The sequence below is a fragment of the Typopeltis vanoorti genome, chromosome 11 (assembly GCF_054136105.1).
Source record: "Typopeltis vanoorti isolate ZY-2024b chromosome 11, IOZ_Tvanoo_1.0, whole genome shotgun sequence".
NCBI lineage: Eukaryota > Metazoa > Arthropoda > Arachnida > Uropygi > Thelyphonidae > Typopeltis > Typopeltis vanoorti.
Window position 1 is genome coordinate 115,029,617 of NC_143559.1, and position 60,948 is coordinate 115,090,564.

General features: G+C 37.1%; 1 long non-coding RNA gene across 1 annotated transcript; it reads left to right on the plus strand.

The window, feature by feature from the left end:
• The first annotated feature begins 31,190 nt into the window (after positions 1–31,190).
• On the plus strand, positions 31,191–52,320 carry LOC150101965 (uncharacterized). The gene is made up of 3 exons (XR_016549075.1): positions 31,191–31,297; positions 46,838–47,040; positions 52,052–52,320. It is a non-coding gene; the product is annotated as an uncharacterized LOC150101965 (long non-coding RNA).
• The last annotated feature ends 8,628 nt before the right edge of the window (positions 52,321–60,948 follow it).

Sequence of the window (60,948 nt, forward strand, 5' to 3'; positions counted from 1 at the left end):
TTAACGAGTTATTTTTTCTTTGGTGTTATAGCTATAATTTTAATTTGCTATTTTTATTTTTATTTATTTTTAAGAATCATTTCTTATATTTATTCCATATTTATTTACAATTTTATTTTATAGTCAATTGCAAGTCTTTCACAGTGTACAGCATTATTTATTGTTTAACAAATGATTCTATATGATGCGTTATGATCATTTCTTGCAATCTTTGATATTTCTCTGTGTAACAGTTCCTCAAATCATTGAACGTTATTTAATTTTATATGCGTAAAAACAGAAACAATTTCTTAACGAAACGCAATCGACACTGTCTTGAAATCACACCCGTAATACACGCCAAGAAACGAAGAACAATTGTTTCAACGGTGCTTTGGAGATCTCACATGCAGTATTCAATAGAAAACTCTGTTATGGCTGGACACAAAATCCTCTTTATAAAAACCCTCTATTTCGGTTATGAATGCAGTATAAATGAATTAATAATTAAAGGTTATATTATTTCAATCAAAAGTCTTCTTCTTCTTCTTCAAGTGTCATCCCTAGAAGGAGGTTGGCAACCATTCACAGAACCTTTTTCTTTCTTTTGCTGCTCTGGAACATTTATGGTAATTCAAGCGAGTCCAGTCCTTAATGTCTTCAAACCACATTCTCCTGGGTCTACCGCTCCCTCTTTTTCCATCCAATTTCCCTTCTAATATTAATTTCTGAATGCCTTCTTGTCTAGTTAGATGTCCAAAATATTTACGTTTTCGCTCTTTCATTCTTGCTTTCTTTAAAACATCTTTGTTTTTCATTTTCTCTGTCCATGGTATTTTCAACATTCTTCTGATGGTCGACATTTCGAAGCTTCTAATTTTTTCTCTGCTTCTTTATTTAGAGTCCACGTTTCACTGTTGTAGAGAAGGCTTGACCAGATATAGCATTTTATTAATCTTTTTCTTGTTTCTAAATTAATGTCTCTGGATGTTAGAACAGTTTTCATATCAGTAAAGGCTTTTCTTGCTATCTCTATTCTTCTTTTTATTACTTTCAGGGAATTTCTTCTGTCTGTAAACATTTGTCCCAAATATATAAAAGACTGAACCTGTTCAATTTTCTTTTTGTTAACAGTTATGTTTAGTTTCTTATTTATTGGTTCTTTTGATATAATCATGCACCCCGATTTCAAAGTTGCCAGAATATGCATTTTTATATCTTATTGAGGTAATTTAATTCCAGTACATATTTGTAATTATACTTAGATCTTTTCCTTTTAACCCATTATTCTGCAGGATATTTTTAATTTCTTGTGATCTATTGAATCAAATGCTTTGATGTAATCAATAAAACAAAGATATATGCTTTTCTGATTGTCAAGGCGTCTTTCACATAATATTTTCAAATTGAAGAGTCCTTCTCTTGTACCTTTGTTTTTGAAAACCTGATTGAGTGTCTTCTATTTCTACTGACAAAGTGCCTTTTATTCTTTCTAGGATTATTCTCAGTAGTAATTTTGTAGCATGGCTTGTTAAACTTATTAGTCTATATTCTGAACATTCAAAAGTTCTTGGGATTTTGGGAATAGTGACAAAGATGGATTTCCTTAGATCATCAGGGATGTATCCTGTATCATAGATGTTATTAAAAATAACCTTTAGGCCATTAAGTGTGTTTTCATTTAATTTCTTTAACAATTCAATAGGGATCTGATCAGGGCCTGGTGTTTAACCTGTTTCCATTTGACTTAGAGAGTATTCTATTTCTTCATATGTCATTGGTTCACCATCCATATTTTGTAAAACTGGTGCGTCTGTGCGATCAGAGTCAAACAGTTCTTTTCCATATTCTTTCCATATTTTTATGATATCTTGTGTCTCTACTAGAGACACAAGATATCATTTTTCCATTTTGATCTTTCATACAAGGATTATGGTTGGAATTTTTCTTTTTATTTGTCAGGGCTTGGATTGAGGTATGCATTTCTTTACTATTGTGTTTCCTGTCCAGTTCCTCTATTTCTTTACATTTTTCATTTAGCCACTTGTCTTTAGCCTTCCTGCATTCATTTGTTATAATTTCACTGAGTATTCTGTACTGTTGAGTACTTTTCTTTTTTCGTCTTTCATTCATAAGTTCTAGTATTGATTCAGTTATCCAGGGTTTTTTCTTATTATATTTAATTTTTGGAATAACCTCGTTAGTTGTCTTATATATTGCACTTCTAAAATGTGACCACCTGTTTTCAATTTCCTCTGTGTTACAAAATATATTGTCTTCTGTTTTATATCCTACATGATCTAATTTTTTCCTAATTTCTGAGTTGAAAGGTTCTCCATTCACAATATAGTTGATTTTTTCAATATTTCTGCCTATTTTTGTTGTCTTCTTATTGCTGATTTTCCTACCAAATTTATTACAAATTTATTATTCAATTTATACAGGGAAGCCAGCAGAATTCTAATAATAGATTTATTTAGAAGTAAAACATATTTAAAGGATTTATTCAGAAGTATAACATAATCTGGATAAAGTAAAGATTTGAAATTAAGATATAAAATTTTGACATCAGGGTTAATATCACTTGCCTTCATAATGTAATCCACATGGGTGACGAATAACAGTGCAGATAATCCATCCTCACACATGATTTAACATCAAACCATCTTCATGTACTTCCTTCAATTCTAACTGATGAGTTACACCTTAAATAGAGGCAATGCATTTCTCCATATAATATCTCATTCTATCCATATAACTGTAGCGTTCTGAAGCATCTTCTCTTGCCACCTTGTCATATGCCTTTTACAGATCTGCAAAACATAATTCGTATAGTAAGGGTATGTAAGTTCGCTTCACTTAAACCTTGGTATTATCCAGGTCTACCTACTCACTGATGAGACTCCAATGAGGGTTGAAACCGGTGTGGGGCGGATCTGGCTCTGAGAGGCTTCTCTTGGAGGTAGGTTTTTGCCTGTCTCTGAGTGGAGCCACCGCTGAGATTATGGGTCTGCTTGGTGGTGGGGTGAGCCTGCTACTAGGGAGAGCCAATGCTGAGAAGTTCTCGGTGATCGGGTGAGCCTGTCACTGAGTAGAACAACGCTGAGTTGGGCGATCTTTTGGGATCGTCTTATTTTTAGAGCCTATTATTATTTAGAAGTTTATTATTTAGAAGTAAAACAACTTTAATGGATTTATTTGGAAGTAAAACATAATCTGCATTAGTAAAGAGTTAAGATTAACACATAAAATTTTGATATATCAGGTTTAGAACCACTTTCCTTCATAATGAGATCCACATGATTGACGAATAATCGTGCAGATAATACACCCTTACACCAGATTTAACATTAAACTATCTTCCTGTACTTCCTTCAATTATAACTGCTGACTTACAACTCAAATAAAGTCTAGGTATTGCTTGATATAATGCCCTATGTCATGATATAATTGACGCCATACAACTGTAGCGTTTTGAACAGCATCTTCTCTTGCCACCTTGTCATGTGCCTTTTTCAGATCTACAAAACATAAATACAAATCCTTCTTCTTTTCTCATATTTTTCAACTATTTGTCATAAAAGGAATATCTGATGCTGACAACTTCTCTTTGCCTGAATCCAGCTTCTTCTCCAAAATTGCTTTTCATTATATTCCTTAGTTATTTCTCAAGCATGCATGAATAAATCTTACCAGGAACACTCAATAGGGAAATACCTCTGTAATTCTCACATTCAATTTGATTTCCCTTTTTATAGATGGGTATTACGAGAGCTCTGCTCCAATCATCTGGAATTCGACCCTCTGACTAGACTTTCTGAATTATCAAATGCAGCCACTGTAAAACGTTTATGCCTCCATATTTGTGCATTTCGAGTCGAATATCATCTACTCCAGTACTCCAGTTGCGTTTCCACCTTTCAAGTTCTTGATGGTTTTTTCTACATCAAGCATTGATATGCAGTCCTGACTGCTGTACTCCTGTTGACTTCTACCGCGGTGATGTCAGTTCTTGTTTCATTTAGCAATGTTTCAAAACAATTACTCTGGGAATCAAAAATATCTTTATGTTCAGTTTTAATGCTACCTCACTCATCCCTGATTCTTTTTACAGTATTCTTTCCTCCATTTCTAAGCTCTTTCAGCAGCCTCCAGAATATTGTGCCACTTTTCTGATATTTACTATTTTCTATGTTGTTACCAAAGTCTTCCCAAGACTTTTTTATAGCTAGTTTCACACCGTGATTCGCTTTCTTGTATTTTTCTGTATTCTCTAACGCACAAGCTGACTTACTTGCCAGGAATTTCGACATGCTTTCTTCCTTTCCTTCACTGCCTCTTCAATTTCCTCAGTCCACCATGGAGTTCTGATTTTTCTATCCTTACAGACACACTCAGTGAATGCTTCTCTGACTGAATCAATCCATGTTTACCTCTGGGTTTTTTCCACTACATCTTAAAGGTTTGGTTCTTGAGTTCAAACATTTTAATTTTTCTTGAATAATGTGTCTGTATTTAGTCTGCAGTTTACCTCCGAAAGCGGCTTAAATTTGATTAGTTTTAAACCTTTTTTAAACGCTAAACATTCAATAAAATTGAATTTCAACATGAAATCCAATTTTATCCTGCGTAAAGCTAAATGGTGATCACTTCTAATCTCAAATCTTCAGTATATTTTTATGTCCTTAATCAGTGAGAACAAATTGCTGTTAACAATAACTAAAAGTCAATGAGACTCTTTTTATTTCTTTCATCTTCACTCTATGCGAATTTGAAGACATTTTTTATATTTTTATAAATATTCTAAAAGAAGACTGTGAAAAATAATTTTAAAGTTAATTAAAAATATTAAAACTATATCTGGTATTTTAGAATATTTGAAAATTTTAAATAAATTACAAGTAAGAAGTATCTTAACAAAAGAATTTTTTTTTTCGAACAAGAATTTTTATCGCAACTTTATCGAACACGAATTGTTCATATGCATAACAGGATATCAGATCATCTTCATCATCCATGTTACTACAACGGTGCTAAGTGGTACGATACTCTACACCACTTTCCCGTGGTCTGATTTGCCATATCCATCTACCAGTTCTCTAAAAATGTGAATTTGCGTTCCATGAGAAACATACAACAATATTTATTCAATGGCTTAAGTCAAAAACTGTAGCTCTTCACTCAGCTTACGTTACCGCCAGAAAGATTATAAGATATCATCGAAAAATCCAGAACAGACTTATGCTCAACAGGAAGGGTAGCCTTCTGATAGTTCTGAAGGGGTTGTTGGACGTGATTTCTGCCCAAGTTGTGTTCATTCTGCTCATATTCTAATGGTACCATGATAACATCTCTCAAAGATAAGGATTACGACATTCTCTTTCTACAGCAAGCCACTCCCCCGACCTGAACGACCTTTGGACACAGTCTATAGAAACATTTGGAGGAAATCATATGGGCCTCTTATCTGATAATTATTTCAACTCTGGACATCAGGCAATCCAGTAGTGTCCATCTACATCACCATCATCATCGAACTCGCATCTCGATGTGAATTGCCATTTTAGGAGAGAAAGAGTGATTAAGTCTTGAATCTCCTTGAAAACGACGCAGAAAGTGGTGAGACTGTTACCCCTACTCACTGATTGAGAAGTGATTTCAATTTGCAACCTATATGATTTCCTCCAAATGTTTCTATAGACTGTGTCCAAAGGTCGTTCAGGTTAGATAAATGTTGTTCGTTAAAAACGAAGGGGAGTGAACAGCACGAACAGTGTGAGTGATCATGATTGTCTTTCAGAAAAATCACGTTAACGTCCTTATTGTTACACAACGAACTCTAAGATGAAGTTTGTGTTTTTCTTTCTTTTAATAATGATGTATTTTTAAATTTTATTATTATTTAAGAAACATTTTACAATTAAATTAGAAAAAAGTTTAAATATTTATCTTACATTATTTATAATTACAAGTGTTCTAAAATGAGTGGAAAGACATGGGTTTGATCCCTTGTTTCAGAAATTAGGTCTTTTCAAAATGAGTCAGCCGGTGTGGTAGGGTTTATCCGCAGGAAAACCGGGGTTTTTCATCTGCAAACAGACATACCTAAACTAGAACACGCAATTAACGGCCATATTAATATTAATAGGCTTTGCTCACAAATATTGTTCCTCTTGGGTTTTATCGTAACCTGAAATAAGAATATAACAATATCACAAGTGCTGAAAAAAAAAAAAAAATATATATATATATATATATATATATATAATAAAAAAAAATAATATATATATATTGTTTTAAGGCGAGAGATGTAGTTCTGAAACTCCATTCAACAGAATATATATATATATACTATTTAAATTAGGATTTATTCGGGATGTATACATTTATAAAAATAAATTTAACTGACTAGAACCCGAGAAAGTATAACAAAAACCTTTAATACATCACGACTAGTTTCATCGGTGCTCCGACTTCTTCGGATGAGAAATAAAAAACATAAGATATAAAAATAACAAGGTAAAAAACATGGACTTTCCAGCTTAATAAAAAGCAGAATAGTAACAGTCATATTTGAATAGGTGACCGCGTACTACCGTTGGCATGAGTTGAATGTGTGCGACAGCTAATTTTAGAGTGCCAGTACTGGATTACTGCGCTATGGGAATCAGGCAAATTGTAGCTTAGATTGTTGTTCAAATGTGAAGGGTCCAGAACTATTTCTTTTGATTCGATAATTCTTCTTTCGAATTCATCCTTGCATATATATAAATTAGTAGTGCGTTCCCAGTCAACTTGATGTGGCTGTTCTTCAAGGTTAGAGTTTGCCGAGAAGAGGACATGACTGGAAAGGGCGCTTGCTCGTGTTCTACTGTAGGAGATGTCACGTCTATGTTCCTCAAGACGAAGTGAAACAGATTTATCTATCTGGCCAAAATAAGACATAGAGAACTAGAGATTAACGGCATTCTCCCCTTCTTGGATCTAAAGATCAATAGATTACCTGACTGTCTTAAATTTTCAATTTTTCGAAAAACCACCTACACTGATAGATATTTACATGGTTCTTCTCATCACTTACCACCTCAGAAACTGGGCATCGTCTCCACCCTCTCCCATCGAGCAAGATGTCTCACTTCCACAGAAGAAGACCTTCAAACAGAGCTTAACTTCCTGAAAAACACCTTCGTAAATAATGGATATTCATCTCGTAACATTACTAAACGTTTGAGACCACACCAACATCCTCGACAAGAAGATGATTCCAACCCTATCATTCATATACAGTTACCATTTATCAGCTATCTTACCCCAAAACTAGCTAAGATTTTGAAGAAGTTCAACATAAAGACCGACTATACTACGCTGCCAAAACTTCGTTCTTTTCTGAGTCGACCAAAACCAAAACACAACCAACTGCATTTTCCTGGTGTTTATAAAGTTTTGTGTGAATGTGGTCGACCTTATTTTGGCCAGACAGATAAATCTGTTTCACTTCGTCTTGAGGAACATAGACGTGACATCTCTTACAGTAGAGCACGAGCAAGCGCCCTTTCCAGTCATGTCCTCTTCTCGGCAAACTCTAACCTTGAAGAACAGCCACATCAAGTTGACTGGGAACACACTACTAATTTATATATATGCAAGGATGAATTCGAAAGAAGAATTATCGAATCAAAATAAATAGTTCTGGACCCTTCACATTTGAACAACAATCTAAGCTACAATTTGCCCGATTCCCACAATACTGACGCTCGAAAATTAGTTGTCACACGCATTCTACTCATGCCAACAGTAGCACGCGGTCACCTATTCAAATATGACTGTTACTAATCTGATTCTTTTTATTAAGCTGAAAGTCCATGTTTTTTACCTTGTTATTTTTATAAGTCTTGTGTTATTTCTTACTCACCTGAAGAAGTCGGAATATCGATGAAACTGGTCGTGATTTATTAAAGATTTTTGTTATACTTTCTCGGGTTCTAGTCAGTTAAATTATATATATACTGTATATATATATATATATATCATAAGCCAGAATATTTTAGGTCAGACTGCTAAATTCTACGTTTGGAAGAACACCGTAGAGATATCTCCTATAACAGGACTAAAGCAAGCTCTCTTTCTAGCCAGTTATCCCGACACTGTCCTCTACAGATAACGGGGAAGATGAAAAGCATTCTTGCTTCGCCTCTTTAAGCCAGTCCTTATGAGATAAGGATAGTTTATAGGTCGTAATTCCAAACAAGAACAACCTCGTAAACTCATTTTTTTATTTGCGTATTAACTGGAAAATTAGCCTATTCAGCAAATTCCTATTAAAGATGACATCGCTTTCTTAAGAAATTATCTTCTTACTGCTCTCATTTCAATTCTTTTTCAAGCATATGATTCTATTAAGATTTACCCTCTAGAATATTAAGTAATAAACAAACGTATAAATTCCGTAAATGTCGGTCAAGAAAAATTAGTCTTCCACTTACCTTAGACAAATACCATGAAAGAGTTTCACAAAGTCAGATGGGTGTTCTAGCGCCATATTTAAGATATTTTGCCAGGTTTTGAATAAAGATCTGTCATATATTCAGAAACGCTTAAAGGAAGAATGAGCTTAGGTAAATATCTCAGTGCTGAGGAAGACAGATCGGAATAAATGGTCTGACAACAGACAAATATAAAGAGAAATTGTTGATATGAAGTTAATCCCGTTCGCCTATCCGATTTCCATTTGGCTAAGGATTCAAATTCTGCCTGTAACTGTGTTACTAGTTTTCTTTCTGATTTTTTTTTGTGATGGAGGACATTAATCTTTATCCTCAGATTAATGGTCAAATTCATGATAATGAGTATTGCTGATTCTACCTAAACAGGAAACTCTGCTCTCGACAATAAACATCTCAAGCCATTGAGTCTCCGATAAGCGGGCGGTGGGTCACACTAGCCGTTGAAATTCAAGTTCCACCTTAAGACATTAATATGTATATAATAAATAATATGTAAGGCATTTACAAAAATGTGCAGCCTGCAGCAGATCTGATACGCAAACCACTAAGCTATCATGTTATATTATTACTATCAACAATTTTTCTCAATGTTAGTCTGTTGTCTGGTCTATTCAGATCCGTCTTCACTGCACTTCGAAATTCAATCTTCTTCCTAAACTTCGGTTTTTTAAAAACATTTTACTTCTATATACAGGGTGTTCGGGATAAATTTGACAGTTTCGTAAGGAAAAAGAAAATCTTCTTTGTATCTATTAAATTTAATGAATTGACAAAAAAACATTACAGGCAGAGTTAATTACAATACTATCAACAAGATTTACTCAAAATAACTACAATTAGCATCGATCACAGCTTCAATTCTGCTTCGGAACCTCGAACAAGCTGATGCTACAGTCTCCCTGGGAAGGGCCGCAAAAACTGTTTTAATTTTATCCATTAACTGGGCATTTGTATTACTGGAAGTGCGATTGGTGTCTTTTTCAACTGCGCCCCATACAAAATAATCCATGGGGTTAAGGTCTGGGGAGTTTGGAGGCCAAACATTTGGACTGGTGAAGTCGTAGAAATTTTCAGACAACCATTTTTGACTTTTCCCAGAGGTGTGGCAAGGAGCCGAATCCTGCTGCCATACATACGGCCTACCATTGGCTACCCTTGTTATCCAGGGCTTGACTACAGTTAGCAACTCCACGAACAAAGCCCGAATTCCAATGCCAGGGTTCTTCAACACCTGTTCCTGCAGATTTGCGAGGAATTCTGCTGTACGAACGCAATCAGATCGTCTGCTAGGGATCTTTCTTCTTGCTACATCCTCGTAGTCACCATTGCAAGTCTCTAGTTCATGCCTGATTGTTTTTACTGTATTCAGGGAGCATTGGGCAGCAGTCGTAATATCCTTATTTTGATGGCGGGCACGAATCATCATGATACAAGTTATTCTCTTCCATGATTCAGGTGGGTTCCAGCTATCCATCCTTTCTGACATCTTGTATATGAATGAAGAAGGGTCCAAACTTTTAAATGAAGAGAAGTGCGTGTTAATACATGTAACTTACGGAAAAATATAATTAATTATAAATATGTCAAATTTATCCCGAACACCCTGTATGTTAATGATACCAAGTTATTTTAAATATAAATATAAATATATATATATATATATATATATATATATATATATATATATATATATATATATATATATATATATATATATATATATATATATATATATATATATATATATATATATGTTATATGTTTGGAATGAATTGAAAATTTGTTCATCCAACCCTTGCCATTTCTCAATAGCTTTGCGCAGAGGCAATGTTGTAGCCAATGAAGTTTCGTTGACGCTTCTTACGTTGATGTCAAAAGATCATACTCCACGGGATCATTTCTGTAGTGTGGTTAGCGTACCGTCCAGTGTATCCAGTCGATGCCCCCGTAGATGAAAGCTGCTGTTTCCAAGTCGTGGTTGGTAAGATAAGATCTTTTTTCTTTTTTTGCTTCGTGCCTTTAGTAAGTCCGCCTCTAGCTTGCCTAGTCGGAGATTTCTGCTAAAGGGGAACACTTGGAGACTCTATGTCTTTTTGCTAGTAGGCTTTTGATCTACTGATTTTTTTTTTTGTGCTGGTAGGACCTCTTCCTACGGGATTTTCTCTCTCTACTCTACCACCACGGTCACAGTCCCCTACGCTTTTCATCCTTTGACTCATTCCTAGGACTAGCTATGACCTCTCTACTTCCTAGGGTTAGAACGCTTGGGTTCGATACCGAACCCACTCTGCATAAGAGGTATATCTGTCAAGCGCTATGCGAGGCAGTAGGCTCCTCAAACATCTATGGATTTACCCCGTACGGGCCCGGAAAGTACCAGGTAATCGTCAAAAACAACGAAACAAGGGACAAACTCCTGGAAGGTTTTCTAATGTAGGGAGATTGAAATCAACCCCCACTTAGTGGGAAGCCTGTTGAGAACAGTGAAGGTTAGCAGATTCCCCCTTGAATACATCGAAAAAAGTGATGATGTCATTCACAAGGTGTTCTCTAAATGGGGAACAGTCAAGAACATAAAACTGGGAACCAATCCCGACAAACCGGAATGGAAATCAGGAGACGTCACCTTCACAATAGAGATGAAGACGCCCATTCCGAACTTTGTCACTATTGGCTCAGCTAGAGTTATGGTTAATTACCCAGGTGTGAAGAGGCAATGTTTTAGGTGTGGTTCCTATGAACACCTGGGAGCAGAATGCGGTAAGGCAAAATGTAGTAATTGTGGTGATTCTGGGCATTCCCTGCAACAATGCAATAACCCTTGCAAAAAATGCCACCAGGCAGACCACAGGTTCAACACCTGTACACAGAGATCATTAGCAGAACGTGCGGGGGGTGCAATACAACCGCTCCTCCCCCCTCCCCCCCCATCCCAGACAATACGGAAACACCCATAGAATGCACCTCCGCTTTTCCTCCTCTACCCACATCAGGGTCCAAATCTAAAGGGGGGGGGGGGAACAGGAGATTTTCAAACAGACCATACTGGTGCCAAGATACAAGCCTAAAAGCCAAAGAAAAGCAGAAAACAAGAACTCCCGCACAAACAGAGACGCAACCGAAGACACACAGATAGAGGAAATGGAAACCTCTACTGTCAAACGCCAGAGGGAGCATGCGGAAGAGGAGCAGGCTACATGCAAAAGACTGCCCATTGGGGGAAATCCAATCACCCCCTCCACAACTGACACAGGAACAAACCCCCGTCCATTTCCCAGAATAATAAAAGGGGGAGCTGCCATTCTCCAACTCGTTCAAACAGACCAAGAAGGTCATGAAACGTTTGTCACCGCTATAGAAAGGGGCGGCGAGCCACGTTTCTTTACCCACTACCAGGAGGGTGCATCCAAACCCTGTGTTAATCTGGAATGGGGAAACTTCGTCGTGCCTGACATTCTTAGCGAACAACAGGACTCCTTCAGGAACACCATCGTAGCCAGTAATCTGGGCTTACACGAAAGTGACATAACATCACTATACCAAGCAGTAATTGAAATAGCAAACGGGGAGGTACTAAACCTCAATCGTACCTTCTAAAACTAGACTATTAACATGAACAACAAATTTCGCGTCGCCACTCTCAACATTAACGGTCTGCGCTCCGTCTCCGCACAACGCGCTGTTTGGAGCTTACTCTTACTGCATGAGGTTCATGTACTCTTTCTTCAGGAGACGCACTTGTATCAGTACTGGGACATATAAAACTTCTCTAGAAGCTTCCCCGTTCAGAGCTTCTGGTTTTTCGGGGAGCGCTGTGCGAGGAGGGTGGGAATCCTTGTTCGTCAGCCTATTCTAGGCGGGTTTTTCAATGTACAGAAAGATGCTGCAGGACGTCTAGTCTCTATAGACTGGAAGTTGGGAGGTAGAGTCATCCGCTTCCTTAATGTATATGCCCCCAACAACGCCCACCAGCGAAGCGGGTTCTTCACGTCCCTAGAACCCTATTTACACGGGGCTCAGTATATCATCGCCGGGGGGGACTGGAACTGCATCGCTGACGTAAGATTTGACAAAGTTGGTGGCAACATCAACTCCGGCACCGGTGGCTCTAGGGAACTGCAACTCTGCTGTGATAATGTCGACCTCATCGACATCTGGAGGGAACATAATCCAGACACAGTGGGTACCACATGGGCGAGAGGAGGAGTCGCAACGCGACGAGACCGCCTGTATATCTCCAGGAACCTAGGGCCACGAGTTATCTCGGTCAGGCATATAGCGGTTGGTAGCTCGATAACAGACCATAAAATGGTTCTAATGAACATCGAACTACCCGAGGTCGTAGAAACATCGAGAGGACCCGGGAAAATGCCTCCAGGCCTCCCCAAAATTTACAGCAAGGATTTGCAGCTGCTATGCGAAGGAAGGAAAAGGGCCAACTGGGACTGGGATGTGTGGGCCCAGTTCAAAACCGAGGCAAAAGAGCTCTTCCAAAACATCTCCAGAGAATGAGCTCACGCGCAAAGGAAAAAAAAAATGAGAGAGCTGTATCGAGAGCTAGGGTGGTATCGGATTATCAGAGAAACGGTATTCCTAGCGATTCGCTTATTAAAGCCGTGGAAATCGAACTCGAGGCACTTCGACGAAAAAAAGTCGCCGAGCTCGATTTTCGCACCAGACTGTTTCTCCGGCAGGCGGAAACACCGTCGGCCGCCTTTTACAACCGGCAGCGCATAGCAGCACAAGACGAGAAAACGATTCGGCAAATTCACGCTAACGGGCAAACACTCATAACCACGAGAGATATCCTGCAGCAATTTTGCCAGCATTACACGAGAACCTATTGCGACGAAGCTGAGGAGACAGGCGACTTCGGAGTGTGGAACATTGACAACATGCCTGAACACCTCAGAACTCTTCAAAAGAGACCTATCACTTCGGAAGAGGTTACTCAAGCCTACAAACAGCTTAAGCTACGGAAAACCCCTGGCCTGGATGGGCTAGGCGTTGAGCTCTGTCGCTCAGCCTGGAACTTCATCTTGCCTATCCTAGTCTCACTATTCAACGGATTCCTATTCACTGGTGACGTACCTGCTGACTTCGTTAGCGGGTACACAATTTTCATCCCCAAGAAAGGGAGAGACCTGAATAGCATGGGTGGCTGGAGGCCCATTTCCTTGACTAACACAGACTTACAAATTATTCGCAAGAGTGATTTGTAACCGTCTGAAGTTGGGCATTGGGAGTGTGCTAACCAGCACTCAAGTATACGGAGTTCCGGGAAGATCAATGGAGCTCAACCTCTTCCTGATAAGAGACCTTCTTCGCCTTGTGACGAACAAGGAACTCCCACTTGCACTCGTATCGGTAGACTTAGATAAAGCGTTCGATAGTGCAAAGCACAACTTGCTGCACTATATCCTAGAGAAAGTCGGAGTGGCGGCCTGCGTAAGGGAAGCAATCAAAAGCATGTACGGTAAAACAACAACGCACATTGCGATTAGTGGGTTTCTTTCAGAACCCATTCCATACGCAGAGGGGTTCGGCAAGGCTGCCCCTTAGCCCCATTCTTTTCTCTTTAGTACTAGAGCCTCTTCTAAAAAAAAATTGATGAGACGCGCGCAGTAAGAGGAATACCGCTACCCTTAGGCTGGAAACAGAGCAAAACTGTCGCATATGCCGATGACATTGTCGGAACCCTCAGGGATTCCGAATCGATTTACATCTTCTTCGGCATACTGCGAGAGTTCAGTGTGCTCAGTGGTCTTCACACCAACCCAGAAAAAACAAGAATCAAAATTTATGGGAAATTCGGCACTTCCAGTCTTCCGTATGGTCTGAAACCCACAACCGGCCCATTAACAATACTAGGAATTCCCTTCCTAGCGACCCCAGTGTTGCAAACACAAAACTTAATAGAAATATGTGGCGAAAAACTGAAACCCTTCAGTCCCAACTACCTATCATTCGAAGGTAGAGCAACAGTTATCAAAACAGTCCTAAAACCGATGTTACTGCACACCATTAACCTCACAAACATCACAGACACACAAGACAACGCCATTCACAAACATATCACTAACCTTTTCTGGAACAACAGGAAACACGAGGTGCGCAGGGCCTTTCTCCATCTTACCCCCACACAAGGAGGATTCGCCCTGCCAATCCTCAAATACTGCCACCTAACCATTGCTGTTACCCTCCTGCCATGATCAGAGCTTTAATAGCTCAATAACGCCTTATCCCTACAACGTCCTATACAGATAACGGAGAAGATGAAAAGCATTCTTGCTTCGCCCGTTTAAGGACTTCGCCCCTTAACAGTCCTTATAAGGACTGTTAAGGGAGAATTAATTATGGCCTCTAGATAATTAATCGACCTTGAGATGCGGTGATTAATACCCTTGGAGGGTAATGGATGGCAATGCTGTAGCCAATGAAGTTCTAACTGAAGCGCGGCTATTGCTGTTACCCTCCTGCCATGATCAGAACTTAAATAGCTCAATAACACCTTATCCCTACACTGTCCTCTACAGATAACGGGGAAGATGAAAAGCATTCTTGCTTCGCTCCTTTAAGCCAGTCCTTATGACTATTAAGGGACTTCCGAAGCTCTCCTATTCTTGCATTTTCGGTGATATTTTCTGCGGAAAACAAACAAAAAAATCATTCTGTAATGGATCCTACCAGACAGCATTTGATTATATTCTACCAACACTTTTAATTTCAGCAAAACTACCAGATGACGGCACTTCTTAGCCGCCTCTCTTCACCGGAGGCCACATATAATTAAGTGTCTTGGACCAGACTCTCTTTCTCTCTCTGTAATTGGCTACCGGTGGAGATTTAACCCCCCCCCCCCCCCATTAGACTCCAAAAGTTCGATAGGACTAAAAATCGCCTCGTCTACTCCATATATATATGGAATACATGGCGTCTGCTGATTTTTATTTTCTGATTTTATTTTTAACCATTTATGTATTTAATCATGCATCTGTGAAATAAGTTTGGAAGAACCACTCACTCCCCAAATTACCATCGTTTCCATTCAGCACATTGAGTTTTCTCCGGCCTTAGACACGTGACTGCAATAACATACAAACAATTACTTTAATCAAAACACACATAATGTTCATCCTAATTACGTAGGATTTCTTCAAATGTAAACACGAAAACTAGTAGACAACCAGCACAGACTAAGAAAGGTGCAACCACAAGTGTAGTTATACAAGAGTCTGACGATTTTAAAAATATTTCCAATTGTGCGTCGCATTATTAAGTACGTGGTGCGCGGTTACTCATTTACGTACACGTTTGGCCAAAGATGGCTATGATGTCTGCCGACCAGTTGATACTTAGGTTTGTTTTTAGATGTTTCGGATTTAATGCCATTTCTAAAGATTCCCAAATTCTTCTCTCGATTATGTCACAGAATCGGTGTAATGGCTCAGATTTATCCCATAAAAAACAATTTCAAAACTCGTGACATGTAATAGTACAATAGAATAGAATAAAATTCAATCTTTTTTTTTTCAGTTAGTAGTTTTGTTCAGTTTCATTTATATATAAAGCTCTGATCATGGCAGGAGGATAATAGCAATAGCCGAGCCTCAGTTAGATCTTCATTGGCGATGTTTAAGTAAAGCCAACTTCTAAAAATTCGGACGACCCCTAGACCACTTCATAGTGGCCGAAAGACCGTCCAACTCAGCGTTGGTTCCACTCAGTGACGGGTCCTCCCACCACCGAGCAGAACCGCTCATATTCCGAAGAAAAGCACTCACCGGCAAAGCCCCTCACCGGGCGGTGCCGGAAAACACTTTCCCCCGGAGACTCAAATTGCTCCCTTATGGCAAAAACCTTAAGAGAGCGAACTCAAACTCTTGAATCTCTGCGTCCCAGGGGGTAACAGCAACAGCCGAGCCTCAGTTAGAACTTCATTGGCTACAGCATTGCCATCCATTGCCCTCACCAGCCTCAGTTTCATTTGAATTAGGTTCTCAGATTAAATATGAAAGGTTAGGATTAAAGATTAAAGGTTTATTAATATAATAGTAATAAACCTTAATGAAGAAATAAAAATTGTGCAAATTTTTATTATATTTCAAGTAAATTAAACTTTCTAAGAAAAAATATATTCAAATTGTAGTTTAGCGGTAATACATTTTCGCGCTTGTCTTTATAAATGAGGAATTGTCGTGAATTATTCCAAGAGAGATATTTCAATGAGAAAATGTTCAAACTTTAGTGGTTCTAATGAGTTAAAAAGTTACATTTTCGATTGGATATTTTTATTGTTTCGGAAAGAACTGTTTCATGATTGTGGGCCAGATTTAAGTTATTCAAAGAATATATCGCGTAACAGTGCAATTGGTGAAAGTCCAAAGAATCCTTTTTATATGGCGGTTAAGATATGATATATTTGGGTTACTTCAGATATAATTTTCCCACTATGAATGGTCCAAAAAACTGAATGACGTACACACTTTTATGTCTACGTGTTTCAATACCAAATCTCAAGTTTTATAAATTCCACTCGATCAGAACGCACTCATCTAAACATATAGTTCAGTTAGGCACACTTACAACTAACTTTAAAATACCATTTAGGCTCCAAAATATAACCTGATAGTTTGATAATTTTCTTCATTGTTTTGAAACTATTTCGAAAACTTGATAGATGTACACAGAACAGGTGTGCTGGATCAACTAACTGGTTTCAGATCGGCAAGGGAGTTAGGCAAGGTTGTCTACTTTCTCCTCTATTGTTTTAGTATCCACGCTGAGGACAACATGCGTGCGGTGTTGAAACAGCTCGACATAGGAATTAGGAAATGGGTGGTGGACTCATTTCTGATCAATAATATCAGGTGTGCTGATAATACTGTACTCCTCTGTAATGAGAAGGAAGAACTAGGACAAATTAATGACAAAGTTAACGAGATCAGCATGAACATAGAACTTCAGCTCAAGTTCTCAAAGTAAATACAAACATGGAAGCTCCTGAGAAACGAGTGTGCCATAGGCGAGAAAGAATTTAGAAACTCCGCAAGTTTGAGTACCTGGGATCCATTATTAATATGAAGAATGGCTGTTCCGAAGAAGATTAGGAATGGCTAAAACAACAGTCAAAGACTTGTGTAAACTCCGTTAGGATGGATCTATCTCCATGGGAACAAATTTGAGGATTTGGAAGGGAGCTGTTTTTCCAACAGCGTCTTACAGATACAAGACTTTGAACCTGAAACAGTCTGATAGGTAAAGGATAGCTGCTTGCTTTTGAAATGTGGTGTTTACAGAAGCTGTTGGGGATATCATAGGCTGAAAGGCGTACAAATGGATGGGTGTTAGAAAAGATCCGTGGAACGTTGAGGCTCTTCAAGGATAATGACAGAAGTTGGAATATCTTGGACGCATTGAAAGGATGGAAGGAAGCTCAAAACAGTAATAGAAGTTCAAGTTCCTGGAAATAGAGAAAGAGGTTGATCTTCAGTCACAGAAAGTCTACCTTCTGTGACTTAAGAATCACAGAAGAAAAACCTCATTGGCTCCTCTGGAACAGTTTTAGTGTGTTGACCGAATTCTGAAATAACAGCAGAGGAAATGAATGATATGAAGATAAAAATGGTAAACGATTGGGATCGAGAAGCAGGGAGATTGGATGGTAAGGATTTAGGAAATAGAAAAAAAAAAATCTATCGGCTGTTTTAAAATCGAATCATAGTTTGATGTTTTCAATCTTAAAATCATATATTGGAATTTGTATTAGTAAAATATGAAGAATATTCGGCAAAAGGCGTAGTAATATTTAGCAATCTTAATATGTAAGAGAGTGTGAGGGAGTAAATTAGTATTAATACTTATATAAATATAATAGTAAATAATAAGCTTTAAAATTGATCATATAATTAAAGAAGAAGAAGAATATCGTTATAAACTAACTCGTTATTCAGGTTTTATTTCATTTTTTCGTACTTATTCCGTGTACTTCTAGTTATAATTCTAATTTATTTTGCGTTCGAACAGACAGCGCATTTGTTCTGCAAATTCTTGCCCTTCCTGACGATATCTTCCGACGATTTCCTCTCATTCATTCGTTAACCTTCATCATATCGCATTTTTATACTCTAAAAAAAGTGTCAAAAGTGTTCGTATCAGTCTTTTATTTAACCAGCTGATCTAGTGGAGCCAAGTCCGCATTATAGTTCTATTCCAATTGAATTATATGCTTATTTTATTATTTACGTATATTATTTAATTCTATTTTATGCTTAATTAATCAAAGAGAATTCTGCAATTTGCTTTTGGTAATCGTTTAGATTAAAAAATATTAAGTGACTTTCTTAATTACTTTAAAAAAATGACTTATTGCTGTGTAAATGCAAAAAACGTTGAATTAAATTGTACTAAGAAGAAGAAACAAATTGAGGAAATTGAACTATGGATAACCTATGTTTTAATAAGCACATAACTCATCTATTGTAGATTATTTATGGCTGGTCTAACAAATAATTAAATGGTGTGAAGCTATTTTTAATTTTAATAGGTTAAATTAAAAAATAATTTAACAGATTTTTTAATTTAAACAAATATTACACTTCACAATAAATTGTATTTCAATGTTTATTTAATTTTTTGTATAGCTTAAGAAATAAACGTTTTTAGGATACCCTATACTGAGATTGTTTGTATATGCAAATATAAAAATATGATCGAAAACATGATTAGTGTATCGTATTGAGTACAATTCACGCAGTACCTTTCTAACCGAAAAAAGAAAAAATATATGCAGGATGATATCGAGAGAGGCTGTTTTGTGTGCAACATTATAATTCATTACATACTTCAAAGAGAATTTGTGTAAATCTGCATTGCTACTAAAGTAAATGTGATCGGTAAGCTTATTATTTTCATAAATATGTATTAACTCATGCATTACTCATTTTTCAGAATATGATAATATCGAAGTTTGTAGAAATTGTTTCAGTCACCGACTAGATGGTTTTTTATTTCATTGAAATTCTCATTGAATTGGTTATCCGCCGCAAATTGCATTGGTCGATAATAAAAGGGAAATTGTGATTATTATAAATTAAGAAATGATTTTGACCTAAATTTATTTATTTCGTATCCAAACACAAGTAGTACAGTAGTAAGTAAGTGGTACAACATGATTTACAACAAATTAGGATACATAACAATGAGATTATCTTAGATTTGGTAGGTGAATTATACAGGGAATAAGAATTAAATATGAAAAAAAGGAAACTATACAACTTATATGCAATAAACATGGTCAGATGTTTCTCCAGTATCTTGCACAATCAATTGCTCTTTCTGTGGAGGATATAAGGTCCTCTTTTGTACAAGGCGATGGAAGAAAGGGACAAGAAAGAAGGTGTTCCATGGACTGGGTTGTCCCACACTCACAATTGTCTAGGCCAGGGAAGTATCCCCATTTGATGAGGTTTTGTTTGTAGCGTCCTGTCGTCCGGAGTCTGTTTAGGCTATTCCAAGTATTCCAGTCCAAGTGGGCACCACGCGGCTGTTGGAATACCAGTATTATTTTCAGGATATAGTGCAAGCCATTGTTGAAGTCTTGTCTCTGGGAGGTTTTTAGGTAGTTCAACAATTGTCAGGAAGCTATGTCGGGATCTTAGTCTTTGGGGCACTGAGGTCTGGCCCAACAGTGGGTGGCGTTAATAATGCATTTGTCTGCTTCTTTCATCAGCTGAGAATGCAGATCTTCGAAATGAAGGGGGTGCAATACCAGCCAAAGTATACAGGTCTTTTAGTGGTGTTGGTTTCAGGCTTCCTGTAATTAAGCGGCAACTTTCATTCAATCCTGGGTCAAGTTTTTCAACATGGCAGGATCTGGACCATACTGGGCAGGCATATTCAGCAGAAGAATAGCAAAGGGCCAAGGCAGAAGATCTCATTGTGTTAGGGTTTGCACCCCATTTGGAGGACGTCAGCTTTCTTAGTATATTATTTCTTCCATTCACTTTTGCCGTTGTTTTTTCTATGTGGGTTTTATATGAGAGGGTGCGATCGAGAGTCACACCGAGGTAGATTGGTTTCCAGGAATGTTATATATTAGAGCCTTCCCAAGAAATCTGTAGCTTCCTGTTGGCTTCCTTATTGTTAAGGTGGAAAAGGCCAGTCTGGGTTTTCAAAGGGTTTGGTTTTAGTTGATTGCTGGTATAGTATGTGGTTAGACTATTTAAGGCAAGTGACAGAGTAGTTTCAATGGACTTGAAATTTTTTGACTGAGTACCTATGGCAAGGTCATCACATAGATAAAATTTCTAGTTCCTGAAAAGATGGGGAGATCATTGACGTAGATGTTGAAAAATAATGGTGATAACACACTTCCCTGGGGAAGGCCATTTTTTGTGGTGGTGCCAGCGGCTCTTCCTATCCCCAAGGTCCACGTAAAAGCGTCTGTTTTCCAAGAGTGATTGGATCAGGAGGACAAGGCGATAGTCTCTAGTTATTCTGGATATTTTATTTCTGAGTGTGAGATGGTTTACGGTATCATATGCTGCAGTTAGGTCTACAAAGACTACTCCTGTGGCTAGTTTTTGCTCATAACCATTTTCTATATATTGAGTGAGGTTGAGAATTTGTGATGTGCAGGATTTGCCTGCTCAGCAATAAGTTGGGTTCGATTAGGGGTTGTAGCCTATTCAAAATTAATTGTTCATAGAGTTTAAAGAGGTTGCTGAGTAGTGATATTGGTCTGTAATTTTTTGCTTCGGTTGGGGGTTTCCCTGGTTTCAGAAAGGCCACCACTTAGACATACCTCCAGATAGTTGGTATCATTAGGGTTCTGAGGCAAGTGTTGTATAGGTTTAATAACCACTCTTTAGTCCTGATTCCAAATGTTTAATGTGTTCATTACGGACATCATCAAGGCCTGCAGATTTTCTAGGTTTTAATAGGTTTATGGCAGCGTTGAGTTCAGTGATGGTGAAATCTGAGTTAATCATATTTTGTTCCTCACTTGGGGTTCTAAGTATCTTTTTTTGTGTGTTTTGAGTGAATTTTCCATTCAGCAGCAGCTGGTGAGCAATTTGATTAGCTGTTACCCGCGGATGCTCATATGGCTTAGTGAAATCCTTCCTAATTCTGTTGATAAAGTTCCATGCCTTTCTATTACTATAGGTCATATCAAGGGCTTCTATTTCTTTTTTCTATGAGGAACGCCTTTCCTCTGCCATCTTGGAGCATAATTTTTCTCCTGCTTGGATAGTCTCTTCTGAGAAGGGGTTGGTGTTGTATAGTTTTGAGTAATCAGCATACTGGGCTTGTATGTCACTGGAAAGGCCTGGAATGTAGTTTGTGCGGAATCCTCGGGGATCTCTTTGGTGGAGATTTTCCTCAGTATTTTTGTGAATTCTGGGTACTCTTGAGGGCTTGGAGGGACTTCTATGGAGCTGTCAAGATCTTCCATGAAACTCTTCCAATTAGCTTTTCGGAAATTAAATCGTCGTCTGTAAGGGACGGTGTTAGACATAATTTCTGGGTTGAAATGAAGCATTAATATAATTCTATGCTGAGTATGTGGAATCGGATTTAAAACCTTTGTAACACAGATGTTGGATATTTTTGAGCTAACAAATATGAGGTCAGGGTTATAGCTTCGCTTCCATCTGCCACTGTTGAAAGATACAGAGAGTTTTGGATTATGTATCAGGTTTAGAGAAAGGTTTTCAGCCCATTTTTCAACAGGTTCTCCATCTTCGTTGAACTTTGTGTAACCCCAGTTAACACTATGGCTGTTAACGTCACCTAATACAACATTAGTCATGTATGCATTATTATTGAGGAGGATGTCAGGGAAGGAGAAAGCTTCTTCTGGTGGTTTATAGACTGAGGGTATTGAGATATTTTTAAATGTGATCGTAATAATCTCAATGTTTCTGTTGTTCGTTGAGTCAATGGACGATGGGATCAAGTTCTCTTTCATAAATATTGCACTGCCATATTTATCGTGGGGTATTTCTATGATGAGTTTCATGCCATGAGTGTAAGGTCTTGCAGCACCTTCTCCTCTGTGAGTTTCTTGCACATCGCAGTCATTATCTCTGCAAATATTTGGGAATCTGGGGATTGGAAGTAGTTTGGTAATGCTCCCTACCAAAAATGGAACTATTGTTTTTCCATTACATTCGAATCCTGCAAGTAGTTTGTCTCTTGTTTGCTCACTCCTTACTACTACTTGGAAGCGGCCACCACCAAAGGGAGTAAACCCAAAAATCTGCTCAGCGCCGACGCTTTCGATGAGGGCTTTGGCCAAACATCGAGGTCGTAGATCAGCTTTCAGCTTCCACTTCGATTCCGAGGGTCCGCGTACGCGGCAAAGCCATGCTGGTGAGGGGGGGGGGCCTAAGCTATTCCCACCACCGAGTGTGTTGTTCTTACCCCAGTCTGGGGTTTATTCTGTACCTGCTGCTGTAGTTTATTATCAAGTGCCTCTATGAGACGCTTTGCCGATAATAACTGAGCTAACATATACTATACTACAATTTGCGCTTAGCTAAACAATTTGCTAATCACTTATGGGGAAAGTTCACAAAAATGAACTTTAGTACACACTTGATCTAAGCCAAATCACAAAAAGATATAGATAGAATGTAAGTTCATATCATCTCATCATTGGCCTTTTAAGAGTACAAAGTTGGGCTGAGAGTCAGCTGGATAGTAAGAGAGGAGTAGATAGGTAGAGTTGATAGTAGTAGTTAGGTACAGAGGCCTCAGTCGATCTGCCTGGCCTCACTTCAAGAGTGAGAAACCAAGCAGATCTCCGACATTTCCTCACTCCATCCGTTCTTTTTCCCAGCCCTCCCCGGCCAGTCATCTCTTCAGGTGGCTGTCCGGGGAGAGTGAGTGGAAAACAAATGAACAGAGGACTCTTACATACACATACATACATTTACATACACATAACTTGACAGATAAAAGAACAGAAAGGAGAGGGGAAGAGCCTGGCCCGAGTGATGCAGCCCACAAGGAGCTGCACCGCCTCGACGTAAGCCTTCGCAGTTCGGGATTCCAGGTCTTCCTCTTCCTATGTGGACTAGATATATGAACTGGATTTTTTTTTTTTTTTTTCCTCAATAGTTTCTAACGTTATACTTGTTTAGTTTTTTGTCCGCCATTGTTTCTGCTATTGTCTTCAGAGATTCATATAGCACTTTTCTTTCACTGCTGTCTAGTTGCTTGAAGTGCTCCAAATGCTTTGGGGTTACTTTACTTAAGTCTTCTATAAATGTGTCTCCACTAATGAATTCTACCGTGTTGTTATCACCGTTATCTGTTACATGGAACCTAGTTTTGTCTAATTTTTCAAGTATTCTCGTTAATTTATCTGAAAACTCGGTATCGTCATAAACAAACATTGCTATAGCGTGCGGTTGCCACCATGGGGAGATGATTCTTTTTCCTGTTTGTGGGCTTTTTGGGTCTTCGTATATTATTTCTGAGTCTGTGTCTGAGCTTTCTTCTGATTCTTCTATTATTTCGGGTTCCACTAGTGTAGTTGGTTTAACAAGTATATCTTTGTTTTTCTTCGCGGATCGCGTGGTGACACCTGGTGTTTCCTTTTGGCTTGGCTGTTTGTCCGTTTTTCCGATGGTAGCGGCATCTTCCGAGTTTGTTCCCTTGTGTTTTTCCTTCTTCTCTTTTCCTGCCTTCTTTCTGATATTTTCTGTATTTTTTTCTGGTGATTTCTTAAAGTTCTCTGATGTTGTTATGCTCCCTTTTTCCTGATTGTCTGAGTCTTTTTCGTCTTCACTTGTTGTGTCCTCACTTTCGCTAAACCATTTCATGCGTGGCCGATTATAGAGGGCTTCAGTGATATGGTTAGTTTCCTGGAGGGGCGGAAATTCTTCCTGCTCTGTATGTTGAGCTGTTTTTTCTTTATCGGAGGTGGCGGTGGCGTTATTCCCTACTTCTGTTGTCTCCATATGGGTATCCCTAATGGTCGGGGGCTCTTCTCTTTCTGTGCTAGTGGGCTCGGTTTCTGTGACTGGGGTTGCTGCTGTTTCTGTTGCTGTAGGAATAATTCCTCTAGTTCTTTCTTCATAAGTTCTGAAATGACACGAGTTTATCTTGTGATCTTTGTCCCCACATTTTGGGCATGGTGCACTGCATTGGTTTAAGCCATGTCTCGTCTTCGTGCAGTTGCTACACTTGTTCTTTGGGCAAGCTGCACTGAGATGTTCCGTGGAACTACATCTATAGCATTGTCTCTTGACTCCAGGGTAGTTCACCCTGGTAGATCCCCCACCCCCCCCCCCCCCCACCCCCCCCCCCCCCCACCCCCCCCCCCCCCCACCCCCCCCCCCCCCCACCCCCCCCCCCCCCCACCCCCCCCCCCCCCCACCCCCCCCCCCCCCCACCCCCCCCCCCCCCCACCCCCCCCCCCCCCCACCCCCCCCCCCCCCCACCCCCCCCCCCCCCCACCCCCCCCCCCCCCCACCCCCCCCCCCCCCCACCCCCCCCCCCCCCCACCCCCCCCCCCCCCCACCCCCCCCCCCCCCCACCCCCCCCCCCCCCCACCCCCCCCCCCCCCCACCCCCCCCCCCCCCCACCCCCCCCCCCCCCCACCCCCCCCCCCCCCCACCCCCCCCCCCCCCCACCCCCCCCCCCCCCCACCCCCCCCCCCCCCCACCCCCCCCCCCCCCCACCCCCCCCCCCCCCCACCCCCCCCCCCCCCCACCCCCCCCCCCCCCCACCCCCCCCCCCCCCCACCCCCCCCCCCCCCCACCCCCCCCCCCCCAAGGTGTCAGAACAAGGTTTTTTGCCTGGAGGGTGGTGAATGAGTGGAATTCATTGCCTGACTTAGTTGTGAGCTCTTCGTGTGTAAATGAATTCAAGAAGAGATATGACAGATATTGTTTTGCTAGTTTGGGTCTCCCACGATGAGTCTACTGACTCCATGGAGATACTCGTAATAATAATAATATATTTCTTTGTTGGTTCCCAAGCAGCATTTATTTCCTTAGTGCTCAACTCTTTCCATGCAATAGCTACAAGCTGTCTCCTAAGCTTGTCATAATCATCAATCTTGTACTTCCACATATATCCTTTCCTCACAGAAGTCTTCATGTGGCTGGCTACAACCCATGTAATCACTTCATGATCATATTTTTTAAAGAGAGATAAGTTACAAACAGTGCACGATAAATAAATAAATAGTTTTCATTTTCCAAGGGATTAGGTGGTGCTTTTTAGTCCTAACTTACTGGAAAACCAACAGGCAGCCTTCCTCCATCTTTAACATCACCAAGGTTGAATGCATTTCCATGAATGCTGGATATGACATGATGTACTTTGATACTATCTTATATTTATTTGTGTGTATTGAGTTACAAGATTAAAAAATGGATTTATTTATTTTTTTAATTCAAATGAAAAGTAAAAAAATTCTAGTGTGTGTTAAAAGTCTCATAACTCTGAAATCAGCTAAAAAGAAAAAAGGCCTAGAAAATGTTTCTCTAGCAGTAAGTAGAATTGCACCCATGGTGGTTTTTCTACTGAGACTCTCGCATTATGGAATATATGGTAGTAGACTATGCAGGCCTTTACAGAAGAAAAAAAAATGTGTATGTTGTATTTATAAAATATACTACTAAACTGTATTTCTTTTAGAATTGTTTTTATATTTACTGTTGCTAAATTATTACGATAGTTTTATATTTCTTATATACATATGTATGAGGGAGAGGGGAATCTCGAAAATTCTGCTAAACACCTGAACAAAACTGTTTTTCATATAAGCATATTTTTTTTCAGAAAATATCTTTTCTTTTAGGATATATAAAAAGACATAAAATTAATTAATTTTTGTTCTAGGTGTTTATTAGAACTTTCCACATCCCATGAGAGATCACAAAACTTATAGCACAACAGTGTCTTGTGGGAGTAAGTGATTAAAAGAAAGAAGGAATCTATTAACAAGTTTCTTGAAAAACTTGGGGGGGGTATTATCATTGAGGGAAAACAGTATAGAGAAGGCTGTTGCAAAGAACAGAGGTAGATAGAATGAAAGATGAGAAGTTGGTGTTCTTATGTGAGTAGAGTAAAGTAAGGAGTAACACTCATGAGAGTACTTGTAAAAATGGCATAAGACAAAAACAAATTCCTTTGAGAAAGGGACTAGAGCATGTCTCTGAGGGAGTTGTCACATATTAGACAGAGAACAGTATTCTGAGGAGTCAGATATGGAATTATAAGTTGAATAAGAGGGAAGTAGTATTTTCTGTACACAGTTAAGATTAAATATCACTAAATAGTAAATCATGTTTTTTATCCAAACTGTAAATTGACAAGTCAGTAAGTACATAGTTCAGTAATTGGTTTGAAATTTTCAAGTCAATTTCTTTTAAAGTACAACATTAAAAAAAGTTGATTGCATGTTTACATTAATTAGTAAGTCAAATTTGAATAGATTTCAGAGTAAAATTATGTTTGGAAAAACTAATTGTTTTTTATGTTATTTAATGCACTAATTTAAAGTCAGACACCATGCTTAACATGCATGGTGTCTGACTTTAAAGGAATTCAGAGAACCAACCAGGGCTTCTGATGTAATGTCCAATCCTTACCTTCTAGTGGTGCACCCTGTTCGGTGCACCACGAGAAGGTAAGGATTGGACATTAGATGGATACTGAACAAACGAGGATGGGCTGGCAATTTGGGATTTAGCCAACCAAATTGTATTCCTATTGGTTAAACCAAAATTCAAAATGATGGTACAACATGACAAAATTTCATGCCGGCTGGGGCATTGCCCGGTTAAACAAGACCCCTGTTGTTTTTGCCAGGGAACCAGGGTGAACAGCAAAAAGTCAGCTACTGGAACAAATCTAAAAACACACCCCAACTCAACATCACCACAGTTCAAGATCAGTACTATCAACATAAGAAACCTGAATGGCAAAGAAATAGAGCTAGCGGAGGAATTAGATAAATACCAGATCGACATAATAGGGGTGACTAAGACAAAAACTGGTGAGATCTTTCTGAGCAATAAATAAAAAATGTTATATTCAGGAAATGACAATCAAGGAAAAGAAGGAGTAGCCATAGTATTCAACACAAAATACGAGGCTAATAGTCTTGAATGGCAGCCAGTCTCAAGTAGAGTAATGTGGGGAGAATGGGGAACTGGACAATGAGACTTATTTGTGCCTATGGTCCCACAGAAGGTTCTACTAAGGTAGAAGTGGAGGAATTTTTTGAGGCTTTAGAAAAAGCAACTGACACAATGAAAAAGGAAAAGTTGGTCCTTGTTGGGGATCTAAATAGCACAGTAGGAAATTATTGTGAGACATACAAAAATATTTTAGGAAAATTTGGAGAAAAGAGCAAAGCTAATAATAATGGCAAATATTTGTTGGATTTCTGCTCAAGACATGGACTGGTTATTACTAACACCATGTTTCAACATAAAAATGTGCACAAATTCACATGGAGAGAAGAGGCAAGGAATAAGAAAAGTCTCATTGACTATGTTATTGTTGATAGTAATTTTTTTCTCCCTGGTGCAGGACACCAGAGTGTACAGAGGATTTGAAATTGGAAGTGATCACTATTTAGTCTTGAGCAGGATAAAATTAAATCTCATATTGAAAAGAATAACATGTAAGAAAGTTTTAAAGCGAATAAAAGTTGAGAAGCTCTCAGATGTGAACTGTAGACTAAAATACACAAAGATTATTGAAGGAAAAATGAAAGAGTTTGAGAACAGGAATCAAACCTTGGAGATTCAGTGGCGAGCCTTGAAGAAAGCCCTGATTGATTCAGCTAGAGAGGCATGTGATGAAGTTGTCTGCAAGGATAGAAAAATTAGAACTCCATGATGGACACAGGAAGTTAAAGAGGCAGTGAAGGAAAAGAAGAAAGCATATCAAAAGTTCCTGGCAAATAAGTCAGCTTATGCTCTTAGAGAATACAGAGACAAATGTAAGAAAGCTAAACAGTGTGTAAAACTAGCTAAACAAAAGTCATGGGAGGACTTAGGCAAGAGCATAGAAAATAAATATCAAGAAGGTGGCAAAATATTCTGGAGGTTGTTGAAGAAGCTTAGGAATGGAGGAAAGAGTGCTGTAAAAGGAGTTAGAGATGATAAAGGTAACATGAAAATGCGAGAAAAAGATATCCTTGAAGTATGGAGTAATTACTTTGAAAATTTGCTAAATGAAACAAGCAGTGATGACAGCACAGTGATAAAAAAACACTGACCAGGCATACAGTCAGGAATTCATATCCATACTTGAAGTAGAAAAAGCCATCAATGGCTTGAAATGTGGAAAGGCAGCAGGAGTAGATGATATTCGACCAGAAATGCTGAAGTATGGTGGTATAAAAATCTTACAGTGGCTGCACTGCATAGTTCAGAATGCCTGGACAGAGGGACAAATTCCTGATGATTGGAGTAGAGCTCTAATAGTACCCATATATAAAAATGGAAATAAAACTGAATGTGAGAATTACAGAGGTATTTCCCTATTGAGCGTTCCTGGCAAGATATATGCAAGTATACTTGAGAAACGGTTGAGAAGAATTGTGGAAGAAAAGCTTGGTGAAGAACAAGCTGGATTCAGGTCAAATAGAGGCTGTCAGGATCAGATCTTCACTTTACGACAAATAGTGGAGAAATCAAGGGAATATAACAAAGATCCGTATTTAAGTTTTGTCGATTTGGAAAAGGTATATGACAAGATGCCAAGAGAGAAGCTATTCAATACGCTACAGTTATATAGTGTCAATGGGGCATTATATCAAGCAATATGTAGTCTTTATTTGAGTTGTAAGTTAGAATTGAAGGAAGTATAGGAAGATGGTTTAATGTTAAATCTGGTGTGAGACAAGGATGTACATTATCCCCTCTGTTATTCATTATCTATATGGATCACATTATGAAGGAAAGTGGTATTAAACCTGATATCAAAATTGGAGATGTTAATGTCAGCTCTTTGCTTTATGCAGATGATGTTATACTTCTAAATAAATCCGCTACAAGTCTGCAAGATTCTCTGACTAAATTGAATAGCTGTTGTAATAGATATGGCATGAGGGTCAGCAATAAAAAGAGAAAGACAATGAAAATAGGCAGAATCATTGAAAATGTCAACTGTGTTGTGAATGGAGAACCTGTGGAACAAGTAAAACATTTCCGCTGCTTAGGCATGATTTTTAGTGAAGATGGTAAATTAAATATGGAAATAGACAACAGAATCAACAAAGCTGGTATGGTAGGAAGTCAATTGAATAAATTTATATGGAATAAGAGAGAAATTAGTTGGAACACTAAATTAGATAGATGTATACAAGACAGTGTTCAAACCAGTTTTAACTTATGGATATGAGAGCTGGGTCAGAAGTAAAACACTTGACCAAAGACTAGAGACTGCAGATATGAGAGTCCTGAAAATATCATATTAAAAACGAGAATATTAGGAAAGAACTTGACATTGTCAGCATCCAGGAATGCGTTAGCAGAGCTAATCTCAGATGGTATGGTCACTTAAACAGAATGGGTGAGGAAAGATTAGCAAAACAAGTTGGCAGGAAAACGACCCAGAGGAAGACCAAGATATAGGTGGATTGATACGGTACAAAGTGCCTTACACGATAGAAATATAAGATCTGATAATGTTGGAGTCTTGACACGTAACAGACTGATTTGGAGGAAAATTGTAGATAGGAAGTTAGTAATGATGTAAATTTTTCATGTAGGACTATCATATCCTGTACACCCCTTGAGGGTACATGGCAAGAATTTGATGATGATGACCATTTTCATTTCACATGTTAGGTTAACTACCTGTTGGGACTATGCTTTGGGTTTTTTTGGTTTTCCAAGTGGAACAAATCCTTCAAAACTCCCCCATCCCCCATATGAAATTAGCTAGATTAACCTTCCATCAAAAAGCTCTTTTAAAACTGTTTGTTGCATTTGAGATAGGATATGAATTTAGGTACTTTCAGTGAGAGAGCCTTGTTGCTATCAGATTCACTGACTAATAAAAGTACTGGAATTTACAGCATAAGTTATAAATATTCTCTTAAATGTGTAGTAATAATTTAAAATGCAATTAAATAGGTTTGAAACATAGTAGCGATTTTAGGCATAAACTTCTGTGGCTAATTGGTTCAAAAGATATATTTCAGTGATTACACCACATTTTTTTTTATTATTCAGTTATATAAAACACTGAAATAATAGCTCCCGACAAGTTTCGTAAATCGTAGGATTTACATCTTCAGGGGGTAAATAGTATAACGTAAAGTTTAAACAAGAGAATTAATAAATACAAATCATAACCGTCTGGATTTGAGTTTTATGAATAGCCAGATGGTTATGATTTGTATTTATTAATTCTCTTGTTTAAACTTTAAGTTATACTATTTACCCCCTGAAGATGTAAATCCTACGATTTACGAAATTTGTCGGGAACTATTATTTCAGTGTTTTATATAACTGAATAATAAAAAAATGTGGTGTAATCACCAAAATATATCTTTTGAATAGTAGTGATTTATCATATTATTGAGTTTCTGCTACTGCAATTTCTCAATTTTGATACAGATGTTATTATGAATAGTTAATATATTATTATTTTAATTGATTATGCCAGCTAATTGAATTGAAAAATATGTTCTCTCAATAGTTATTGCTTTTAATGTTATGCAGGTGTAGGTGGACTCGTTCTGAATGACCAAAATCAAATACTAGTAATTCAGGAGAAATATCATGCTAAAGCTCATTGGAAGTTACCTGGGGGATATAGCAATCCGGGTATGTATGCCAAAATTGCTTACCACAATATCACTTCAATAAATACAGTACACATCTTTTTTTTTTTTTTTTTTTTTTTAATTGGAGAACATGAAATAATTTAATCAGTTCATTGCAAAAATTGTGTGAATCATAGAGATTTTCTTATGGTAATCTAGTAATTGTTAGCCTCCATAGCTGTTGGTATAGACAAAGCCCTTTGGCTGGAAAGACGTGTGTTTGAATCCCATGTAGGATGCAAAGAATCTTTATCAGGGCTTTTCACCTGAAGGTAAGTTAGCTATAGCTATGAAATCCAAGGATACTTAGAAGGTCACAGGCACTTGTTAAAGCCATTGATGATGAATATAGTAGACATTCTCTTTGCACTGTCTGCACTCCCAACCTCCAAAGATAAGCCATTCCAGTCATGCACTGCTCTATGAGAGTAAAATCTAGCTCTCGCCTCTTTCTTAATTGCATTCATTCTTTTCATTCTCAACTTTCTATGAATGTGCTCTCATCCTCTCCCCACTCCTTCATAAATGAAAAATTCCATTTACCAGTATCTTCTCTAACCCCTTCAGAAGTACTTCTCTGTCATATTACCCCTCCTTTTTGTGTCTGGTGTCTATAAATTTTAAGTCTGTCCTCATCATCTAACATTACACAGTCCTGATATAATCTTTAATGCTCTTCTTTGCATCCTTTTTCCACTGTATCTACATGACCATGGAAACCAGGGGATGAGATCTGTGTGCAATAACCCGGATGGAGATCATATCAAAACTTTGTAAAAAGGCAAAGTGGCTGCCTTATTTTTACATTTTGGTGTTCATTTATCCTAAATTATCCTCTGAGTAGTATTTGCAATTTTTGTTATATTAACCCTGAACTTCCGATCTACTAAAATCCAAGATCTCTAGCCTGGTCTTATATAATACATCACTGATAACTCATTACACAAGAGTGCATAACTTACATTTACTAACATTGAACTGATAACCTTTCACATGCCTGCAATTCCAGCTTATTCATATCATTACTACATGTCATTTGCATTCTTAATTGCCATGCCTATCGTTGAATCATCTGGAAATATCTGTATGTCACCTGTAAATCCTTCCCAATGTCATTAATGTAAAGATTGATTAACAGAAGACCAAGGACTGATCTCTATGTCACAGGTCACCTTATATCTTGTAGATACATCCCTTTCATACACCAATTTTTTTTTTTTTTTTTTTTTTTTTATATCCATCAGTCAGTTATTCTCTAATTCTAACTGGTAGTTTATAATCTAGTCACATATCCCCCAACTTAGGCTATAGCCTTTCATGCTATGTCCTGTCAAAAGCTTTGATAAAGTTCAAAACTACTATTATCTGTCCATTCCTCTTGTCTAACTCAGCTATTAAATTATTATAAAATTTGAGCAAGTTATTTAAACATGATTTTCCCTTAGTAAATCCATGCTGTTTATTGCAAAGTATAGATTCTCTGTCAACCCATTTCTGTATACGAGCGCTTACTAACTTTTCCAAAATCCTCACTGCTTCTGCAAAGATACTGATAGATCAATAGTGTGACACATTAGTCTTTGCACCACCCTTGTGCAATTGGATTACCATACATTCTTTCCACTGGTGTGGAATCTTCCCTGTTCTGTGGAAAGAATGTGTGATAATTCAATTGCACAAGGGTAGTGCAAAGACTAATGTATCAAACTATTGATCTATCAGTATCTTTGCAATGGCAGTGAAGATTTTAGAAACGTTAGTAAGAACTCGTATACAGAAACAGGTTGACAGAGAATCTATACTTTGCAATAACAGCATTCTGAGTCTGGCCAGATGGCAAACACATCATCCACATATCAAGACCAAAAGGAAGGTTGGGGTTTTATTGAAGAGAATAGGGATTCTTCAAGATGTTCTAAGTATCATAGAAATCAGCAAGTGCAGGTGATAAGGGGCTTCCCATGGCAGTTCCTTCAATCTGTTTGTAGAATTGGTTCCTACAGATGAAATAGCCCAACTGCATGATGTAGTTGAACAATTCAACTATGTCTGGAGGGAACTCATCTGATAACAGTTGGAGAGTGGATGGATATCAAAGCTGATCATGAGGTCAGTAGGCTGAAGGGTTAGGTTTTTTTTATTTTTGTGAAAAGCAATTATTAATGAACGTGCAATCTTATTAAACAATTCTGACGAATTGCTTTACGAGACTCTGCATGCATCCATTTCACTTCCATGTTGTTTATTCTTTGAACCCTAGGGACACATTGCAATATTGCATCATCGATATATTTTTTGGTCATAATTTCCTGCTTTTCACTTCAGCATCTAATCTTTTCTGAATGGAATGTCCATGAACTCAGCCACTTCCCACTTACAGCATGAACACTGCAGTACAAGACAGTGTAATTAAAACAAGAAAAATTGTTCAAAAGAAATAACCGAGTGTGAAGAATAAACTTGGAAAAGAACATACTGGACTCAGATAAGATAGGAGTTGTCAGGATAAGATTTCCCCTCTAAGACAGAATAGTTTGCGAAATTTCCTTTCGAGATTTACTTTGTAGATCTCGAAAAGGCATATAACAAGGTGGTGCCAAGAGAAAAGCTTTCAGCACACTACAATTATATTTGGTGCGAACAGGGCATTACATTGAACAGTATACTTAGTCTATATTTGAAAGTAGGCAGGAACATTGAAACATCTGCATTCTGGATGGAAAACCCTATGGAAAAAGTGAAACATTTCAGTTATTTATTTAGAATTTTTAGGGAAGATGGCAAACTAAGTATAAAAAATCAACGACAGAGTAAGCAGAGCTCTAGTGGGATGTAAACTGAATAAATTTCTGTGGAATAAGAGCGAGTCAGAGCACTAAGCCAGCAGTACAAAAGGGTGTTCAAATCAGTTTTAACTTATAGATCTGAGAGCTTGGTTAGAAATAATAGGTTGATCAAAAACTGGAGGCCACAGATATGAGAGTTCTGAGAAAATTAGGTAAGTGAATGGATGTCAATGGCAGAATCATATTGACACATTCACACCAGGGATTGTTAGGTACATGATATGCTGACCCATGGGAACTCGCATTACCACATCTGCTCCTTGTCTGTCAGATAGGCACATTTTCTGAAAGTTTGAGGCATGTTAATTCAACTTTTTCTGTAGAAATTTGTCAAATTAGCATTTGTGAACTGTCTTAATGATGTCGAAATTTAATAATCTAATAAAATTTGACGTGATTTCAAGTTTTATATAAATATGCATACATGTTTATTTGCTTTACATAAATCATTTGCTTTCTGTATTATAAACAAGCATCACCATATCTTTTCTGCAAACTGAAAATTTGAAAGTGCACAGTAAAACTCTTTTGCTTACATGTATGCAGTATATTGTATGGAAGATGATCTGTTTTCAATATGCAAGATCATCTTCATTCCAGTTGTCTGTAATTACACTAATTGTCACTAAATATAGTACATAGACTCTAAATATGTACCTGTACTGTATTTAATGATACAATAACCTACTTGTTTTTCTTGCATGTAGCATAAGGTATCTGTTGAATAGATGTATTGAGTAAAAAGAAAGAATAGACATACTGAATAAAAATTCATCTATTCCTAAATAAAAATGAATTCTTTTGCATATTATAAGAAGAGGACTGCATCTGTTGATCTGCAAAAAAATACTTGCCTATACAGAATTATTATTATTATTGTTCTGGGAAACTCCAAGGATTCGACAGACTCATCGAGGGAGACCCTAACATCATGTCTGGAACAACTATTCAACATTCACACAGTATCTATCATATCTTGCCTTGAACTCATTCACGGTCGTAGCACCCACAACAGACTCTGGAAGCTTATTCCACTCATTCATCACTCTCCAAGTAAAAAACCTAGCTCTAACACCCTTGTCAATCACGCTCTTGTCCAGCTTCCATGCATGGCCCCTAGTCCTCCCACCACCAGTCATATTTTCAAAAATATCTTCTGGATCAATCTTATAAAACCCTTCAGTAATTTGAATGTCTCAATCATATCACCCCTCCTTCGCCTATCGTCCAATTTCTGCAACCCACAAATCCTCAACCTATTCTCATAAGGTTCATTCCACAGACCTTCTATCATCTTGGTCACTCGTCTCTGGACCCTCTCCACTTCCTCCCCATCACGAAGAAACCCTGGTGCCCATAACTGGGCACAGAAGTCCAGATGGGGTCTTATCAAGGCTCGATACAGAGGAACAACAACTTGCTTCTCTCTGCATGTTAAAGTATTTTTCATAAGCCAAGTGATTTGGTGAGCTGTTGTAGTTACTTTTGCAATGTGCCCCCTAAACTTCAACTCCCTATCCACCAGCACTCCCAAATCCCTGGCCTCATCAATCTCCTGGAGTACAGTTCCACCTATGCGATATACTGCTGCTATTCTTTTCACCCCAAAGTGCATAACCTTACACTTTGCCACATTAAACTGACATCCATTTTTCCTAGCCCAGTCCTCCAAACTATCCAAATCATTCTGTAAAATTTTGACATCCTGTGCACTCACAATTGCTCTACCCAACTTTGCATCATCAGCAAACAAGTGAACACTTCCTCTCAAATCCTTTCCAATATCATTGATGAACAAATTGAAAAGCAGTGGTCCAAGAACAGAGCCCTGCGGCACTCCACTAGTCACAAGACGTCTTTTTGACTCCACTCCTGAATAAACCACTCTCTGGTATCTCTCCTTCAACCACCCTCCTATCCATCTTACCAACCCTATATCTATCCCCATCTGCTCCAGTTTACTGATTAGGGTTCTATGTGGTATCCTGTCAAAGGCCTTGGCAAGGTCCAGTAGTATCACTGTAAACCCATTACCCCTATCCAGTTCAGCTGTCACTGTGTTATAAAACGTGAGCAAGTTACTGAGGCATGATTTACCCTTCACAAAACCATGTTGTTCCCCATACAATATCCCATTTTCATCTATCCAATCCTGTATTCTTTTCTTGACTAATTTCTCTAAGACCTTGACAATGATTCCTGATATGCTAATCGGTCGGTAATTTACAACAGCGGTCTTGGAAAATGCAAACAAAAATGAATGAACAAAATATATACAGATTGAAAGCTCATTTAACTAGTCAAAAGAAAAAAAAGGAAATAGACATATTGAATAAAAATTCATCTTTTCCTAAAAAAATGAATTCTTCATATTATAAGAAGAGGATTGCATCTGTTGATCTCCAAAAAAATACTTGCCTATACGAAATATCTGTTATTTTATATATTTAGCATATGGGGGAAATACAAGAAATTAATGAACAAAATTATATACAGATTGATAGCTCAGTTAACCAATCGATGCCATTATCTGCACGTAAATGCAAGTTTCTGAGGCTTCCAGGGAAGTAATGCATGAGGCATAGTCTGCACGGTACCACACATAAAAGGGTGACTGTGAAATTCCCCGCAGATGTAATAAGTTTTGCACAGCAGCCTTGTTCAGTCCTGAATCTGTCCAAAGGTGTTGCAGTAGATTAAATCCTGGAGGTTTTATAGTTGGATCTGTAATCAGGTACTTGTTTGTAATTTGTAGTCCAGTGTCCTCTCCACCAGTCTTGGGACCATCATTTGGAACTTCCACTAGCTGCCGTATGGGAGAACTGGAGGTAAGGTAGCAAGCTGGAGATGGAGAGAGATATCTTGATGTATAGGAAGATACATGTTATTTCTGATTTTCTTTATTTCTTTGATTGTAGCTTCTTCTCTTCTGAATCATGAGGGAGTGACGTGGAAAAGAACAGGTAACCATGGTAGAGAAGTATATTTTAAGGTACCAGAGATGGTTCTCATTGTTATGTTAAACTGTGTGTGTCCACGAGAGTCATGCAGTAACAAGAGTCACTGCATGAGTCTCAAAACTAAGACCAAATTAAGACCAGAGCCAGGGCTGCTGTTTTAAGAGTCGAGGCATTACAACCCCAAGTTGTCTGTCAGCTTGTTTATGATGTTGTTATATCTTTAACTGGTAAGTTAAAGTATGGTCGAGTGTGACACCAAGGTAATGAGGGTTACAGCAGCATTGCCATCATGATGGAGCGGCACTTGGCAAGTTCTCTCAAACCAAAACTCTACAGAACCCTAAGTTGATAATGTGATATGGCATCCTATGCTGCCATTAAATAAGCATGCTCCTGGGAGGTACCTGAAGATCAACCACAGCTGCTATCCACCAAGTAAGATGTGGCAGCACAGGCATCTGATCCATGTCATGAACGCCCTCTGTTTTGGGGATTGATGACAGCCTGCGCTTGCCCCTGGCTAGGAAATAACTTTTGACTCATACCTCACCTTGGGGTCCAGATATCAATTATAATATCCTGGACATTATAAAAAATGAGCACACAGTACCTGTTATTGATAAGATATAAGAGCTGCTGACGACAAAAAAAAAAAAAAAAAAAAAAAAAAAAAAAAAAAAAAAAAAAAAACTTCTGATCAAGATAGAATTTGTGAACATATAGATAACTTTCCAATGATGATGCATTACTATGCAAATATTGTATACTGATCATTAGTGAATAAAAGAAAATTTTTAGAAAACGAAACAAAATATAAATAAAAACAAAACTAAATAACAAGCACAACAAATTGTACAAGATGATTTGCTGCTCCATTGACTCATGTATATTCCTGCCACATGAATCACCTGATGAATTCAGGATATATTAGAAAACAGTGATTAAGGGCAATGGTATATTTGGTTGGTATATTTGGATATCCCAGATGAATTACCTAATAAACATTATTAGTTCGTTTGATAATAATATCCTCCCTATAATCTTTTACTGAGCAACCAATGTATATAACTGCTGTTTATTATTTGTTAGTTATTTAGATTTCATGAACAAATCTCTTTTCCTTCCTCATAAGTTTTTTAATTACATCCATGAAAATATCAACAGTCATGTCTAGATTTTATAGGATCACATGTGATTTGCTCCATCTCAGCAACTTATTGGACACACAAATATCATAACACAATTGTAAATTATAATAAAATTCTGTTCACTTGTTTTCTTCCTACCCTTATATTTGCTATCCTCATATGGCTCATTAATATTGGTTCATATGTTTACATCTTTTATTAATTCAAACATGCCATCCAAATATAGTATTTTCCTTAATTTTGTTTTCTAATATATCCTGATACAAACACATTTCTTTCCTTCCTCAACACAGTTTTGGTAACAATCGAAGAACATGCCACATCGTGGCATGTCTGCTGAAACAAACTGTTGAGGTGATATGCATCCTCTCACCCATTCCATGGTCAAGGTAGCAGCAACAATTTCTCACCAGCATGAACATGTTAAAAATGAAGATATTGAGAAAGAACTTGACATTGTTAGCATTCAGAGATTTGTGAGTAGAACTGATCCTGGGTGGTATGGTCACTTAAACAGAATGGAAGAGGAAATAACAAAACAAGCACTAACTTTTGTAGAACACAAGATGGCAGGAAAAAGAACCAGAGGAAGACCAAGATCTAGATGCATTTGTACAATTTAAAGTGTCCGTGTATAGAGGCTTAAGTGCTGTGAGAACATCATGTTGGAGGCTTAATGGATTGTATACAGCACTCAGAAAGGATTAAAAACAGAATTTAATTCTTCCTATATTTCGTCTCAGTCAATGAGACATCTTCAGGGATTACAAAAAAACTAATGTAACATAAAAACAAATAACAAACAATACTAAGCCCAACCATGTGGGAGACACTAAAGTCCTGTCTGGGTGGAGCGCCCTCTAAGGGCGGTTGTAGGTGGCCTGGAATGTAAAATGGGACTTCTGGTGATAAGCGTTTCCCAAATCATAGGAAGCTTAATGCAACCATATTTCTTAAGATTTGGTTGATTCCTGAGAGCTGCTGCTGATTCTAAGAATAGTCTTTCTCTTTTGAATTTGCTGTGGTGGAGCATGGTGGTTTTTCTCCATGAGAGCCTGTGGGTTGTATCCAAGACATGGTCAGCCAGGCTTGGCTGACCATAGTCGTGCTTGCAGATGTATGATTTATGTTCCTCCAGGCAGATAGTAGCTGATCTGCCTGTCTGTCCAAAGTATGCCAGTTTACAGGAACAGGGTACTTTCTAGACTCCAGGCACTGAGAGAGGAGGGAGCTGATCTTTTGTAGAGCAGATGAGGGTAGCAAGTTTGCAGTGGGGCTTAAATGCTGTGTGTAGGTTGTATTTTTTTAAAATCTTGGCTATTTTTTCAGATGTGCCACGGATATAGGGTATGGTGATGGCATTTCTAAACTCTTTTTAAAGAGAAGACTGGGGAATGGGGGGGGGGACTGATTATTTTTCTAATGCTGTGATCACTGTAGCCATTGGAGAGGAAAGTGTCCTTCAATATTGTGCATGTGGTCAAGCTCAGTTGTAAGGGCAGTTCCACTGGAACAAAGATTGTGGGCTCTCTTGGTAAGAGTTTTAATAATGCCATATTGTTGAGCATGGTGGTGGTGGGAGCATTTGTGGATGTATCTGCCTGTGTGCGTGGGTTTTCTATATACTGTGAAGGAAAGTGTACCGTTGGGGAGGTTCCTAGCCAAACTTTCATTGAAAAGCCAGGTCAGTGGAGCTGTCAGGTCTTTAGCACATTCTCTCAGAACCATTCATGAAATACCATCCAGTTCCACAGCTTTACTGTCATTCAGGATACTCAGTATTCGGAACACACTCTCCTCGTGCACCTCTAAACCTCGAACCCACCCTATCCCTCTAGTATTAGAACTTACTTCTACAGGATGAAATACTCCAATAAAGTGTTTAATGAACAACTCCACTATGTCCTCTGCTTCAGTCATTCTCTTCCCATTTTTATTCCACAATGTCATTCTTCCACAATCATTTCTCCTACTGGCCACATAGCTAAAAAATTCCCTAGGATTTTCTTTGGATCTTAGTGCGGGTCTCTTCTCATATTCCATTTTTGCCTTCCTTACCATATTAGTCACTCTCCTGGCCTGAGTCTTATATTCTTCATGCATCTTCTCTACACCCCCTCTCCTTATATCTCTTCCATAACCTCTTTTTCACCTGCAGTTCATGCTTGATATTGTTTGTCATCCACTTTACACCAAATTGTGTCCTCTTCTTCACTTGTGGAACACAGCTTACTATTGCTGCCAACAAATATTCCTTCACAATTTCTCATGCACTAATGATATCCCAGCCTTCCAGTTCTGCCCTCCATGGAACTACCGCAAGTTGATATCTAAGTCTATTATAATCACCCGCCTTATAATTCCACATATATTTCCTTTTCTTTGATACTCCTGCATGTCTGTTCATCTTCCAAGTCAAAACCACATGGTCACTCTTTCCAACAGGGGGAGAGATGTCTTCTGAGGAATTCTTCCTGAAGAATTCCAGAAATTCCATTTTCCCTTATTACTACATGCATTTTCCTCTTCCCAACTTATACTGCTGTATTTAAAATCGCCCATAACAATCATTCTTCTTGCACTTGCCAAGCTCAACTGCCTAAATATCTTCTACTCCCCACTCTCTGTGCTCCTTGGCTTGTAGCAACATTCCACTAACTGTCTTACCCATCACTACTTCACACCATATGCTTTCAAAACCATTAGTACTCCACCATCGCTTTTTCCCTTCCTATCCTGTTGAAAAATGCTGTACCCTGCTACTTCTATTCCTGTATTATATCATCTTCTGTCAACCATGTCTCAGAAATCGCAATAATCTTCGGCCAGGCTGATGTCATCAATGCCACAAGTCATCTCCTTTATTCCGGATACTCCTCGCACTAGTATAAAGCATAAAAATGTCACTGCTTCTATACCTATCATTATTTCCTCCAGACTCCACTGGACTCAGTGTTACCTGTTGTCATCCCCTTCCCCCAAGCACCCATTCCCACGAGAGACCACTCCTACTACTACTCACCCTGGGAATTCTAGTTTCCCTGCATTGATGTACTGACTCATTCAGCAATCTCTCCAGATGCCTACGTTCTTCCTCATTCAAATGCAAGCAGTCTCTCTCTCGCATACAGCTCCTTTCTGTCCTCAAATGTCCTCCAGACATCCACATATTCCAGTCCTCTCTTCTGACACATTCTGGCTTTTATGTTATTCATTATTACTGCTCTTTTGCTCAGCTCGTCATTATCATACCTGGGTAATACACATACTAATTTTTTTCTCTGTGTTTTCTTTTGTACATCCTCAAGCATGAATCTCAGATCTCTCGCCATCCAATTTTCACTGCTTCTCAAGTCATTCGTGCCCACCATCACAATCATCTCATCCACGCTTTCATCCCGCTTAATTGCCATAGCTACACTTTCTATCATTCCTCCAGGCAAACACTCCTATGGCATCCTATCTTGCACACCACGGATCATTGCTCACCTGTATCCCTCACTCTCTCTCCTGTTCTCTCAAGTTGTGACTAGTCTACTTTTGGTACTTAGTGCGATGTCTTTTCTAGATCTTATTCATGCTGACCATTTCAGCATGGCCCAGAATGATCCTTTGCTTGATTTCAGGGGGGGGGATCTGCCATCATGGTCACTTTTTGAACCAAGGAAGATGAAATCCTGAACTGATTCAATTTCTTTGTCATTGATTTTAAACTTCACTTCTCCATTAGCTGCTGTTGTCTGTCATGATCTTTGTTTTCTTTATGTTAAGGTGCAGCCCCATTTTTTTCACTTTCTTTCTTAATTTTCAAAATTAAATTTAGCAGGTCTTCTTCTCTTTCCACCAATAAGGTTGTGTCATCTGCATACCTCAAGTTGTTTGTAGTTCTTCCTAATATATTCACTCCGATATTAGATGAGTCCCATGTCTGATTTCCTTCCTTATCCTGCTAATCTGTGTCACCATAAAGTGTTTGCACTGTAGCTTCCTGATCAATATGTAGCGATCTAATAAGCTTGATCAGGTGAGATGGGATACTAAGGTCACACAGAGTTACCCATAGCTTACATGCTCTGCTATAATCAATGAAACACATGTACAGGTCTTTCTGGTGTTCATTGATCTTTTCAATGATCCATCTGATGTTGGCGATGTGATCTCTAGTGCCTCTCCCTTTCCTGAAACCAGCTTGGACATCAGGTAGCTCCTGAATGATGACCTGCTGTAGCTGCTGTTGAATAAACTTCAGTAGGATCTTGCTTGCATGAGAAATTAGTGCTGTTGTACAAAAATTGGTGCAATCTCTGGCATTACCTTTCTTTGGTAATGGGATGAATATTGATCTTGTCCAGTCCTTAGGCATTTACAAGTGGACCATATCTCTTGGCACAAAGCTGTGATAATGTTGACTGCAGTTGTAGGAGTTCTGCAGGTATTCTATCAATACTAGAAGCTTTCTTGTTTGACATTTTTTTCTCATGACCCAAGCTACTTCTTCCTCCAAGATGTTTGATTCTCTGTCCATAGGGCTATTTTCGTTGTCTTCTTGGTGTTCAGTCAGGTTGTGTATAGCTTTTCTGTGTATTCTTTCCACTTGTTCTTGATTTTTTGCTGGCCACTCAGTTCATTTCCATTGCAGTCCTGACTGTTCCTTGTTGTGTAGAAAAACTGGATCACATCGTCTTCACTTCAGCAAACAGGGTTCTGGTATGGCCCTTTCTGTTAGCATCTTCTAGATGTTGACATTGATCATTTATCTATCTTTCCCTGTCCTTCCTGGCTTCATGTTGGAAAACTGCATTCATCTTTTCGACTTCATTCTTGTCTCCCCTGGCTTTGGCCACTCTTCGCTGATCAGATATTTTGATGGCATTGTCAGATAACCATTTGTTTGTTTTCTTCTTATTGCTATTACTTGCTATTATTATTATTATTACTAGGCATTTCCATGGAATCTTTGGGAAGTCCACACTTCATGACATAATGCCTCTGGATCCTCTCCATTACTTTCTTCTCCAGAGAAACCCAGACGACACATCTGTGCACAGTAGTCATTACTCCATATATAGTTATATCTGGAGCACTTTGATAAATTTTTGACAACTGGTATCAGCAAATCTTTGCTAAATTTTTCTTGGGCAACTTCTTTTTTAGGGTAACGACCTTATTAGCTTCACAACAATTCTAGAAATGCGAAATCCTTTGACAGATATCGAGCATGGGAATGTCATTACCTTAAGAATAAGCGGCCAAAGCAAAATTAAGCAGATGTCTGTTTAAAAATAATGTTCCTGTAAAACTCCTAGTGGAGATAATCCTTATACAGGGCTGTAATGGGTGTCAAATATGCATGTCTGAGTTGGATTTTCCATGTCACCATATACATTTATCTGCCAAATGCCACTAGCCATTGTGGACTGAATTGCATACCACTGTACAGTTTATAACCATTGGCTTAATAACTGATTCACATGACTAGTTATATCCAAGCCTTATAAAGAAAGATAATAATTTCCTTATTCCTGCTTGTCTGTGTGTTTCTTAAACATCCAGGTGATCACTTGAGATTATTTGCCCAACTAAGTAGTGACTAAGTATGTATGCGAGACTTTATTTAGCATAGAATTTTTGCCATAGAATATCTAGTGTCTAGAGTATCTTCAGTATGACTTTCAAATTAAACAAATTAAGAGAAAACCCAGAAGACTCAAAAATGAAAATTTATGAGCAACTCACACATGTAGAGTGGCAAAGTCTAAAATATATCAGTGTCCTAACTGTACAAATTGAAACAAGAGACAACATCTTAATTAATTTTTAAAAATATTGACTGTAGAATGTGTGGATAAGAACTATTCTTTATAACAGGGATAATTTTAGACCATCATGTCTGTTCATATTTGGATCATCATACAAAAGACATTTCTGTTCAGAACTGTCTTTTGCATGAGAGAAAGTCTGTAACTAAGTTACAAAAACAAGTGAAATATGAATCTTATAAAAACACATTTATTTCTCTGCATAATCCCCTTCAATATTTATACTTGTCCCATCATTTTATCAGTCATTCAAAACTAGCAGCATAGAATTCATTTGTATATTGTCTCAGCCAACTCTAAATTTCATTTTTCAATTTCCTGATCATCAGCAAAACATTTGCCATCAAGGTGCTGTTTCAGTGGGCTAAACATGTGAAAGTCACTTGGGGTGAGGTTGGGGCTGTGAGGTGGATGTTGAAGGAGCTCCCACTGAAGTTCTTGAGTTCTCTCCAGGATTCCTGTATGAGGTCTCGCATGTTATGCAAGAGCAATACTCCTCTTGTCAATTGGTCTATGTTTTCAGCAAATTGCACCCTGAAGCTTCAATAAAATTTCACAGTACCATGGAGATCATATTTGCATATAAGTTCAGCAATGTTTATCTGGTTCTCTGCAAATATTATCTCCATGCCACTTTCAAACCCACTCATTCAGCTAGCAGTTGCCTTCATCCATTCTCTTAAAGATTAGCTTCATCCTCTTGCACATCCTGGAGTATATAAAATCTCTTGTGCCTGCACTTTAGCCTACTTTGTACAGACTGGTATATCAGTTAACAACCATTTTGAAGAACACAATTTACATCTGCAATCATCTGTATAGAAGTCAGGACTGGCAAATCATGCTCTGAGTACTCCTTCATATAGAATTAAATGGAAGAAGTCATCAATATTGCATAGAAGTCACTCTAGGTCTGAACTATTTTTAGAATATCATCATCAGCAGCTATGAAACACTCCCTTAATCTCACCAAGTATGGTTGCGTTAATTTCCCAAAGATTGAGACAGTCATTCTGAGACCAGATAGCCTGACTTCTTTAAATTAACTTCAGTACAATGTTAGGACATTAGTTCTGTTTCAGTTACAATTTGAATTGTTTCTAATGATTTAGTTGAGTGCCTATATGCTTGTCACAGTCATAATTTGTGCTCTGAAGATTATGGGTAGAAAACCAGCAAAATATTAGTAAGTTCAATAAATTATTTTTTCTTCTCTTAGCATTGTGTATGCTGTGATGCACTATTATGAATGATCAAACATCTAAGCCTATCTGTAGTTATGTTTATAGTTTGATTTTTCATAATAGTGCTTCACAGCATACACAATATTTCCCATCCAGCAAGCATTAAACTCTTAGCCTAAAGAAAACTATCTTGAGTGAACTCACGTGGGTGGGATCAAGGTGTGGTTTCCACATCCTTCAGAGGCTCTATAGATCTCTGTGGTACTAGACATCACTAATTCATAGATCAGTTTCATCACCTCACATGATACCATCACTTTGCTTATTGATGTTAATAGGATAATTCTGCTCTCTCTTCTTGAGATAACACCAATCCTCCTCCCCAAGAAATAAGAATTTCTTGGGGGGGGGGGATTGGTGAAAGAAGGATTTTTTTTTTGGAGAAATAAGGATTTCTCTTTCACTTGGATGTTACTTGACCTTTCAACAGCTGTTAACTGTATAAATTGTGGTGCTGATGATGACAGTTCCTTTAAAATACTTGGCTCCATACAAAAAAAGAGTAATTATTTTCATTAATGACTCATCTCTCGCCAATTCACTCCACTGACCTTCACACAGATTTTTAGTTTCTGCTGGTCATATTTTCTACAGATATTTCTATCAGAATTGGTATTACTAATTATTCTCACCCTCCTTCTAAATCAGTTAAAACAGCTACTTTCTCATCAGCATTTTGTTTTTGCTGAACTAGTCACTATCATTCTTTCTCTTCCCTCTAAACCTGTAAAAACACAAGCAGCTTCTGGTTAGCATCTTCGTATGAACCAGTGAACTTTGTATCTTCCTCTTACGTTCTATTCTAACCAGGTCTACAAGTTTTCTACAAGAACTACAACCTCTAACTTTTCAAGAAACACATCAAGTTCCATCTTTCTCCTTAATCACTTAGCTACATTAGACACTGTTGGGCTTTAGGTTTTGCAACTTTGTGTGTGTGTGTGTGTGTGTGTGTGTGTGTGTGTGTGTGTGTGTGTCATTTTGTTTCTGAATATATCATTAGATGAATAAGGTATACTGAAAGAAAAATTGTCATATTTACTTATTTTTAGTTATTTTTATATAAAATATTTCTTTCTTAAGTAAAGCAAATGAATAACCATTCTTTATTAATTTAAAATAATACAACTGTAATTGACATTTTTGAAATGTTTTTTTATTTATTTTTTATTTTAAAAAAGCATAATTAGTATGAGAACCAAATTGACTATGAATGTCTGTTTTGAAGGAACATAGGTGAATAGTAAAAGGTCATAACCAAGCAGAATTTCATGATCTGCTTGATGCAGCGAAGTTAATATTTCTGTTTTTATTAGATGATTATTTAATCAAACAGATTAAAATTAAATATATACTGCACTTAATATATATTAATAGGATATTTAATTATTAATAAATGTATATCTGTAGTCATCATCATTGATAATTTTTCATAGTTTCTTTGTAATGACATGTGAACATAAGTTCTTTGTTCCTAATGACAGATCTTTCCTGTACCAGCTTTTTTTTTTTTTTTTTTTTTAGGAGAAGAATTTGCTGATACAGCACAGAGAGAAGTTCTTGAAGAGACAGGTGTAGAAACAGAATTTGTTTCCGTTGTAGTGTTACGCCATATGCATCAACATATTTTTGGCTGTAGTGACTTGTATGTGGTATGTTATTTACGTCCTCTCACAAACAAGATAACCCAGTGCAAACAGGAGATTGCCAAATGTCAATGGATGGATGTAAGTAAATTAATTATAATATATACTATTTATAGAATTCTGACCCAGACATAAGGATTACCAGTTTACTCTGTAATTATAATTTGGAAAAGTCATAAATAAAATAAATGTTTTGCAAAAAAGTATTTAGGAATGATGTATGAAGAATGAGAGGGAGAGAATTTTTTCAAATGAATATTGGAATGTACCATTTCTCTATTATTGAAACAAAAGTATTGTTGTATTGGTCAAAGCATTTTTTAAAAATCATTTATTATTCCTTTATTAACTAGGATTCATCTTAATTTTTGGTTCCCTTACTAGTATTTGATATAATCTGTGTAACAAACAGAAGTTATGTGATAACTGCTCAAATTTAAAACAGCATCAGTATAAAAGATGGGTTTTTGACCAAAATATTTGTGGTTCATGTTGATTCTGTTCTGCACTAAATATTTGTGGTTCATGTTGATTCTGTTCTGCACTAATTGAGATTTTTGAGATATTTGTGTGGAGAATGCAGGAGTGATATTCTTGCAGTCTCTTCTTAACACAGAATCCTGTTTGTCCAAAGTATGAGAGAAGACACAAAGAACCAAGTAAATACCCAGAAAAGAGAGACGAGACTATTTTATCTTAGTTGTGAAAGATAACATGGAGGAGAGTTTATTGACAAAAAATAAAGGAGGCAAAAAGTTAATTTTTTTTTTTTTTAGAATCCTGGAAATAGGCTCAAAGTCTCCAGCAATGTATGCGATTAGGACTAAATAGAGTTGAGTTTCTTGACCTTATTATGTAAACAATATCATTTATTTTTTATTTTTTTCCTATATGTGTGTATATATATATATATATATATATATATATATATATATATATCATCTTCCCTTTTATGTTAGGCTCGGTGGACTGTTACAGTCAAGTAATTTGGCTTCTTAGAAACCTAATACTGCTTATGATAGAGCAGTTAAATGTGTTTGCATTGTCTACTATGGCTATAAATTGCAGGTGTTCTGGCTGGTTTGCTTGTTTTGCTGGATGAAAACCTTAGTTTCCAAGAGGGAAACTCTGCTACCTATGTATAACACCAGCTACCTCACCTTCAGTTGAAAGACTCTAATAAAGTATCTTTGCATCCTAGACAGTATTCAGACTCAGGTCTTTCCAACCAAAAGGCTTCGTCTATACCAACTGAGCCTCTATAGCTGTATATATGTATCAGCCACATCCCTCTTGAATGTAGCTCATCTTTTTTGAAATGCATTGTTGTTTTTCTACCTTTTTGAATTTTCAGTTATGCTGAGGATGATCTGTAAGTTTCAGATTGAAATATTTGGTTCTATACCTTCTAGTAATAAACTTTGTGTCCATGTATTCATATATTATATATATAATAATAATAATTATTATTATTTTTTGGTGTTATAAATACCTCTCACAAAGAGCCGAATTGATTATTTCTGATTCAGGTATCAGGTTTAATGCCTCCTTCCTTCATAATATGATCCATATAGACCATCAAACCACCTTCTGGTACCTCCATTAATTCTAAAACCTGACTTATAACTTAAGTATAGGCTATATATTGCTCTGTATCATGAGTATTTACATATTATTATTATTATTATTAACACTAGACCTCCATGGAGAATCAAAAGACTAATAGCAGGAGGCAGACACTGTTATACAAATCCATCAAACAATCCTTCAACTCATTCACTGTATCTGCATTCACCAGAATGTCAGACAACACATTCCACTCACCACCTACTCTCTATGCAAAGGACCTACTCCTTATGCCCTTGCTCACACCCTTCTTATACAACTTCCAGGTATATCCCCCACCCTCCCCACTGATCTGTCCCTTTCTCCCATTCTGCAAAAAAATTCTTCCACATTAACCTTGTAACACCCTTTTACCAACTTAAATGTCTCAATCATATCCCCTTTCTTCCTCCTATTCACAAGGCTTTGCAAATTGCATTCCCACATCCCAAAGACCAGTTACAATCCTAGCCAGTCTTCTTTGGACCCTTTCCAAAATATCCTCATTACTATGAAAACTAGGGTACCTAATCTGTGCACAGTAATCTATACAAGGCTTGATCAATGAAACTAGAACCTCTTTATTTCTGCAAGTTAAGTCTTCCACATCATTGCCATAATCTGATGTGATTGTCTTCACAACGTGTGCAATATGACCTCTGAACTTGAGATTCTTGTCCTTCATCACTCCAAGGTTTCTTATCATCTCAACTTCCTCCAAAATTTCCCCACTAACCTACCAGATTTCATAACCTTACACTTTGCAACATTGAGTAGAAAGGCTTATGTGTTGGCAGTATATGTTTGTTTATTTTAATGGCATTGATTACAACACAGAATAATAAAAAAATAATTAATATTTATTAACTTATTAGCTAATATTTCTCTGGTATTATATCTAGCATCTTCAGAGCACAAGAACAGTTTGTCACAGTACACGAAACTACAACAATTTGGTATAACAGCGGGACTAGTTTAAAAAATTGTAACAGACAACACAAGGAACTAGTCCTAATTAGGCATCATCTGTATTGGAAAAAGAGAGAAATCAAATATTAATTAGATCTTAAAATGACTCTCCCAGATTTTTGGGAGAAAATTTATACAGCCATAGTTTGTATGTTTTAAAGCTTTTGTCGATTTTAAAAACAATCTCTCTGACTTATAATGACTTCTGTGTAGCACTTTTGTTTTCTTCCAATTGATCCTATGTGAAGTGGGATCCAAGGCATGCTCTGCTAGATCCGACTTGCCATAATGATAGTTATCATTTGCTAGATGGGAAAGATATCGGCAGTGTATGGAAAGCATTTAAAAAATACTTAAATGATGTAGTATTGGAATGTGTCCCTGGAGCTCAAAGAATAAGTAGGGTAGGAGCGAACTTGATGTGTAATCTTATTAAGCAAGAGATTTGTAAGAAAAAGATGATGTGAAAGGACTGCCATGTACATAACAATCATGTTTATTATGAAAATTATAAGGAACAGACCAGAAGAATTATAATTGTATGCACAGCTAAGCCTCAGCATGAAAAAAAAACTGCCTCTGCAAGCCAAAAATAATTATTCTCATTATACTGCAAATAAAAGAAATAATGAGTATGAAAGAATAACTTTCCTAAATATAGATGGTATGCATATGACAGATGCAGAAGAGATTGTTCAACTAATGAGTGCTCATTTTTGCAATAAGCTACCAACCTGGTGTATGCAACATTGAGCTCACTGCTACCTTTTCACTGGGAGAAGCAATTCAGGTATATGAGGTACTAGGGTTGTTGCACAAACTGAATAAGAATTCTACCATAGGGACCAATGGGATATTGGCACACAGATGCTAAAAGAATGTTCAGTTGAATTGGTTATTGCTTTGACCAGGCTATATAATTGGAGCCTTGGAACAGGGAATACCACAGGAGTGGAAAGAATGTATGATAATGCATTGCACAAGGGTAGGGCAAAGGCTGATGTGTCAAACTATTGACCTATCAGTATCTCTGAAGTGGTGGTCAAGATTTTGGAAAAGTTAGTGAGAACTCATATACAGAAATGGGTTGACAGAGAATCTGTATTTTGCAGTGAGTAGCATGGGGTTACTAAGTGAAGATCATGTTTGAGCAACTTGCTCACATTTTATGATAATGTAACAGTTGACTTAAAGGGAATGGGTACACCCTGATAGTTTGGACTTTACTAAAGTAAAACTCATGACAGGATTCAGCATGCAAGGCTGTTGCATAAGTTGGAGGATATAGGATTGGATTAGAAACTGCTAGTTTGAATTAGAGAATGGCTGACTGAGAAATATCAAAAAGCAGTGTATGCGGGAGGGGATGTGCTCCTAGTGAGTGAGTGAGTGAGTGTACAAGATTTAAGGTGACCTGTGATGTATCACAGGGATCAATCCTTAATCCATTGTTATGAAATCTTTACATTAATGACATGGAGAAGGATTAGCAGCTGATGTATGGCTATTTAGGAGTGCATCTGATATGCAGAATGATTTGAATAGGCTGGAATTGTGGGAGGCATGTGAAAAATGCTGTCATTTTAATGTCAGTAAATGTAAAGTCATGAACTTCGTTGTAATGAGATATCTAGTGTCATGCTATATTAGTGGGATTATGCTAGAAGAAGATTGGACTAGGAATCTTGGAGGTTTAGTAGATAGAAAGTCGAAGTTCAAGGGCCATATAACAAAGATTGGAAATATAATAAGTCAGAGGGTAATTGCAATGCTGAAACGAAGCTTAACATATAAAGATAAGGAAGTCATTTTGCCTCTTTATGAGGCCTTGATAAGACTTCACTTGGACTTTTGTGCATAGATGTAGTCTCCTGTTACTATGGTAATATAGATACGCAGAGAGTGCAAAGGATAGTGTTAATGGTGATATTGCAATTGTGAAATGCAATTTTTTATGAAGACCAATTGAGAATTGATCTTTGACAAATTAATGCAACCATACTTGTTGAGGTTGGAAGAATGCTTTAATTTGCCAAAGCTCTGGAAGAATATCATTTTGAGACCTGATAGCTTGACTTCTCAAAATTAACTCTATGCTTATCCAGCCCATAGAGGGCACCATGTAAGGATGTTAGCTCTGTTTCAGTTATGATTTGAAGTGTTTTGCACAATTGTGACAAACACACACCATTAGTTCAATGGTGTGTGTTTGTCACAATTGTAAGTGTACTCTGCAGATGCTAGGAAGAAAACCAGCAAAGTATTAGTAATTTTAATAGATGTATTTTTTCCCCTCTCATGTTTATACTATGAAGCACTATTATGCATAATCAGAAACACCTAAGTCATTTCATATATAAGAATATAATATCGTGTAAAGTTGAATAGACTACTCAAGTTGATTAAAAAAAAAATCTTCCTAGAAGCTTAATGAATAAACTATTCAAAAAGATAAAAATTAATCATTATTTTTGGTATTTTTTTTATAGATTTTATATGCGCATTTTTATTTTACCAGGTTGAAGAGTTCAGAACTCACCCAGATGTCACAGACATGAACCGTTTCATCATTGAATCCTTTTTAACGAGTCAGCACCTGCAGGCAGCTATTCAGACCTCACCTATTTTGTCCTATACAAGGAATTGTTATCATAATGTATATAGTGTTAAATCACAGCAACCTGATAATGAGAATAAATAAGATCCCTTTTGTATATAGGATATAGTTAAATAATTATGATATAATTATGCCATTTGAGAAATAAATCTATATTATACATGCTTTTCTTCTGGAGATTCATTAATAATCATAAACTTAATTTCAGCTGTTATTAATGTTTGTTTGTCTTTTTTGTTTTATTGTCCAGATTTCACTTTCATACATAGCCGGCAAAGGTTGGTCGATTGGTAGAGCCTCTGCTACTAATGGCTCAGTTAAGTAAGTTTGAGCGCGGTTAGTAGTTGGAAGGGGGCCAATCGTTCGATGCTGTCGGCACACTCTCCCTCGATGAGTCTTTGGACTCCCTGGAGGTGTCAAAAAATAATAATAATAATACAACAGGACTGGTAGGGCTAATGTATTGCATATTTTTAATCTAGTTTGTTTTTGAACTAGATTAGGTTTAAATATAAAGTTAATTACACCTGTTATTTTTAAATATTTTGCAATTTTTACATTTATATCTTTGTCATTTTCATATGTAATCATACAACCTAGCTAGTTAAATGAATTCACCTTCTATTACTTATTATCTATTACTATTTTAGTTCTTATTGGATCTTGTTCTTTAAAGGCGATTGGTTTTTATTTTTTCTGTTGATCTTATCATTCCATAATCTTCGACTATTTCATTTAAATCTAAAATATCTTTCTGTAAGTTATCTTCAGAATTTTTAATTATTATTTGATCATCAGCAAAAAGGAGAGTTCAGAGTAGGAATAATAATTTCTCTTATAAGTTTTTCTAATTTAATTTAAAAATAATATTAAGTATTGAAGAGGCAATATTACACCTCTACAGATATTCATAAATACCTCTGTAGCATATTCAGAATGATATGTAGTAGTTTTTAATGGAGAGAGAATGAGAGAGAGAGTGCAAAGTTTAAGTCCTGCATGTGATTGAAACCAAGACTCTGGTTTTAGTGCCATGTAGGGTATGGGGAATATTTATAAGCACTTTTCTACTGAAGTTGAGCTATTTGATCTCATATGTAGGTGGCCAGGTTTCTCCTCTATCTTGCAAAAACTGAAAAATCACAGAGGGAGAACACACATATAAGCACTTTTCTACTGAAGTTGAGCTATTTGATCTCATATGTAGTTGGCCAGGTTTCTCCTCTATCTTGCAAAAACTGAAAAATCAGAGAGGAAGAACACACATACAGTTCAGAAACTGTGTTTTATGTGTGTGTAATCATAGTGGAATAAATGCAGATGAGAATTAATGAAGATGATCCTTTTGAAGAGGCTTCTAAAGATCATATTGGTTTAAATATGATAAAGAAAGCTAATGCAACATGATATATACATATATGAGTCGGTGTTATCTATTCTACAGTTATTGTTGTTATTTGCTTATTGTAAGCAATGTATTTTTTACTAAATAATTTAAGGAAATTAAACGTCAACCAGGATATACATTAAAATAAATTTTAATATACTTCAATATTTCAGCAACACCACGTTGCCATTTTCAAGAAACTTAAGAACAAGACACGTGCATGCAGGCACAACAAACAGTAAGGAAGAAGCAGGAAGCTATTATTTCTCCTAAAGTCCTGATGGTGCTCCCTAGCAGGCAATGTTGGTATTCTTGGGTGATTGGGCTGAAGGTCTTCTGATGTAGGTTTCCCAAATTTGAGGCAGTCTCATGCAGCCACCATCAGGACTTTAGGAGAAATAATAGCTTCCTGATTCCTCCTCACTTACTGTTTGTTGTGCCTGTGTGCATGTGGCTTGTTCTTAAATTTCTTGAAAATGGCAATGTGACGTTGCCAAAATATTGAAGTATATTAAAATTTATTTTAATGTATATCCTAGTTGACATTGTAATTTCCTTAAATTATTTAGAAAAAAATGCATAACCAACGTCTAAGCCTTTCCACGAGAAGTAAGCAATGTATAAACCTAAATTCAAGTATAATATAAAACAATATACTGGGGTTAACATGATTATTTTTTATATCAATCCCATATACGGGGGGGGGGGGTGCAAAACCTAGGCAGTTGCATCAGTCATTTTCCACCAGAAAGAAGAAAAAAAAATTCTTATCTGCAGTATTTCAAATCTATCATTATTTATGGGCAGCTCCATTTTATGGAGCCCAAAAACTCATTGCTGGGAGCCCACACTAAGCATTATTCACATGACTGTTATACATCTCTTCCCAACCTAATTTACAAAGAAAGCACTCAAAACTTTATAAAAATTAAGTGGATATTAAATCCAATATTATTTCAAAGCTGAATATAGAAACTATAAAAGTTTCGTATGAAATTTATATAACTTCCATAAGCATCCATATGGACGCTTGGGCATAGCAATCGCTCCTATTAAGTCCAGCTAGGGCAACTTGTAAATATCGACAAGTGTATTCCTGTAAGCTCTCTACTCGGATTTCATACGAAACTTTTATAGTTTATATATTCGGCTTTGAAATAATGTTGGATTTAATATCCACTTAATTTTTATAAATTTGCATCACCGAAGTGAAGACTTTTGGCTCTTTATTTTAGTAAGCACTCAAAACTGTTTTTGGCAGTCCATTTTGCTCATTCACTACTCCAAACAAAAAATGTAGTCCCTAATTAACCACACTTTATGTTTCTGTCAATATCCCCTCCTTTCTACTTATCAACCAAATTTTGTAACCCATACATATTTAATCTGTCCTTTTTAAAAGAAATTTTTAGGCGATATCAAATCTATACACGGTAAACCAAATTTTGTCATATCAATGAATAATAACTTCTTTAAAAGTGGAAGCAGATTATTAGCAGCCCTTTGGAGTAGCAAAAAAAATCTATTTAATGTAACATGACATGGAAAAACAGCAGAATACTACATCCACTTAACAGTTGCTTATAGCTAGTGTGAATGAAGATGGTCCTGGCACCAGGTGCTACTAGTCAGGCAAATATATGTTGACACAAGAATTATGTGTGGTTCTTAGAACCTGATTTCGTTTGAAGCTGATTTGGTAATCTCACATGAAGGTTGGTAGGGTTTTTCACACAACCAGGCAAATTGGCCAGGAAAACATGCAATTTACACACAGAAATATATATTTAGGCATAAGACAGAACCATATCCTAAAATTATGGTTATAACAACCAATCTGGACAGTCCATGGGCGTTAAAGGCCTGCAAGCCACAGATTATTATTACAGTGTGATGGATGTTGTAGCAATCTAAGTAGACATGTTTTGTACTTTGTGAAGATCAGTTAACAATCACACACACAGTGTGGTGATGAAAAGTGGATACTGATTGACTGACTACAAACTTCTGAAAATATGAAGGCTAAAAGATGATTTCCAACCATCAAGTTGTAAATGTAATTACAGGTATAAGATAGGGCTTATAGAATTCTAAAATGTGGGAATTCTTTTATATTTTGCATTTACTTGTAAATTAAAACTGTTTAAAAAACACTACTGGAGAAAGCACAGTATTGTTTAGAATGAGAAACACCAGATGGCACCACTTCCACATATAAAACGTTCATGGAAGTGAATTGAATGTTTACTGTGATGAAAGATGGACTAGATGTCAATGATTTCCAAAAGTTTGGGTTGGAAGAGTGCTACTTTGGGGACAGAAAAATCATTAGAGGAAGCTAAATTTAATTTTATGCAGTAATCAGTAAACAACTGATCTTTCCAAATTTTATAGTATGCCAAAATTTGGCTAGATGGCTTGCATTCATTGCACTCACCCCCTCAGAATATTGAGGCAATAACTTCACATCAATTGCTTTGTGGTACTTGTCTGCCTCTCTTTTCCAGATGTCATTTATAATTAATAATAGTCTTGGGTTGGCTATTTCAGATTGGTTACTGGTGGAGATTAAATTACTCTCAATCTCCAAAAGTTAAGGCTAAAACAGCCTTGCCTACTTCCTATAGGGTATAAAAGTCATTAGCAGATTTTTATTTTTATTTTAGATCAATTGCCTCAGTATCCCATAATGCCAAGCACACTCTCCTTTCAGACATGTATATTGGTGTGCATTATGGGAAGGATCACTACCCAAATGATTTTAACCTTTATTGAGATTTCCTTGGTCGGGAGGAGACCTTTATTAAATAATATGGTGATACAGCATTTTAATACTTATAGAAAATATGATGTCTGCATTATTGGTATCTTCCTGGGTCTATATCCCACTTGAGGAGACCTCAGTAAAGTTTGAAACCACCCTGGGTAGTGATCCCCTCCCATACTGCATAAGAATATATGCATCTGAAAGGAGATGTTCTTTACATCATGGAATATTAAGGCAATTGATGTGATGCCAACAGTCTCTGTAGACTTGTTGTTTGCTTACGCTTGCATAAAAAATTAAAACGAGAATATAATTTCCTGTCAGTATACTTTTGTAACCCAGTAGTCAAACTTCTACTGCAGAAGTGGTGAATCTTTTTAAGAGTGCGTGCCAAAATTAGCTAAATATTTTAAAAAAATTACCTATGCATGCCCCTTGGAATTTTGCACAGTATATCATTTTCTCATATTTTACTTGACAAAAGTAACAAAAAAAGAAATAAAAGACATATTTCATAGATGTTTTAATAAAGTCATTAAAATAAAATTCTTTATAAAAAATGTAATAACACAATTTTGTCAGTACATCTCACCACTCCAACTTCAAACAAACCACTACATGAATACAACTGTTTACTCAATGGTGTGATGCCATTATGTGGCTGATAGAGAAAATGGTGTGTGGTGGTGGTGGGGGTCACAATTAAAGGTGGATTCCTAGAGAATTTTGTACATGTGCCACTTTGGGCACACATGATGTGAGTTCTTCACCCCTGTTTTACCTACATAGAAACATAAAACTGGCATCCTCCATTTATCAGTCCATTTAGCCAGCTCATTCAAACCTCTATATAATCTTCCTCATTAGTGATTCTCACCAACATATACAGTAAATAAATAAAGTGCAATCTTATTTTGCTGTTTTATATATATATATGTAAATAAGTTTTTTTACCTTGGAAATAATGTATATCAGTAATTTTATAAACTTGTAAGCAAACAGTTAAGTTTGCACCTGAACGTAGTTCAAGTCTAAAGATGGTGCAACACCAGGACAACTTATTGTAAAGGTGGGTAAAGCTCTGATAATTATTCTTAGTATTTTCCATAATGTAAAGCACATCTCACTAAGAGATGTATACTGCAATACATTATGGGTGGGTAATTTTAAAAACTTGGTTATTTTACTCCTAATCCCAAGTAAGCAAACAGTTAAGTTTGCACCTGAACATAGTTCAGTTCTACTCACAGAAGAGACCTCAGAAAAGATAAAGGTAAAGGTCTAGGGTTTTGAGTGGAGTGAGGAATAAAAGCACTCATCCCAGAAAGAATAATTTCTGTACTTAGATCAAAGAAGGTAGTATGATCAGAAGCAATAGACCATGAAAATGAAGTCGAAGTTCTGTAGGTCATCACAACTGGCCACAGGATATGAGAGTGAAGAATGGCTGGCAGAAGGGTGTTCTGCAGAAAAAAAACAGAAAACGTTATGGTCACCTTTGCCTAGAGGAGAAAGTTAACATGTATGGTTTATTTAAAGGGAGAGCTGGTTTAGTAAAGATCCAGGGTGTTGAAAGAATAATGAGTATCACCAAGAATTCTCGAGTTTGTGAACAATTTGCACTAAATCATGACTGGGAGGCAATTAGTTTGGCTTCTTTTCCAGTTGAGTTTGTAAAGATGTAAAAGGGAAGCTAGTTAGGATCATCAACGTTGAAATCACCTTGAAAATTTTTCTTAATGTTAGGTTAAATAGATTATGTGGTTAACTTTCAGAGATAAGAAAGCAATTCAAAAACAGAAAAGAGAATTAAACAAGATAGTAATTGTAGTAGATGCTAATGACAACTAGCGATAATTTTACTGTATGAGAGAAGACTTGAAAAGGTTACAGGAAGAGGCGAGAGGAGTGAAGAGCGAGAAAGTAAAAATAAGTATATTACCTCGATATGATAAAAAGAAGGGCTATGATGGCAAATCATTCGATGCATAGGCTGTGTAGGAGGAATGGATGCGAGTTTTTGGATGCGTGGAGTGAATTTGAGGGAAGATATTGGATTTGTACAAGAGGGATGGCCTACACTTGAATGCGTTTGGTTGAAGAGTAGGTAACACAGCTACCTAACATTCAATATTAGGCAACTGTGTTAATGATGGTAATGGTTATTATTATGGAAATGATTACGAAGAGAGAACGATTCTGTGTTCGTCCGTTTCGGACCTATCAAGCATGTGTAACAATGTCTGCATAAGTGAGAAACTAGATAAAAACAGATCTGCAAGTTGCCCAACTGTGTCATGCAGATGACAGACAAGAGTATTCAAAAAGAGCATGCAGATAATTTATTATGTCTGTACACGAATGCTAAGAGTATCAGAAACAAAGGAGTAGAGTTTGTTGCTTTGGTTAATGTATTGGGATCACATGTTGTAGGCATTAGTCAGATTTCATTATCAGAAGCAGATGTACTAACTGGTATCGAGTGCAAAGAGTACGGTATTTTTAGGAAGGATAGACAGGATAGGAGAGGAAGGGCATGCTGCTAATCAGGGCCGGCAGAAGCGGGCCTGCATTGCAGACGAGCTCCACTACAAGGTGGGCGCCGTTTCGAAGTGTTAGTATGAAGTTATATTCTTTCTTTAAATTTTCAATTTGTAAACGAATTAAGTAATAATAATTAGGTAAGTCAATATAATTGCTGCAAATTTACATATTCTGCATAAAAATAGATCAGATTTTCTCCCACTAAGATTGTCATGAACGCGCAGGCAGCAAGGCAGCCTGCGCGTTCTTCTTAGGCAGCAAGCGCACTGCTTTGCTCGGCTCAGAGCAGCCCTGTGCAACGACCCTATCCCGTAACGTATTTTCTACGTGACCTTAGAGTCTCATTCCGCTGAAGCGCTAGTAGTCGTTTGGCCTGGTTCAACCGGTGCAGAACTCTGCGAATTCATCATGTTGCCAATGTAAGTAATTCTAACGATTCTGACCAAGTGTAATGTGATATAGGATTTTAAGATTGACAGCTATAACTGCCCGTTTCACGGAGATGGTCTAAGATGTCAATGGACGTAAATTTAGTGATGTTTATTATAACAGAAGAATGGAAAATGGAGAGACTGTTTCGAGAACATGGCTAATTTATTCTGAATCTTTAAATTCTGTTTTCTGCTTTTGTTGTAAGCTTTTTTCATCTATTGAATCTAGCAGTCTCGTAGAAGGATACAGTGATTGAGAAAATTTATCTAATCTTTACATACACATGAAACAAGTTCAATTTATATGAAAAACTTCTTAAAATGGAAAGAATTAAATAAAAATTTAAAAAACAAAAGTACTATCGACTGTCAGGAGCAAGTTATGTACGATATGAAGAGAAACATGGGATAAATGTTTTAATAAGGTTAATAGAAATAATAAAATTCCTTCGTGGTTAAAATTTAGCATTTCGAGGATCATCAGATAAATTATATAACAAAAAATAATGGAAACTTTTTAAAATTAGTGGAATTATTTGCTAAATTTGATCCTGTTATGGAAAATCATATCGAAAGAGTTCTTCGAAAAAACAACAGGGTACACTATTTGAGTAAGGATAGTCAAAATGAAATAATAGAAATGTTGGGTAATACAATAAGGAATAAAATCTTATTATCAATTCGAGAATCAAAATATTATTCGATAATTTTGGACTGCACACCTGATGCTAGTAAAACAGAACAGATGACTATTATTATACGCTTTGTTTCCTACCCTAATGAAATAGTCGAAATCAATGAAAACTTTTTAGGTTTTGTAAGTGTTGATGATTCTACAGGCCGCAGTTTATTCGAGACAATAACTGCACAACTGACCAAATGGAACATTCCTATTGAGGACATGCGAGGCCAGAATTATGATAATGGAGCAAATATGAAGAGAAAGAAAAACGGGCTTCAAAATTTACTTTTAACTAAAAATCCTCGGGCTTTCTACGTTCCATGTGCTGCGCACACTCTCAGTTTAATGATCAACGATACAGCAAAAGTAAATGCAGATACAATTGATTTTTTTTTTGCAACTGTACAAGAAATATATAATTTTTTTTTCATCATCTCCAAAGTGTTGGACAATTCTTTTGAAATTTATATCAAATATAACATTAAAACAGCCATCGGAAACTCGTTGGGAAAGCAAAATTAAGGCAATTCGCCCTCTGCGTTATCAATTAGGAGAAATTTATGACGCGCTTTTTTGAATTTTTAAATAATGACAACTTCAATAAAGAAATTCAAAATGAAGCGCAAGTTTTATGTCTCAGAATCAAAGACTATAAATTCATCTGCTCTTTAATAATTTGACACGCTTTGCTTTTTAGAATAAATCCAGTTAGTAAAGCTCTTCAGGATAAAAATATGAATATATCACTAGTCTTAAGATCCATTGGAAATTTTAAAAAATTCATATCAAAATATCGATCAGATACAAATTATAAAAAAGTTCTTGAAATAGCAAAACAACTAACTGAAGACGTGGATGGAGAAACAGAGTTTAAATCTGTATTAGAAGTTCGACAACGGAAGGAAAAACGGCAATTTTAATACGAACATCCTGATGAACAGCCACAAACACCAGAAGATAAATTTAAAGTCAACGTATTTTATACAC